Consider the following 69,729-nt stretch of genomic DNA (forward strand, 5'->3'; position numbering starts at 1 on the left):
CTAAAGAACACGTGGCAAGCAATGGTCAATGGATGTGAAAAACACGTGGCTCTGCCGTTACCAAAAACTTAACGCCGTCCAAAATTAGGGACTAAGCGTACCTATTTCCATACTACGAGGACTAAATGCTATCAAAGTTTCATGTAGGGACTAAACCCAAAAATCAATGAAACTTCAGGGACTAAAAGCATATTTAACCCTTAATATTATGATAATTTAACCGTTTGACCTATTACATGATCGCCATACAGTCCATCACAAAAGATGTAACCGTCCCACTGTACAATTCAAAAACTTTTTTTTGTTACGTGAGTGAAATATAATTCTTTTATACCAAACACAGTAAGACAAAACTTATCTTTCTCTTTAATTTAATTATATATGATCGATTTCTTATACATATTATAAGGATAATAACTAGAAATCAATAAATAAAGTATAATTATTAAATGTTAAAAAAAAGGTATATATATTAATTACATTAACTAAATGTTACATTAAGTGATTAAATTTTAAAATTGCACAACCTTAATTATTTTTATTTTTTTAAGGACATTCCTTATTAATTATTTCATTATTTACACTATTAAACAATAAAAAGAATATTCTAAAACTAAAAAAATCAATAAATATATCGTATAAAACTAAAAAAAAAAAAAAGGTTCTCTACAGTCTCTCTGTACAGATAGTATTCATGTCTAAATATATTCAGTTTTGATATCAATATAAAAGTTTCATTGGTTTAGTCCCTGTAGCTTTATATTTTTATCCTTATAAAACTATTTTCTTTTAAATACTTATCAAACATATTAATCATTTACTAAAAAGCAACTTTATGATTTTTAATTAATGGAAACTAAACTAGGTGAATCTCATCTGTTTTTCCTGATAGATAATATATTTTTAACATGTATATCTCAACATTAAAGTAAGACAAATACTAAATTGGTAAATGTTACACTTATTAAATAAAAATACGAAAAACCTATCATGGTTTGTATTTAGATTATTGGAAATTTTTTTGTCTTTTTCTTGTCCTTGTTTAAATTGGCATGATTTTAAAAAAATTAAATATATATTTTTAGTTTTTAAAATGAAATTGACATTAGTTTCTATTTTAAATTCTAATATAATATAATTTTTAAATTTAAAAAATAATAAATATAACTTTTCTAATTCAACTATAACATTATTTTATGTGTCAAATTATTTCTTGTCACATAAAAATATTCAATGTTTCAAAAAAGTATTTAATGTCATTAAATTAAAAAAATTATATTAATTTACTTTTAAAGTTTAAAAATAAAAATATATAAGTTAATAAAAAAACGAATATTAATTTCGATCTAATTATACATATTACAAATATTTAAACTTTAAAAAAAAACAATATTGTGTTGAAAGAAATAAATGAATAAAAAAGAGGAGTTTTTAAAAAAAAAAATGAAAAAGTTCAGTTTCAAATAAATTAAAAAAAAAAAACTTAATTTTAGTCAAAATTGTACTAATTGAAGAATTTTAAACAACCGATAAAAGAAATCATGAACTTAAATAAACTCTTAAATAATTTATTATAAATTCATTGTCACTCACCTACTCTCTATGAACTAAATCATTGAGGATTATCTCAAATTCACCTTATTTTGACCAAGTTAATCCTAATTAACTATATTACACACTCTTCCTATAAAATCACAAAAATCATGAGCTTATCGTATTCACTCTTTGCACGCTAAGTTACTTATTTCTTTACTTTTATTCGGTTTACTATTCAATGGATTGAACTACTTCTTAAAAAACACTTGCATCTAAGCATGTTTACCTGATATAAAATTTAAAACGATAAGTCTTGCATTCTTTTAAGTTATAAGAATAATATCAATTTTATTGTAGTTCTGATATAGAAGGGTTAAATATGTTTTTGGCCCCTTAACTTTCAATGAAAATTGGAATTAGTTCCTTTTCAAAACTTTGGTCTAATTTAGTCTTCCAACTTTAAAAATGTATGAATGTAGTCCTTTTAACTAAATTTTATTAGGTTTATTTGATGTTTCAAGTACGTTTTATAATAGCATTTGGATTGTTTACACTGTTTGACACATTCACATATTTGCTTCAATGTCAACAGAGAAACGCGTTTGAAACATCAAATAAAGTTAACAAAATTTGGTTAAAATGACTAAATTCATATATTTCTAAAGTTGGGAGACTAAAGTTTTGAAGATTGACTAATTCCAATTTTCACTGAAAGTTAAGGACAAAAAAATATTTAATCCGATATAGAATGGTTGTAATTTAAGTTTAAATTTATAAGGTTAACGTTACTTTTAACATATTGTATACTTTTCTTAAGAAAGTTATTATAGATGTATATAATATAATACCTTTGACAATAAAACTTCGATTGAAAGTATTAAATACAATTATGAATCTATTTAAGATTATTGATAGAAAATTAAGGTTTTTCTATTTCTGAAATAAACTAAGCTTTAAAAACACAATGTTATAATAACCAAAAAACACTTTTAAAGTAAACAAATATAGAGAAATCACTTTTTAGAGTAATTTGTACTGAATGGTACTAATTTCGGTTAGTAAATCAGCTACTGATTAAGTCATTAATTTCAAATTGAGTTGATAACTAAATTGATCATTGACTTTTGTGACCATATTATTCACTATATGCATCACTATTTAAGAAGATAGTAACTGATGATGATTAGTTAGTAAATCCATTATTATTTTTATTAGTAATCGATTTTAAATATTTAGTAACTAAAATTTAAAGCACTATTTCATAATTTTCTTGTAGTATCTTAATTTATTCTAAATTTTCTCTTTAAAAGTGAATTTGATTGTAAAAATAATATACTATCAACCTAAAAGTTTTAGAAAAATTATAAAGAATTTATAAATCTGGAGACATAAAAATTTAACACAGATAAAGAATAGAATATTTTAACTATATTTATAGTTCTTACCGGAGATATATTATTCATTTAATTTAAACACCATTTTCTAAACTCTAATAAACTATAGGCCTTATATTTATTTGATAAACTGGCATAAAGTAATTTAAATGTAATTAATTAAACAATATAATACTCCTGACTATAGAATTAAAAGGAAAGTTCAATCTCTCATATTATCACTTTCATAAGTTATATTTTGAAAAGGTGCTCATTAATTATCTTAAACTTTATAGTTTAATACAAAGAGATTAACGTAAGTTAAAGTTTATTAATTAATTTAAATCGTAAAATTTAGTGTTACATATTTTATTTCAAAATTCATTATAAAGCACTATTCTTTGATATATATATATATATATATATATATATATATATATATATATATATAAAGTACTTTTCACAGGAAATTGTGATGGCTTAAAAAGAGAGAGCATAACAGACCAATATTTTTTTATGGACTAAGCTTATATCGAACTATGATCATATTAGGTTCAAACTAAATGTGGTTAAATTTGTGCTCAAGATCTCAATTCTTTTTATGAAAACTATACACACATATTAAAAATAAATAAATTATGCTCATAATTTACATTTCGTTAAGTAGTTTAAGTTTGGATAGTCAAGAATTCAATTCGGGATGAATAAAAAGGAACTTCGAATTTAATACCGATTAACAAACAAGTTAAAGATTAGATAGTTGAGTGTGCCCATCTCTTAACATTTATCAAAGACTAATTATAAGTAAAGAAGAATTGAGAGGTGAAAAAAATTATCTATAAAAGATAAAATACATCCTAAAAACTTTAAATTATGTTTTCTTTTTTCAGAACCGAGTTAACAATTACAATTTATTTTAAAACCGTATCACCCATGTTTAAAAGAAAACCAACTTTAAATTTGAAAGTATTTTATTAATTTTAAAATTTAATTTAAAATAAAAAAATAAAATATAGTTATTAAAAATCCTGATTTTATTTTATTTTTAATTTTAAAAAATAACTACTTTTATTTTATTTTTTATTTTAAAAACAATAACTTTTTTAAAAAAAATATAATGGTTTAGGATTTATAGAACCGCGGTTTATAGTTAAAAAAATAACTATCTTTTATTTTATTTTTTATTTTAAAAAATAACTACCTTTTAAAAAATATATAATAAAAACTAATAACTTCTCTTGTAGATCAATAAGGATTTTTAATAACTATATTTTATTTTTTTATTTTAAATTAAATTTTAAAATTATTAAAATATCCTTGGATTTAAAGTTGTTTTTCTTAATAGGGACATTTTTGTAACCTAAAACTTGGTATAATTTGTTAAAATGTACCAACTAAAAAATCTCTTCTATATATATATATATATATATATATATATATATATATATATTTAAATTTAAGTTTAAAAGGAAAAAAATTGAAAATTTAACCACAGATTACCTTATAAACTAGTTTAAGTTGAAAACTAATGCTGGAGTAAGTTATTAAACCGATTTGCGCAATAAATTCCTTTTTCAAAATACTTAAAGTGGCCATATATTTAGAATTTAAAAGAGAGACCACAGGTAAAGTTTAAATAACTATAAATAAGTTGGTACACGCTCCATAATATATGATAAATGGAATGCAAGCATTGATTAAAATTAAATAATGCTTATGCTTATAGAAATAAATTTATGTAGACATTAATTTGATAAATTAATATTTTGTTTATTACTATGATTAAAAGTAATACAATGTTTAAACTGAAAAATTATTTTTATCGCATATATTGGTCTAACTCATACGAAAACCATTTCATATAGGAAAAGAAAAGATGACTTGTCCCAAAAGATATACTATTTTATTACCAAAAATTCTCCTGTTATCATCTAATGAAAAAAAAAAAAACAACATTCAAGTTAAAATACCTTTGAAATAGTTAGTTTTTTTTTTTTTCTTCTTGAAATAGCGTGTTTTCAAGTGGATCAATTTGATTACACTTCTTTAAATATATAGATTGACTTGTTTGGGATAACAGTTTCCACAGCTCACCAGGAACTGTGCACAACTACCACATATTTACCTCTCCAACATTCATGTGCACCGCATACAGACCACGTTAATCAAATATCAAATATGTAATACAAAAGAAGAATAAGAATTTATTATTCAAAAAAATAACGTGATTTCTCATTGTGAATTCTAAAATTCATAACACAGCAGCAAAACTTGAACATGAAAGAACATCCTTGTTAATCGTGTGAATAAAAAGTATAATCTGTATGACACCCATCTATGTATAAAGTATTTACATAGTAAGAAAAGAAGATCTTAAAATTACTGAGATGAGCAAGAACTGAATTGGTACGATTGGCTTGCAGCTGGAGGTGAAGTATGTGAATGCGTGCGTGACGTATATCTATCCACTTTCCATGTAATATTGATTGATCTTTGTAAATAACTAGTCGTTGAGGTTGTTGATTCCATGGCTTGGTGCAGAAGGTGGCACTGGCCCCTTGGGAAGCATGTTCAGGACAAGTGGCACGTGTTTCCCTCCGGCCAGCCTTGTCACGGGAAACGGCTGTTTTCCGGCGACCCTCATGTGGGCACAGGTTGACACGCGTCCGGGAGTCTCTGGTAGCACCACCCTGTCGCTGGGAAGCGCGAGGTTCACGGTGGGGTCACTCAAGGGTCTAGCAGATGATATGATGAGAAGCAGAAACACTAGCAACATCGAAGCAAGGTAACGGTGGTTTGCTTTTGGCTTTGTCATCGTTATAGTACAGTGAAGAAATTAAGCTGCGAATGGAATAGGTTTAAGAAGAGAGGTTGAGAATATGAGAAATAGGAAAGGTTTTGTTTTGGATGTTAATTAATGGTTGTTGATGTATGAGGTGAGGTATGAGATGTTTATATATATGTTTGAGAGAGAAGGAAAAGTGTTGGAAGTTCTTGGTATGTATATAGGAATGGAGAAATGTGGTAGTTGACAAGGTCAAAAATGAAAACGTACAAGAGTGGGAGTTGATGATGTTGTTGTTGTGTTGTGTGTGCTTGTATGAGTTTGAAAACCAGTCGGCGTGTTTCTCAGCAATTCTCTTCATGTTATCTTAATTTTCTAATTAATATTCTCTTCTCACTTCTTCTTTACCTATTTAATTGAGGTCGTCCAAAAATGTCAACTATTCTTTCAAAAAATAAATTCTAATTAATTAGCAGTTGTTGATAGCAACACTTAATTTTTTCGGGCAAAGAAGTCTAGTCTGATGGAAAATAAACCGAGTCAGCTTGAGGAAGTGAAAAGAAAGCAGAAAGATCTTCTTTTATGGTTTATTTAAAGAAATGGGAGAAATAAGTTTCTTTCTTTAGTTGGCAAAGGGAAGGGGAAAGAGAGAAATAAATATTAGTTTTTGTCTGGTAAATCTTATAAGATAATGTGATTTTTTTTGAAAAATAGTAACTACTGTAATTAATTCCAGACGTGTGTTAAGTATTGGGTTTAATTTGTTTGCATCATTGATGGAGAAATGATACCAAAAATATAAATTTTGAATATAGTTAAGATGGAAGTCAATATAAGTAAGTTGGTGGTTCTTCCTTCCAAGTTCCAAGTCCGAACGGAGAATTCCAACGCAAATTTGGGAAGTGAGTCCGCGTAAACGGAGTAAAGTTTCATACCTCCTTCACTTTTGAGATGTTTTGAAATTCCACATGGAACATGCGTAATTTTCTTTAGTTTTTGCCCGACAAAATATCATTTGTCTTACTAGGATTCGATACTTACAATTTGTCAACTTTGGAAAGCCTAGTAGGTGTGAAAGTCCCAACTAAGTAGCATTTTGGTGGCATGGAATAATATTTCTATGTTTTTGACCAGACAAAGATCTTCAACGAAACAAAATTACTATGAATATTTAATAAGAATTCACTATATCATCATATTGTATTAATATTAATAATGAATGGGATTTTAGATTTTCCTTAAGATAATAGTCAAACACTTGACCTCAAAACCAAACCACGCATCCCATGAAAAGTTCCGAAATTTCATCGGAAAACACTGAAAGAGGGACTTGGAATTCTTGGGCCACCAAATCAGGGGGGATGGACGCAGTTGATGGTTTTTTTCTTTGTCGCGTTACAGATAAAATTAACATTTAAAAGTTTACAGAAAGCTACTTGTATTTTATTCTTGGGTTTCATTATTAGTACCCAAAGAAAAATTATCACTTGGTCATTCATCAAAACCAGACTAATTAAAATGATAACCAATAATCTTCTACCAAATAATTAGCTAATATTGATTATCAATATATCGTTACTCATCGAGAACTCTATTTAATTAAATAATTATTTATATTGCGAAAATAACAGTGGTAGAAAAAAAAATTACACCTAGTTAAGGTTTTAGTGATAGTGTTCCACATGCACTTTGATAAATTCTAGGTTGACGGTAATTTAGAAAACGTGTTTGCAGTGGGGATGGAAGCATTACAGTAAGAGGAGACATAGACGAAACTTCTGCTTTGATTCGCGAGCTGTAAATATCAAACTAGGATTTTACTAAAATTGGACTATGCTTTTTTTTACCTCTGTTTTCAATAAAATTTAAAAAATTTGGACTTAAATTTATATATAACACATTTTTTTTCTTCATTTTAATTTTTTTTACTGATTTAATGTCTATTTTCTTTAAGATTTTTGTTTTCATTTTGAAGTGCAGTCCAGATTTTGAAGCCTAGGTTTGTTGGGTAATAAATATTAAATACAGAATTGCCTTGCATCGCATTCACAACCGCGTTGATGTGAAGGTTCCCGTTTTTCTTCCGCCCCAAGTTTTCAAAATGAATGCCAACCCACTCCCTTTATAATAGTATTTCTTTTTCTTTTTAATTATTTTACATTATATCTAAAGAATCATTGATACAAAATATAAATAAAATTAATTAAGTATATATAATCTTAATCCATAAACTAACATACATAAAATCACAAAATATGTTGTATGTAAAAATGATTGCACGTGAAATATGTAATAAAAATTTATGCAAATGAGGTGGGGTAGGTTCAAAAATGAGAAAGAAAAAGCGACAAAAATGAGTGAAGGAATTTATTCAAATGATCCGAAGAAGCCCCTGAAGGAGTGAAAAGAAAATTTTATTCAAAATAAAAATAAAAATACGAAAATGAGTGGCAAAATATTGTAAATAAGAAAAAGTAAGAATGAAAAATAACATGAAAAACTGTCAACTATTCAAATAAACACAAAAAAAAATAGACATTATCCTTTTTAGTTGAGTAAAACAAATTCATACGAGTAAATTATATTATGAGAAGAGAATTTAATTACTTTTTAAATAAATATTTATTCTCATTGCTAATTTTAAATTTTTATTTCTTTAACAAAATATAATATAATTGTTTTGGAACAGGGTTAAAAGTCCCTTTAAAACAATTTCTTTGTCATTAAGTTGTTTGTCAGTTGTTTTTTTTTTGTTTTCATATATTTTGTTAGGTATTTATTAAAATTTTTTGGATTCTTAAATCAGTTTAAATTCAATATGTTAAGCGGTTAAATTTGTAATAGAAGTCTTAATAACCATACTTTTAAGATGTTTTATATTTTTTTTTTTCCATAGACTTTTAAGTAGGATTAGTTTAATCACGGCCTAATTTTATTTAAATCTAATTACCGACATGTTTAAACTAATTAGATGATTAATTGATTGTAATTGTGATTGATCGGTCTCCTCCATGCTTGGACAATTGGTCCTAATGTTTAAGTCAACTCAAATTCGATCCTTTAAGTGGTTAAACTCGTAATAAAAGTCCTAACAAACATACCTTTGACATGTATTTATAGTTTTTTCCATAGACTTTTGATTAGGATTGGTTTAATCACAATCTAATTTTGTTTAAACTTGATTATCAATATGATTAAATTAACTAGATGAATTATAATCGCAATTGATAGGTCTCCTCAATGCTTGGACAATCATTCATGTTATTTAAATTTTTATGTGTCGTTCAATACATATAGTTCATAGGTCCCCTAAGCATTGAGCTTAAGTAAAGACCATAAGTGAAAAGGTTTACTATCGTTCAGTTTGCCTTTGAAAATATGATCATTGGTGATGGATAAGTATTTCGGCTCGTGAATAGTGTTAACACCTCGTGAACCGTGTTATCAACAACGACACCAAATGTGAAATGTTGCATGCCCTTTGTCGTCAAATGGTGCAAGATCTAATGGTCACGAGAACACCACATGTCCCTAAGGCTTCCTATAAATAAGGACCAAGTGGTCCATCATTTTCATTATTTTTTTCTCTCGCATTCATTTCTACACCGCCCAATTTCAAATTCTTTCCAATCTCAAGGTAATAATGTATGCTATTGACAACCCTTTGGAAGGATCCTCTGATCAGGAGGGCATGAAATATGTTAATGACGCCTTTGTGTCGTCATCATCACTCGGGTCGTCTAGAAACCAGGGGTTGTCCAAGCAAAGCTTAGCGACGCCTGCACAGGCAACAAATAAGGGTGAGATGGAGGACCAATGTGTAAAACCCTAAATATTTAAAGGGTATTATGAGTAGTAAAACAAAATTTGAATTTGATATCTGATCTTAATAATCAAAACTTTATTTTGATTCAGCAAAAGTACAGTTTCAAACTTACAAACTTTAAACAAAATAGTCTTCACGACTTAACATAAGGTCGAAATTAAACTTACAAATTTTACAAAACAAAAATATCAAGTCCAATCGGTTAAGATCACACAAATATAATGGTTAAACCACGAGTCCCTAGCAACAGCGTCAAAAACTTGTTAAGATGTCAACAAGTGTACCAAATCGTATCAAGTAATAATATTGGTAAGACCAAGTATCGTTTCCCAAGAGACTCACGACCTAAACAATCTTATGATTAGTTAACTAATTAAGACGTTGATGAACAATTTTTGGTTTTTTTATGCAAATACAAAAAAGTAAATATGAATGTAATTTGATTAATTGAACATAAACGCAAAGTGAGTGAATGATATTTGTAATATGAGATGAATATGTTGTTGGGGTTTAGATTTCACCTAGTTTTCTCTCATGCATTTAAGAATTCTTCTTCTTCATTAATGTTAATATCACGTTCTAAATTACTTAAAACCCAATGTCTCGGCGAAAAAAGTCTATCCTTAATTACTAGTTCACAATGTTTTGTCTCTCTAATAATAAATTCTGCATTACAATTAGAAGCTTAAGATAACCAAGCGTTTTATCAGTATTGTTGAGATTGTTGTTAGGGAGAGTTGTGGTTTAGCTGAACCCACAATCTTAGAGTTTTTGGTTTTTTATGAGGACAACACTTAATAACACATGTGTATTATGTGTTACATGTTCTTTGCTTACATGATATATGCTTACATGAGAACATGATTGTGTTGTTTCTGTGATGATTATTTCATTTCATTGTGGTATATATGTGATTTTATCTGTGAATGCATGACAAATGTCTTTGAAAAAGGAAAACCACAAGCACTTTTGTTGAACTCTAATTGTATGGCAAAACAACAGTTCTAAGTCGATTTCATTATGGGGTGAGTCGATTAAAACTCGTGTCTTTGCACAAACTTTTTCAAGGTGTGCTGTGAGAGTTTTCAAGGAGAAAGTTTTTCAAAACTATGTTTTACTATGATACATAGTCGATTAGATGCAAGTTGCATTCGATTAAGTCTGTTGTGTTTTGAAATTATGTTAATGCTTGACATAACTGTCTAACAGTCATATTTTTAATTTGGTTGACCAAGCATTAAATGAGGATCAACTGCATTAATTGTGTATTCAATTAATTGCTTTGACTGCTACTAACTGTTATAACTATTTTGATATATTCAACTGCATTAGTAGTAAGTCGACTAAAATGCGTCAGAGTTGTGATTTCCTATAAATTGACGCTAATTTGATTTCTGTAAGAAGTTTGTTGTGATTCTAACAATTTTTTTGATATTTTTCACATTAGTGTTGTCTTATAGAAAAGGGAAAAGCTCCAAGAATCAAAGAAGAAGATCGTGGTTTTCATCTGCTTGTGATTTCTTGAAGAGAAAGATTGTTGTGCTTTGAAAGTCTTACCCATCTGCATGTTTGGGTGTTTACTGCGCGATCAGGTTCAACAATCTACTGAAGATTGGTTGTGTTCCCTGTTGTGATTACAGGAAGAAGAACGTGTTGCGTTCTTGACTTTAAGGGGTTTCTCAAAGGGTGTAAACAACATAAGAGGGGATTCTTGCTGCTGGTCTTATTGTTATATGCCTATATTTTGATTAGAGGGTTAGAGATGTGTTTTATATTTTTGACGTGGAGGTCTCTATAAAAGCCTTGTTGTAAAAACCTTGATCATTATAGTGCATTTGCTTCCTGTGAGTGGAAGGACACTGGATGTAGGCAGTTTGGCCGAACCAGTATAAATAGCAGTTTTTGATTTCTCTAATCCTTACACTTATACTTTTACTCGACTCTGTTCTGCATTAAATCGACTTTATTTCCGTTACATTATAAAATCTTTTTTCTTGCGTTTCGAGAAAGTTTTTAAAGGCATCAACTTTGCGAAAAAGATTTGAAAAAGAATTTGTTTTTGAGTTACACCAATTCACACCCCCCCCCCCTCTTGGTGTGAGTAATTAAGACATTCAGTTTTTAACACCTATTTCTAGGCAATAGTTCCCTTGGGAGAAATTCTCCAGATCTAGATTCATCCATATGTGTCCATATCACATAAATCAATAATCATGCCATAAATGAGTTAAACACAGCAAGCATAGAGAATGGAGGAAAAACCCTAACAATTAATGAAAGAAGCATACATCAATAATAAGAATCAATTCAATACATGAGAGTTCACAAGGTTACATCATCCCCCAACAAAAAATAGAAATTAGTTCCCATTATCATGGTGAAACTAGATGTACAATGGAAATAGAATGAAAGATAAACCCTAAAAATCGAAGAGGAGTGTTCCCACATCCAATTCTGCCTCCAGAGAGTTGAACAATGTGAACTTACGCTCCTTCTGCCAAAAGATACAATCCCTAAAGTGTTTGGGTCCTTAAATAGATCTAATAAAAAGTCCAAGCCCACGTTGTCGGCGCTTAGCGCCCCAACTTAAGGCACCCAAGCATGACTGCGAGAGTAGTTGTGCTTAGTGCCCCTGGAAGGGCGCCTAGGCGTGAAACGGTACTCGAAAGGCTGGTGCTCAGCACCCTAGAAAGGGCGCTCAGGCATGAATGCGAGGCTTCAGCACTGAAGGCCTAAAAAAGGGGCAGTCAGGCGTCAATGCAAGCCTCTAGCGCTGAAGGCCCCTGAAGAGGGGTGCTCAGGCGTCCTGTGATCTTCCTTTCTGATGCTTTTTCAGCCCTTTCTGAGTTCCAACTCCTTGGTACTTCAATTCCTTCTCCAAATCATCCAAATTTCCTACAAAATCATGGGAATTAGTGATAAAATCATAAAGTATAACCTCAACTCTCTGTATTCACAAAATGAACTAAAATCAAAGGATTTAGCAAGTTTCTAAGTCAAAAATGGTTTATTTAGTATCAAAATTAAGTCACGGATAACGATGAAATCAACCGTTATCAGGCTTCATGCATAAGTTGTTAGCAAACGGTCTTGGTTGTAGAACCGTGATTAGATGGTGCATGGCTATGTCAAGGATGAGTTTTCGGATTTGGAAAGACACCTTCATGAGCCTTTCCATGAAGGCCTAAAGGGAATCCTCTTTCTCTTGTCTAACATTGACCAAAGTGATCAATGTTAGATGATGTGGTCGAATTCTTACGAATTGAGCTCTGAATTTTGATTAGATAGTCGCAAAACAATTATTGTATTGGCCAACAACATAGAAAACTAAGTCAGGGCTTCCCTCTTTAAAGAGGTCAAGAAGATTCTACACCATATGGTGTTATTCGTACTGTACAACGACATTTGGTTCATAAAGATCTAAGTATGCTTGTCCAAGTCTATGAATTCGTCATATTTGTCAAACACGAACATCCTATAGTTGTCAGGAAAAGGGGTCTCCATGATCCCTACAACAAATGATAGCATACTAATCGTGTCAACAGTCATGACAAAGTGGTTTTGGTCTTTAGTTGCACTGAACCTCCTTGCTTGTACCATAAATATGGCTCATCCTGATGTTGTTTAGTTAGTCCTTAAAGAGTTAAGATGGATGGTATGAGACTTTTATCATTCCTTTTTTGTCGAATAATCTTAATTTTGGCGTGCAACACCTTTATCTCTTTCTCATACTTCATTTGCATCTCGTCCATCTGCCTTTGCATCCTTCGCATCATTTCCCTTACGTCCATATGATCGTAAAAAGGTTCTTCCAATGCAACGTTGCTTACCATGTTTTTAGTGGTTACCACGTGGGTTTCATAGGTTTTCACTTGGTCCATAGTGTTGGGTTGAATGTCTATTTCAAAATTTTTTTTGTACCAAATTGTTTTCTTGGTGCTCGGATGATCTTTTATCCAACTAATCAAGGTACCTTTTAAAGGTGTTTCAATGTTTAAGTCATTTCAAGTTTGATTGATTAAACAGTTAAAATTATAATAAATGCATAATAAATATTCTAAAAGTCATATATTTAATTTGTATTTATACTTTTCTATATGAACTTTTAATTAAGATGGACTTAATCATAATTTAATTGTATTTAAACTTGATTGCTAACATATTTAATTTAATTAAATGATTAGTTAATTCTACTCATGGCCTATCAATCTCCTTCTTACTTGAATTATAGGCCATGTTATTTTATTTATATGTTCGGTTTGATGCATATAGTAAAATAATAAATAAATAAACCATTTAGTTTTGAAATTGTATTTTATTCAAATATTAATCTTTAAAACTGAAACAACTTATCTTAAATAAGTCTATAAAAACTTTAAAATTATATCCGAGTATAAAAAATTAATATGTTTTCTAATGTTTCTCCTTAAATTTATTGTTCTAGTTCAAAAGAACTCAAGTTAGATTTAAGTATAGTTAAAATATTAATAATTTATTAATTTATGGAGTGAAAAATCCTTGAAATGGATAATTTATTACTAAAAAAAATTAATAGTATTTTCACCAACTTCATAACAATTCCGTTGGAGAATAAAGCTAAAATAAGGATCAATTTTCGAAAATGTGGTATATAATAAAAAAAATCAACTTCAGACTATTAGGTTCAAATATAATCCAATACTAAGTAAAGCAACTTATGACTTATATATGTATTATTTCTACTTTGAAATATTTGACATATTTTATTTTTTTAGATAAGAATATTGATGGTTAAAATTAATAATAATTAAGATAAATTCTCAGTGACTATAATACCGTAACAGGACAGTGAATGTCTAATTATCTTAATAAATTTAGCTAAATAAAGTAAATTTTATCTATTTATATATGATAATTTAATGTGAGATTTTCGTATGAGAAATAATGCATATATTATTATTACTACTTAAATGGATTAAAAAATAAAATATAAGAAATATTACTTTTATAAACTTAAATAACTCTTAGAAAAGTTTAAAAAAATATTTGAAAAACTAATATAAGATGACATGTTCAAAAGACTAAATTATCAATGTATTCAATAATATAATATATGGAAAATAATCGGATAAAAAGAGTGAATCATAATATTAATAAGAAATGGATTAATGCAATTGACTTCAACCCATTCTTTGATTCGACACGTGTCAAACAAAAAGAGCCGTTCTATGTATGTACACTTTATTTTTTATTTTTTTCAAAAAGTAATTGTTTCTTTTAAAAACCGTGTCGGTGGAGCGGAGCGATTCACACAAACCTCCTAGGTTTTCTATTTTACAATTTTTTTATAATAACAATGGATTATCTTTTGTTGTTGATAGATTATTTCTTTTCAACTTAAGAAAAATTAGGCTTAAATTATCCAATATATTAGTTCTAATAATATTTTACATTAAAAACTATGTCATCACGAGAAAAAATATAATGAACATTTATCCTCAAATTGAAGGAGGAATTCTCATATTATTACAATATATCCACGAAATTATATATATAAATTGATTTATGATATAGTGATGATAATTGGTGTCCCCATTTAAGCATAGGTGGCAATAGAATTGGGAGCAATGATGGCAGTTGATATGAAGTTTGAAACTTCTGAAGAGATTAGGAAAGGTTGAATGGAATGAACATGTAATTCTGGTTCACAGGCTTCTTCGGGCCCTTAGTTTTTGTCTTCTGAAAGGACTTTATGACCATCTTCACCTTTCGGTTTGGTGTTAATTCGGACTAGAATGAAATATTGTTAAATAATGACATTAGCATGACCAAAGTAGAAAAAATAATGCTATATAAAAACATATACTTTTAATTCTTTTGTTTCTTAAAATATAAAAATATTGAATATGTACTTTTAGACATTTTGTCAAACTTTAGGTGAAAAGAGTGAAATATACCTTAAACTCTCCTTTGAGCATGTAAGTGGAGATGAAAGCAAAAAGCCCACAGCAAAACTCCAGAAAATTGAAATGAAAGAAAATATGAGGAAGGACCCCACAATAAGCCACCTTCTTTAAGCAATCTTATCTCTTTCGCTCAGTATTTCTATTGTCTGTACAAAAACATTTTTCTTTCTCTGATTCAATTGGAAGAGCTAAGTTTATGTGATTCTCATAGATATATACGTATACGTATGTACATATATATGCTTCAGCCAACTTCATTTACAAACAAACAAATTCTAAAACTACATAACTTCTACTTATTTCAAAAGGTTATTTAATATTTCGTAAGTATTAATACAAACAAACAAAATTCAACCACTGCTGTAATATGATACTAGCATTATGCAGTAAAAAAACAATCAGAAAAAAATTTATAACCTCAACTAAAATTTTCTTCCTCCATCCTTCCTCTATATCTAGTTGTCCCACTTCAAGCTGCTCCCTATAGCCCCTTTGTTCATCTAACTTGGTTGTTTAACTTCAACTATATATATTGTCTTAATTCAGCCAATTTTATAGCCTCATTATTATATACACGGAAAAGGGAGTGTATAATTTCATTAAGTAATGAGATATATAAGGGAATTCATTACTATTTTTTATATAATATTTAAATAAAAATTAATTTTTCTAATTTAATCATTACTTTTATTTTTTTCTATGTTAAATACTCATATGTCAAGAAATTTTACATTACATTGAATAAATATTTTGATCAAAGTTCATTTATTATATTAAACATAAATAAAAAGAATGACATATGGTTTAATGGATATTAACTTAACGTCTATAAATTAGATATCAAAGTACTCGAAGATTATACAAAATTTTTAAACCCTTCCACAACACAAAATTCTAAAAAAAATAATTATTATTGACAAAATTTAATCTACAAAATTTATTTCTGTGGATATATTCAAATTATCTATAAATTTTATTGGTAGATTATAATATTTAAAATATCAACATATTTATTTCTTTTGATAAAATTCATGTCAATAATACAAATTTCAATTATCAATAAAAAAAATTGTCGATAATTACATAATCTATTATTGACGGTTTTACCAACAAATTTATCGTCCAAATCTCTCATTCAATGTCTTATAAATTAAGAGAGTAGGTTAAAATTAGAAGAGAAAAATAAGAGAAGAAGGAGGAGGAGAGTTCGGAGGCACAATGATGACGAGATGCTGGCACAACGGTGATGCGTTCGTTGTGTAGTGGAGGCGCGTCAGTGGTTTGACAGAGATGCAACGGTATCATGGTGGGGGTGGTTGAGGAGAAAGATAAAAGGAAGAAGAGAAAAGAAAGAATGAGAGAATGAGGTGGAAAATCAGAAGGAAGAGAAGGAGATGGTGTAAGCAATTCTTTAATTTTTCAATTGAATGAAAATTAACTCAACAGGATCTTGAATTTTCATGATACTCACAATTCCCACATACACAGTAAAGNTGTAAGCAATTCTTTAATTTTTCAATTGAATGAAAATTAACTCAACAGGATCTTGAATTTTCATGATACTCACAATTCCCACATACACAGTAAAGGAGAACTAACNTGGATCCATTGTGCACTTCNTCCTGTCAAAAGTTCTCTCTCCTCTTACTCCTCTTTAATGCCTTCTTGATGATATAGAAGTTGCCAAGGAAAGTTTTCTCTGTCAAAGTCACAGTTTCTATGTCTTTCCTGAGAACGATACGTTCTCTCTTTTCTTTTCTTTTTTTTAAGAAACGTAACTTCTGTCAATCTTAGTCAAAACTTTTCCTCTTTTATGATATTTTAATTAACCTTAATAAAATACCAAAATACCCATTTGAAGTGAGAAGAGAGGGATTAATTTTAATAACTCTAAAATAATCCCAATAACTTTAATACCTTATATTCTAATAATCATCACATTAGAATCTTTACATTAAAGTTATACTTTACATTACATGAACCAATGTTAATTATTAATATAATTTAACAGATGGAGTCGACAATTATGACGATAGCAGTGGTAGTTTTAGTGATGGGGATGACAAAGCTATTGGAAGAAAAAAATGGAATGATAAAAGAATGAAGAAGATGAATTGAATCAAGTTATTTATTAACATATTTACCACGAATTTTACAGACAAATTTTTTCGATAATAATTACTAATGAATTTTATCTATGAAATTTTTGTTCTGAAGATTAAATTTATAAACAAGGGTTTTACTAATAGATCTTTAACTGTCAATAGTTTTAATTTATTAACAGATTTTAAACATTACAAATAGATTTTGGCCATTGATAATTTCAAATTTTCTTGTAGTGATTCAAAAGAGAATAAAAAGAAAAGAAATTGAGTAGTTAATTACACTTTTATTGTACACATCAAAATACAAAAACATGAGTCTTAATAAAATCCATTTGAAGAATCCATGTAAGATTTATCTCCTAGATATCTTAATCAATATATCTAAAGATTGATTTCAGAGGGAGTGAATAGATGAATTAGGAGAGATTAGAAGGTGACGTTTGTAAATGATTTTATGGATGTGATAAATAAAAAAAAATACTTTTATAAATTAAAATGTAAAATTATAATTTTGTCCTTATGGTTAAAACTATGATTATATATATATATATATATATATATATATATATATATATATATATATATATATATATATATATATATATATATATATATATATCATTTATACTCCACAAGTATTATTTACTATGACGACCAACCTAAAACATCCAATTACATCATTTTTCCTCACCACAAACTAGCCATGACGGGAAAGCACCATAACCACGAAATCAATCACACCACTACAACCACCTATCACAACACTAGCATCAACACACCAAACCAAACAAACAACACCACCACTTCAATATAAAAAAAGCATTGATCGCAAATAAATTTTAAGAGAAAATATAAAAAATTTCAATAAAAACATCCTATATGAACAATAATTACTCTTGCATCCCACATCATAGCAAAGATCTCTTTTATCCTTCATTTGCAAAGCATCGCTTTCAAACACCATAAATGGCTTGAAATGAACATGCAATCCACTCGCAATTCCATCTATATGTTGGCATTGCAAGTTAACAGTACAATGTTGTCAATTGGATCCATCAATAAAACATTCATAAGTTCTCAATTATGTATGAGGACTATCCAATGAAGTGATGTAAAAATGAAAGTCACTCATAAAAAGATATTCATCCATAAAAGTATTGTGTGACTAGTAGTTTTCAAGAACACTAATTCTTCATCGATAAATATCATGATTTAGTTCTTCTCTCTTCTTATTTTTTGCTTTCTTTTATTCTTCTTCTTATTTATCTCTCTCTGCTCCTCTTCCTTCTTCGGCTCAACTATTGTCATAATTGGTTTTTCTAACTCAATTGTAAACACCATAAGCTCCTCCTCCTCCTTTTTCTTCTTTCTTCACCTTTCTCCTCTACTATGACCAACACTTCCACCACTTGATCCTCTACTCCTCTTTTTCTCCTCATCTTTTCATCTTCATCCACCTTCTCCTCCTCCATCTTCTTTTTCTTTGCACATATCTAATTAATTTATAAACATATTTCTTTATATTTGATAAACAAAATTATCTATATTTTACTGATAGATTTAATGATAGAATAATCCGTCCACAATCAAAAATTTATATTACAAACAAATTTTACCAATAGACTTTAAAAAGTTAATTATTTTATCAACCAATTTTACAATAGAATAATTTGTTACCAACAAATAACTTATAGATATTTTTGTCAATAATTTAAATTTTATTTTATTAATGAGTTTTATTTACTGATTTATTTTCGTTAAAATTTGGGTTTGTAATTAAAGAATTTATTGTAATCAATTATATTTATCAAAGAACTTAAGCATTTCGAAACGAATATTTGGTGGTATGCAAAAAGTATTCGGGATGTGAAGGGATGAGACCTGCACACACATAATCACGTAGCCTCATTATTATATTGACCTAAATTTGAACATGGAGGATAATGCATGTCTTCACTATATATGGTCAAAAGAAATGCTTATTAATCATGTCTGGCTCAATATTCAACAACTATTTCTTGTTTATATAGAAATTAGGGATAAACATGAAGAGGAAAATTGCCTTTTGACATTAATTAAACATCTTTTTTTTTTCCTAGTATATAACGACAGTGAACAGAGATATATGAATATGGTCGTGTGATCATTGTGGCCCTTAACAAGCGTTACTTTATGAGAAACTAATTATACTATGTACCCTACTTTTTGAAAAAGATTAAACAAACATGCTATGATCATAGTGGGTTATAAATTATTGAAATGGGGCACTGCCTTGACAACTTTTGAAGCTATTCTCTGATCTTCTGCACTTTCCTTAGACCATAAAACATGGCTATGCAGGGATCTAAGACCACTTTTCTGCTCATTCTGCTACCTCTTCTTCTGTCTTTCATGTGTCAAGAGATTGTCGCAACGGGAAGATTAAGAAACACGGAGGGTTGTGCTTCCTCCAGCATTGCATGCCATGCCAAGGTCACTGCGTCCTTTGATCCTCCTCAAATGGACCAATACGATGAAGCTTATGTTTCTCCACCTCATGATGATTACGATTATGACTTCTACAGAAAACATGGTGATATTCCAAGCCCTGGTGCTGGTCACTAAGGTCAGTGTTCATCTATTCATAGACATGATATTGTTTAGTTATTTAATGCACATACTCACACACACTATGTTGTCCTTTTTTTTATCTTTTTTACAAAGTTCAGTTGACCATTTTGTGATACTGTTCTTGTGTTTGTTCTTGTAGATGTTCTTGTAGATGGAGTTATACGATCGTGGTGTAATGGTTTCACAGAGCAGCTTGCATATTTTGTCAAAATACGCCAGAGTTGTTTTATATGGATTGTGGGTATATTTTTGTTGCTGTTTACTGTTTATAATGACATACAAACTCAGAATAAGATAATTCGAATTTATGAAGATTTATTAATTTATGTCATGGTTGTGTATTTGATTTCTGTTAAAATAAATAATAAAGATTTTTTTTTTTGGTATCGTTTTTAATTTACCATTTGAACTTGAATCCAGTTCTTGATACCAGGCAAAGTTGAGAAACACTGTGTTTCTTTTATTCTTTTCTATGGTGGACGCATACATAATCTGTTTCTTCTATGTTTTGTACAGTAGTTCTTCCTTTATTCCAAAATGCTAATATAAGTAATCATGAAATGTTTTGTTCAGAGGAAGACTGGCTACACCTTGCAGAAATGTTTAACACTTGCTATATTTTCAATATTTTTTTTTAAAACATCTTAAAATACCTTGATTAACTAAATCAAACTGTTTGTTTTAAATTTGAAATATAATTTATGTATTTATCATGACTAATATATAGTTTATATACTCAATTGTTTTATTTAATATATTATATATATATATATATTTTTATCGTGTGTCATGCATAGAACAAAATATTATTCTGAGTTAAAGTTTTATGAAAATCAGAAGTTAATTTTATAAGATTATAACAACAAAATGTATGTTTTTTAAGTTTAAGAGTTGGCTATATTATTTTTGTAATACTATTCAGTTGGTTAAAATAATCTGATTTATGTTATTTTTTATTTAAAAACTTACAAACATAAAAAGCCTTTACCATATATTTAAAAAATGATGTTTTTACTTAAAAAAAAAAAGTGACACAAACGGATTATATAACCATTATTTTCTTTCTTTCATTATAGGTTTTTAATAAAAGACATGCATGCAATTGAAATAAGTGCTCGAGTAGAAAAATAGGTAATGACACCACTTTTTTATATTAAACATCTTCACAACATATTATCAAACTCAATCTCACTTACTAAGAATGATTTAAAATATCACTTTGTTCTTGCAATGAAAAGAGTTTAAATTGCATGTATTTGTATATACATATATTAAAATGTTAAAACTAAGTTATCTTATGTGTTTAAATGTTAATTTTTAAATCTGGAAAAAAAAAACCAAATAGAGCAAACTTAAACATTAAATTTTAAAACTTATTCGAAGAAAAAACAAATTATATGTCCTAGCAGATAAATTTGTGAATTGAATATTGCACAGGCTAGTATTATGTTCTTAAGGGCTGCAAAAACATAGGCCCGATTCCTTAAAATGCAAGCTGTAAAGACTGTTTCTTTCTGCAGCTACAGTTTTTCTCTTTACACCGCCGTAAAATACATAATCATCATTTATCCTTGTTAAAAAGTTATAAACCTAAGACACAATTCTGCATATTCCTCTTCTCTCCATCATTCTTCTCTCATGGCGTTTGAAGTGAAGGAAGACGTAGTTAAAGAGGCACGTCAATCCCTTTGAAGAAGACACCAAAGTTTCTGAAGATTTGTCAGTGTTGCCAAATTTGGTGGCGGAGAAGAGGCAGAAACGGAGGTGAAGACCACTCCCTCTCCCTTGTCAGATTTCGCAATGGAGGCGAAAAGGTGTGCTGTGTTACAGCTAGGTACAGGGACTGGAAAATGGGAGGTGCGGGAAGAAAGGATCACTTGTGAGTCCAAAGTACAAATTTAATCATAGAGCATTTGGAAACAAGCTTTTACTTCCTGCACTCCCAATTTATTAACTACATCTCTATAATTTTAAAAATAATAATGACTTTTGAATTACCTATTTTAAAAATGTTAAACCATTCTAGAGGTCCCTATTTTCACGTTTTTTTCTCAATTTAGCCCCCGTCTTTTATTTTTTACCAATTTAGTTCCAAAGATTGCAAAATTGAAAGAAATTAACCCTTGTTAAATGAAAATAACGGGGTTAACTTCTAGTTGATTTGTGAGACTGAGGTAACTATTATTTATGACGTGGCGTGCACAGAAGCTATCAGGTGGCTGTAATGATACACGTGCCTTTTATTACTGAAGTTAATCACAAAATTAAAGAAATTAGGGGATTTTTTCCAGATTTTAAAATTAGGGTTATATTAAAATAGAATTGGGATTACAATCTTCCAGAGAACTCTGAATCGCAATGTGTCGCAAGCATAGGTGAAGTAATACATGTGGAATTTGGTGAAGTAGAAGCGTGAATCGCGAAGTAAGGGTTGCTATCACGTGAAGGCCCTGATCAGTGATCGCAAGCTTTTTGTGTGAATTTTCGTTGGAAGTTAGTATGTTTACTATAGATAGGTTTTGTGTGCTTTAATATTCGGTGCTTTTTGTTGTTATCTGCCTATTGTTTTTAGATTGTGGGGTTCGTGTTGTCCAAAAAGAAAGCTGTATACATAATGCGGTTGTGGTCCCGCATGTCCCCCATAGTTAATGTAGCTTTTCTACTGTCATTATCAATGTTATAATATTGGTTGTTTATTGCCGTTTTACGTTTGTTTATAGGTGTAGGTGTAGAATATTCTACATTGTGTTGTTTGTGATGGAGGGTGACATAGAAGTTGTGATTCACCCTGGGGGGAAGTTGGTCAACGAAGGGTACGTAAAGTATGAAAGGCAGTGTGATACTATGTATTTTGACCCTGACGTATGGAGTTACTTTGTTGTGGTGAGCGTAGTAAAAGCCCTTGGATATGCAGAATTTCAGGATTTGTGGTATTCTGTAGGATGTGGTCCAAAATTAGATGATAAGCTAGAAGCGTTGGTTGATGACGTAGGAGTTATGCATATGGTCAATTTAGCTAGGTTAAATGGTCGTGTGCATTTATATGTTGTGCACAGTGTGTCTCAACCTGATGTCATTGAGATGATAGAACAAGCTGAGGAAGTGAATCCTGAGATGCATGATGGTGGTGAGTGTGCAGAGTTGGATGATGGTGGTGTAAGTGCACAGTTTGGTGATGGCATAGAACACTTGAATGAGGGGGTATGTGGTGATGTTGGTAAGGATAACAGAATAGAAGTTGATGTTGTTGAGGTTGATGTTGGCCAAGGAATACAATATGATGAGGGTGATGGTGAGGAGAGAATAGAAGTTGATGTTCACAGTGAAGGAATAGAACATGTTGAAGTTCATGTTGAGGAGGGAATAGAAGGTGATGTTGACAGTGATGGAAAACAAGACGATGAGGGTGATGGTGAGGAGAGAATAGAAGTTGATGTTCACAGTGAAGGAATAGAACATGTTCAAGTTCATGCTGAGGAGACAATACAAGCTGATGTTGAGGCTAACAGAACAGAAGTCAATGAATGGACTTCATCAGATGATGATATTGGTGGAGTCAATATTATGGATGGTGAAGTGCATAGTGTGGATGGTTTAGTAGACATAAACATTCAGTCTGACTTCAGAGAAAGAGATAGTTGTGGTAATATGGAAGTTGATTGCATTGTGCTTTCTAAGTCAGATTTGGAAGAAGATGGGTCAGATTTGGAAGAACATGACATTAATGACAGTAGTTTATTCAATGATGAATGGGAGTCTGAGGAGTTAAGTTCTCCTGATGCCAGTGATGATGAAAGTGATGTTGAAGAGGGATATGAAAATTTTGTTACATTCATTATGCCCAAAAAGATGGTTGACTTTAAGTGGGAGGTTGGAACCTATTTTGGGCAGAAAATAGACATCTTGGATGCCATAAAAACCTACGCACTAGAGAATGGAAGAAGGCTCAAATTTATTAAAAATGATAAAAAAAAGAATAAGGATTAAGTGTATGGGAGCAAAAGGACAATGTCCGTGGATGACTTATTTTGGGTACATGGAGGCAATAGATACATGGCAGTTAAGGACTGTGGTAGATGGGCATAGATGCAGCAGGGAGCATAAGTTAGGGTTATTCAATGCAAAATGGTTAAGTAAAAAATTGGAAAAAACAGTTAGAGAGAATCCTGCAGTTAAGGGAGTTGATATTAGAGAGAAAATAAGTAGGAAATGGAACATAGCAATAAGTAAAAATATGGCCTATAGGGCTAAAGCTCATGCTTCAGATGAAGTGGAAGGGTCCTTCGCTATGCAATATAGGAGAATTTACGACTACGCTCATGAGCTATTAGCAAGAAACCCAGGTTCCACTATCAAGGTCAAACTTCAGGAAAATGATCAAATGCGAGTTTTTGAAAGGCTCTACGCATGCCTCAAGGCATGCAAAGATAGCTTTCTTTTATGCAGGCCAATCATTGGCGTTGATGGAGCCTTTTTGAAAGGTAGATATGGTGGTGAGCTGTTAACTGCTGTTGCTCGAGATGAAAACGATCAAATGATGCCACTAGCATATGCTGTGGTAGAGGTCGAGAACAAGGAGACTTGGACATGGTTTATGGAGCTACTCATTGAAGACCTAGGTGGACCTGAGATGTGTTCTTCACTTACATTGATATCAGACCAACAAAAGGTATGAACTTATTAGTTTATTGGTACTTGATATAAATTGCATAATTGAAATTCTGCCAACGTTTATTCATGTCTTATTCACAGGGTTTGTTACACGTTGTAGAGGATTTTACTTCCTGGAATTGCACATAGATATTGTGTTAGGCATTTATATGCCAATTTCAGGAAGAAATTCCCTGGAAAGAATCTTAAGAAGCTGATGTGGAGGGCAACACTGGCAACACACCCACAGAAGTGGGAGAGTGAAATGAGAAGTATAAGAGAAGTTAACCTAGATGTATTTTGTCACTTGATAGCAATTGCTCCAAGGTATTCCATTGTCCCAGTTTTGATTTCTTAGAAGTGATGCTTTTTATAAGTAATTGTATGACTTGTTTTTACATTGAAGGTTTTGGTCTAGATCAAGGTTCACAACCACAGCTCAATGTGATACCTTGGTCAATAACATGTCAGAAGCGTTTAATAGCGTTTTGGTTCACACAAGGACAAAACCAATTATTACAATGTTGGAGGAAATCAAACTTTATATCATGAAGAGATGGGCCACTAATAGGTCAAGGGTAAATTCATTTAAGTCTGCCATTTGTCCAAAATTTTTGAGTAGACTGCGAAAGGAGGCCCTACTAACACAATACTGGATTCCCAGGTAAAGTGATATAACTCATTTACTACTTTCAGTTCCTCCTATGCATTACTAATGTTGGCTCATGTTGACAGTTGGTCTGCAGAAAAGATATTTGAAGTAAGACATATGTCTCACACTGGGGACAAGTACGTGGTGAACATAGATGAATCTTCATGCTCATGCAGAAAATGGAGCCTCAGTGGAATACCCTGTGCTCATGCCTTGACAGCAATGACATTTCTCAACCTCAATGAAGAGGACTACAAACCTGCTTGCTTTCACACTTCAACATATCAACAAATATACTCATCCATTATCTATCCAATTAACGGACACAACTTGTGGGAGGTAACCCAATATGAAGATGTCATGCCTCCATAAAAAAGAAAGTTGCCTGGTCGTCCAAAGAAGAAAAAGAGGTTAGAGCAGTGGGAGTTAAAGAAAGATAGCACCAGGATGACCAAAGGAGGATTGCTTAAGAGATGCAGCAAGTGTAGGGAAGTGGGTCACAACAAAACGGACACAACTTGTGGGAGGTAACCCAATATGAAGATGTCATGCCTCCATAAAAAAGAAAGCTGCCTGGTCGTCCAAAGAAGAAAAGGAGGTTAGAGCAGTGGGAGTTAAAGAAAGATAGCACCAGGATGACCAAAGGAGGATTGCTTAAGAGATGCAACAAGTGTAGGGAAGTGGGTCACAACAAAAAACGCTGTCCCAAGACAGTGGACCAAGTTGTTTTGCAGTCCCAAGGAGAAGCACCCACTTCACAAGATGTTTTGCAGTCCCAGGGAGAAGCACCCACTTCACTGGCTTAGGGTGTGGAACATTGTCCAATGTTTTTTGTTTTATTAAAGGAAATGTAATAGATAGATTTCCTAATTGTATGAACATCTGTTTTTACACCAGACTTTTGGAAACAATGCTTTAGCTGGATGTCTTCTGTTTGTATGGATGTCTATTTTAAATGAAACACGAGTCATTTTCTTCAATGTGTCAAGCTGTTGTAGTGTCAAATTCTGGTTCAACACTTAGTTCATTGTTGGACATCTTCAAATGCATTTTTTGTGCTTCACTCAAGTTTAATTTATTGAATTTGATTGTTATTGATTGTTTGAAATTCCTTTGTACCATTACAATTTAAAATTGGTTTTAGAGTTGCGTGAATTAGTGATAAAAGGGGAACTCCACCAATCAAAATTTGAATTACTGCTATTTAGCCTCAATTGGCAGCACTTATACACTTAAACCAATAATTTGGACTTGCTTGTGCTGCAAAAACTGAGTGTGTAAGCAATCTGGTACAAATTGAATTTTTAAACATCAATTTCAGCACTTCTATTTTCTGAAATAAGTTGCTTTTATCTGCATAAATGTTTGTTCATTTGGTACATCCACAATTGCGTGATAATTGGTAGCAAAAGCTTGGTCAAATTTCATTAAAAGAAATCTCAAATGCAAAAAGAATTGATAAGCAAGCATTCTTAAATTATGTACCGGTACCAGTATCAGTTTTGAGCAGCAGCAGGATTAATTTTCTGGATTCCTAACTAAGTATTGGTGGCCTGTGTGAGTTCTAGATTGGTGCAGGAACTAGTCGAGGTTGTTTCCTAACATTGGTAGCATCCTAGGAAGAAGATTGGAAAGGGAAAAGTTCAAATTTCAGAAAAACAGCTCACGACATTTTGGGTCTGCAACGTTGCTGGCTGTCACAGCAGAAGATCTTCATTTTGCACTAATAATGATCGTGGTTTATTTAAATAAATAAAGTTATCATTTTCATGCTTGTTGGACAATGATATCATTAAAAGAACATCAGCCCAGTTAAAAGAACAACCTATTATCATCAAAACAAGAACAATGTTCAATTCATATTTTCATTTCATTACACTAACATTGCCACTACAATCATGTTGATTACACATAGGATAAAAACAACCCCAACCAAAATTTTTATCCACTTTTCAAGAGTGATAACAGCTTTCTGCACAACAACTACATTGTTGTCCCTCTCGTTTTCAACAGTCTTCATCAACCTGTCATCATTTTCAAAAGTCTTCATGAGCCTCACATAATTTGTTTCCAACAGCTCACAACTAGCACTTTCCTGAGTTCCAAAATCACTCCACCATCTGAAGAAGTTGCATCCAGCATTTTCACCTCCACCCTTATACCTAGGGCAACTCCAAAATTGTTTGCCTCGATTCTTAGTGGTCTTCGCAGTCCTAAGCACAGACATCTCTCCATAATGACAAATCGGTGACGCCTCCTTCCTAGTCCAGCCTCCATCTCCCCGAGAGCTCAGAGAGCGGAATGGTTTCCGAAAATCATTGCAAGTGGACCATGAACACGAATGCTGCATAGACATGCTTGCGCCTTCATTTCCTACTTCCCTCTTTCCAACCTTTAATTGCTTTTCAATCCAGATGTTGAATAACAACGAACTCTAACTATCGAAGCTTTTAAATCTGAAACCAAATCCCAAATTTCTAAATTTTGTGATTAACTTCACTAATAACAGCCACGTGCATAATAAAAGACACTTCCAAGCTTCTGTACATGCCACATCATAAATAATAGCTACCTCAACCTCAAAGATCACCTAGAAGTTAAGCCCGTTAACTTGATTTAACGGCAAGGGTTAATTTCTTTCAATTTTGCAATCTTTAGGACTAAATTGGTAAAAAAATAAAAGACGGGAACTAAATTGGGAAAAAAGCGAAAATAGGGACCTCTAGAGTGGTTTAACCTTTAAAAATTTTCACAAACGAACCTTCTAAAATAAGTTGCTTTGACAAATATTTTGAAACAAAATATTTTAGAATATATGAAATACTTTTTGAAACAAATTTTCTAAAATAACTTTTTCAAAATATATAAATCTTTCCCATAACATATCTTTTATAACAAGGATGATATCCGCGTGTACTAATTCTTATTTATTATCTCACTTAAAAAAATATTCAATTCTTTACTACTGTTATTAGCTGGATACAGATTTAAAAAATATTTATCATTTTTTTAAAACTTATAGATATCTATAAATATTGGCAAATATTTAAAAAATATATATATTTTATAAATTTTGAAAATAAATTTAAGTAATATAAAATATAAATTAAATTTTAATTTTAATATTTGACTTATAATGAATACTCACAGATACAAATAATATGATATTTGACCTGTTTATAAACGTGTATTAAAATACTTGTTATCCGTTAATCGTGAGTAATAAATATATATAAATATCAACTATCTGATGTGGTTACCAACTATCCTTGTAACACCACCTCTTTTAAAATATCAAGGTGTAAATAATTAATTAATTTTAAAAAAAAAATCAATCTTTGTTACCATCACAAAATAGTGAAATTTAAAAACTTTATTTTATTATCGTGAAAATAATTAAAATCATGCAGAAATAACAAATATTTCAAGTATATATTATAATAATATTCAAAAAATTTCAAATTAAACTATTGTACTATATGAAATATACCGATAAATTAACATGTATATTAGATATATTAATGGCTCAAATTGCCTTACATTTTACAAATATACTGCGTTAAATATTAATCAATGTGTTTGGCTGCCACAAACCCTATAAATATACAATTAGGTCAAGTACTCATCAGAGTGGATTGGGTTCTTGAAGATGATTCAACAATCGAAGCATACAACAGAACAATGAGGGACGACTGACCCTCAGACTAGTTCAATCGAAACATTTTGGTGTCCACCGTGGGGCCGAGCGACATCCCCATGAAGCCACGAGGAACCAGACGTGCACTCGGTCTCGACATCGCTACTACATATTAATACCAACTTTCAGGAAGGTTCACACCTACGTTCAACCTTGTCAGGTTCCACTTTTCATTATAATTTATAAATTATAATATATTAAAGCATTTACTTTATTTTGTTTAACTCATATTTTTGTGAGTAAAAATATCCTGCATAGTCCTACGTTCAACTTTATCAGGTTCTAATGATTTTTTATTATAATTTATAAATTATAATATATTGAAGTATTTAACTTTATTTTGTTTACCATATTTTTGTGAGTAAAAATATCCTCCATAGGAAGGTTCAATACTACCTTTAAACTTATCAGGTTTTAATGGCTTTTTATTATAATTTATAAATTATAATATATTAAAGCATTTACTTTATTTTGTTTAACTCACATTTTTGTGAGTAAAAATATCTTCCACACAGGAAGGTTCAGACCTACGTTTAACTTTGTCAGGATCCAATGACTTTTTATTATAATTTATAAATTATAAAATATATTGAAGTGTTTACTTTATTTTGTTTAACTCATATTTTTGTGAGTAAAAATATCCTACATAGAAAGGTTCAATCATATGTTCAACCTTATCAGGTTCCACTTTTCATTATAATTTATAAAGACATACAACTCGGCCAAGCCCTAAACAAGTTTTGATAATGACTTCACATCCAATGCTTTGCTATAGCAAAAAAATTCATTAAAATTCATGGCAAGTACACTACTTCGAATTCGTCTATATATGCATCCAAAATACATGTTTTGGGAACATTATGGAAATAATACTTCATTTCTAAGATTGTTGGTTAAACATGAGGTTGATCATATCTCAACCCTTGATTCATTGAAAGGAACATATGTAGTGACATTGTTGTGATGTATTGTTAAGGCTTGTAAACATAACAGACTAGATGACATGAAAATAATGATACGAGTTGGTTGATGTATACTGATAGCAAGCGCGGCCTATTCCCCCCAGCAATTTGTTGTTTTTCTGACGTGGCGTGTTTGACTGGGGAACAGGCCACGGTTCTCAGAGCAATCGCGACCTATAAATTCGTTTTATTTTCGAAAATGCCATCGTGCAGTATTATGTTGTGGTTTCTGATGAACCGTGGCATAATATGTGCGGTAAAAAGTCAATTTTTTACTAGTTTAAATAAACATTTGCAAAATTTGTTGATGATTATAATATAAAAATCAAGCTATTGAACTAAAATTATTTATTTTTATATTTTAGTTTTTCTCTAAATGAATTTATTCTTTTTATTATATTTAAAAAGAGTAAAAAAAACATCATTAAAGATATATTTTTGCGTATTGTATGTGCCTTTTTTCTCTCTCACACACACACACACATATATATATATATATATATATATATATATATATATATATATATATATACTTTAAATCAAAATGTACTTTGAATGACTATTATTTTTATAATTTTGCTCATTAATCTTTTATTGCAACTCTTTATTTTTAAATTATTGTTATCAAATAGTCATGATCACAATTTCGACACACGTCATAACTAGAATATACAATTTATATTTTCATCGTATAATTAATGTATTATTATTAGTGTTTTTTATATTATTTTATTTCGTACATAGTATAAGATTCAGTCAACAATCTAACATGTTTAAACAAAAATAATATTAGTTTAGAATTTCAAGTCAAGATTCATTTTAACTGACAAATATTCTACAGGTCCATATAAAATCATTTATCAAATAACAACTATTTGTCAATCTAGCAATGGGTTTAAGAAAGTTATGTTAAATTTTGCATGAAATGCTAATCTTATTTAAGTGAGACAATTTCCAATAGCTTTAATAAATAACATTTTTTTAGTGACAAAACTAATTTTTAATTAGTAGAATTTGTTGGAGTGTCAACGTCATAACTTTCTCGTTTTCAATATCACTCGAGACACTTTTATGGATCTTCTTCATGTTAGATATTTTATTTCTTTGAGACCAAGGATTGCTAAATTTTGGATGTGAAGTAATATCTATTACAAAAATCATTATTATATAATGTCTTAATTTACTCTTTATGTTGTGTCACATCACCACTACTTTTTTTTTTTCCAACTTTTACCTCAATCAATGTAAGAGTTTTATAATAAACTCACTATAATTAATATTTTATTTGGTTTTTACCAGAAATACTTTTTCAAGAAAAATATCTTTATTTTTGTTTACAACACACAATCTTAACTTTTATAAATATCAACATATTCTAATAGAAAGATTTCACAAGACTGTCTTAAATTTATGATCTTATATATCACCTTACAATAGAGATGTAATAGAATTTCAAAGCTTAAATCTTTATTATTTTTTAGATTTTATTATATCTAAATTGAATTTCTATTACGTTTTTAATCTTCATTTGTGTACAATTTATTCCAAAAACATGCTTTAATTTCATATTTAAATTATAATAATTAATAATCTAAGTGTTAAAAATCGAGCTGATTCATTGATTCTTGTAAAAATTATTTTTTATAAAATTTAATTATGGATTAAATTACTAAGAAATTAGAGATCTGATATAGAAACTAGTTCTTAATTAGTTGAGGAATTAGGATTTGTGAAGATTGAATGTGTGCACTAGAAATATGATCTAAAATCCCAATTACATATCTAGAGGTATCTGTAACACTCATACAATTGTCTTAACCGAATTTTCATGTTTATAACCTTCTTGTAAGAAAATATATATTTTTTGAACCTTCTATTATTATTTTGTAGCTCATTATGTGCAGCATTAGTATAATTATTTTTCTACGCCAAATAATCATAGATTAGTCATAATTAATAATTTTTAAACTTGTTTTCCAGTATTGGAAAAGTCTTTTGGGACACCATGTTTTTACCAATCAAAGTATTGCATTAAAAGTGGTGTCTTTTCCAAAATGTACCACCATACTTGTAACGTCACACAGTAAACAAAGAGGAAAATTAAAAATGCAATAAATATAATTATTCTCATTATTGATAGTTTTTCTTATATGAAAAGACTAAATAATTAATGCAATCATGATTTTTTCATTTAAAATCTCAAAAATAAATCACACTAGAATATAAAATTTAGGTTATTTTTTTTAACAATGGTTCACCATAGAAGAAATATATATACCATTAGCCAACGTGAGTAAATTCTCCCAACCTTATAATTATCAAATTAGTCTAAGCAATGATATTTCAAATGACAAGTAAGAGGATAAAAAACATATAATTGCTGCTGCCACCAAATTACCTCTCACTCTAAAACCTCTAATTAGTTATCCAATCTTGAAAACCAAAGAGTAATTATGCTAAACTTGTTGACCAAAAACAACATTATACAATGCTGGCGAATCTTTGGTTGCAATTAATTTTAATGTGACAGTCAGGTAGGCTATTTTTTTCTTCTCTTCTCTTTTAATGGCTTTCTTTTCATTAAGAAAATAATGTCATCGATCTTAATTTTATCTTCCCTATTACTTAAATAAATGACATAAAACAAGTTTTGCACATTTTTATAAGAAGGAAATCCAATAAAAAGAATGCAAAAGACTCTGAAAATTTACGTATTCTATAAATTCGTCACAAGTTATTTTTTTTCTTTCATTTTCTTAACCAAACATTGCTTGGTCCCAAAATCACCGAATACTGCAGATTCAAACCGCGTTCCAGCACAATATCATCGCGTATAACAGTTGTTTGATCTTCAGTTCTCGAACTATGTGATATCTTGAGGAAATCAATATCTGTATGATGCACCGATAATGAATGAATCAATAAAGGACACAAGAAAAAATTACTGTATACTGCACTCTTAGCAAAGTTATTATTCTGCCTTGTGGTCCAATCATAGTATCTATTATCTATCATTAATCACTCTTAATTACCATTCCATAATTCTAATTTCAATCCTGCATGTAGAAAAGGTTGATCACTATCACTTCATTTTTTCCTCTCAGGAAGTCCTTGCCCAAAAGTAATAGATGGAAATAAATGGTCAATGAGATCTAAAAATAGTGAAACCTGTGAATTCAAGTTGTTCTGATCAATATTTACTTTCATGCTGCAAAAATCTTTTCTAACCAGCAACTTAATACATTTGTTAAGCATGGAAACTAACTTGAAAGTTGAAAGTGACCTATGCATGATGTAACTTGTTAACATACCATGTCTTTTCTTCAGGGACTAGTGTGTCCCTTTTGCACTTTTTGCCATAAAGCCAAATTAGATATTTATCCTTGGATTTAGCTCTTATAATAAAAGATATTATTTTTTGGAGAAACACTATTTTCATACATTATAGTTTTTTAATTATTTCAACTAACCCCTCTTCATGATAAAAGAAGGATATGAAATTCTAATAACATGTAAAGTGTGAAGAGTGAGAAAAAGACATTATTTTTACTCCTGTGCTATGCTATCCATTATGCATTTGAAATTTTTAACTGTTAAAAACAACAGCAAAACATTCACAAGCTGTAAAGGACAGTTTCATTATGGAAGTGTACATCCCTTATCAAGGGAATGTACATCCCTCCTTTGATTGTAGTCACGTTCTACCTTTACAATCCCAAAAATAATAGTAATTATTTGTTTTGTCTACCTTAATTTATTTAGCGACATTCGTCACTGTCGGTTGGTAGAGAAAATTAACAGCCTCTATCTCCACTATTGTTCGTTTAATCTAGAACATAACAGTGCCTCTACCACTGTCTCATCCTTCAGCCTTAAAAAATTACAAAAGAAAATTCTCAACAATTCGGCATGGGATGTATCTGTCCCTTTTGCTTGAAGTGAAGTGGCACCATTATGCACATACACAAAGGTAAATGATGTATGTATGAATGTAACGTTTGATTCTTTTCATGGATTCATTAAGATCTACCTCTCAAAATTTCTACGTGGCACATGCATTGTACCATGATATAAATATGTGATAGTTTCATAGCTCGTTTTCACACTTAGAGAACGTGTTGAGTGAAGTAGTGACTTTCACGAGGGAAGCTACGACTTTGGTGCTAGATGCTGCTTGATCTCATTCTGTTCCTATCTGGAGTGATCGAAAGAAAGCTAGGAGGGTCAGAAAAAGTTGAGTTGGGTGAATGCCAAAAAAGGATAAAGTGACTCAAAAAGAGCATAGCAGATAACCATCTTGGTTGGTTTGCTGTTACGATGGAAAAGATTGGCATTAATGTCTCATAAAGGAATTGTGAAAATCTTGGAGTTGGGTGGTGGAGAAAGTGAGGAGCACGTTCACTTGTTCAGGTACCATGACCTTTCAAAATGTGGCATTTATAGTCATGCACATGCCTTTGCTTTTTAAGTCTTCCATGCTCAATGTAGCATTATGGTCCATTCCCTCATTTTTTTCAAATATAATTAATTTCTTACACACTATCTTAGTCTCTTTCTTAACCTCATTTGGCTACTCATTTAGAACTCATCTTATCTCACTCATTTTAGTTTGGCATTATGATTAATATACAATTTGGAATTTTGCTAGATACAAAAACCTGAATATAAGATGAAATTTTGATTCTTCCTGTTACCATAGAGATGTGTGTTTGCATATAAGTTGAATCAGAAAACAAGGGAATTCAAAAGAAACGAGATAATTTATCAGTTAAAAAAAATTCATTTTTTTAATATATTGATAGCCAAATGTTTTGTAACTGAGTCATCCACTAGTGTGGCTGCTTTTACTAGAAACGGATTAAAGAGAATTTCAAAGGGTAGGTGGGTGAGGAAGTATGAATTTTGAAAATTTGGTTGGCAATGGGTAAAAAAGATGGGTAGTAGATAAATAAAATGATGCAAAAAACCTAACATAAAGACAAGAGAGATGTGGTGCATAAATTAAGTGTGGGAGAAGGGAAGGGAAATCAAAAACGATAACTGATCCTCCAAATTGGGTTCATTTGGGGTAGGGATTTGGACGAGTGAACTTGTAACTGTTGTTGAATCACGTGATCATGCTTTGTGTCAACATCACGGGGACGGTTGGCTCATTATATTCTTGTTTTTCTTTTTTCCTGCTGCTGCTATGTGACTATGCATCCCATTCATTGTAATAACTGACCCCAAAATTATCTTCTTTTTGTTCTGTCTTCATCTCCATCATTGTCTCAACTCCCTAGTTCTGTTAGAGATATAATTTTCAAAGGTGATTCCTTTCTCTCTAAGGCTTAATCATTCTGTTGGATTTACCAACTAATAGTGAGGTGTTTGTTTTATTATCTCTACATGGTCCAGCCAGACCAATGAAAATTAAATGACTGGAAGGTAAAAATTGAAAGTAAAAGCAAAAAGCCAGATGATAAAATGAGGTGGCACATGATACAACTGATTCTTTGAAAGATTTTGTGTGGGATGGATGAAATCAATGCACTTGCTTCTTTCTTTGCCTGGTGGTTCTAGCTCTACTGTATCTGACTAACACAACCTGTGGATTCTTTCCCTACAAATATTTTTTATAGTGATATTTTTTTTCAATATCTTACCTTTTTTCTTCTGCACCATTTCCTTTGAATATATTATACTAAATTGTGATTTAATGAAAAAATATCACCTTAGGAATACTGCTTTTTGGGTTTCTTGTGCCCTTCTTTAGTTTTGAAGAAATAAAAAATTGTGTCCACTGTTCGGGAAGATTTGACAGAGATATGGATGTCATGTGAGTTTATCCAAAAGTGAGTGAATGTCTTCCTTCTTCTAATCACCTCTGATTGTGGGCACACAAGATGGGTGGCTGTAATTTTTGGTCTGAGATTCCTTTATTCTCGTGTTTCAGAGTGCATGTTCCTTCGGTTTGTGTAACATAGGTGGTGCTGTCGAACAGGGCAGATCTGCAGCTACAAGTGTGCTTAAGCTGATACTTTCTGCGTGGAGACCATTCACAAGTGAAGCTAATGGATCTTGAATCCAGGAAGTGTTGGGATACCTCAAAGGTTAGTGCATTAACTTGGAAAAGCTATGCAAAATCGAAGCATGAAAAATGTCGTTTCGTACTGTTTGTGGTTTCTTCATTGTCTGATAAGGGATTGTTGGGACATGAAATTTTAGTTCAAAATGAATACTGAAAGAGTTAGACGCTAAATTGCATTTCAGAAGGACTCTTGGAAGACTGTTATGCTCTTGGCCTACCAAAGCCTTGGTGTGGTATATGGGGACTTGAGCATTTCTCCTTTGTATGTGTTCACGAGCACATTTGCCGAAGATATTGAACATTCAGAGACCAATGAAGAGATTTTTGGTACCCTCTCTTTTGTATTCTGGACTCTGACACTGGTGCCACTCTTCAAATACGTTTTTGTGGTTCTTAGAGCTGATGATAATGGAGAAGGTAAGCATTTGAATGAACATGAGAGAAGCCAATATGCTGTTTCAGCTCTTGTTGATGGTTTTCTTGCATGGTTCTGTAGGTGGTACGTTTGCTCTATATTCCTTGATTTGTAGGCATGCCAAAGTCAGTCTCCTACCAAATCGACAACATGCGGATGAAGCGCTTTCTACATATAAGATGGAGGAGCCTCCAGAAAAAGATACTTCTAGAGTTAAGATGGTACTTGAGAAATATAAGGGTTTGCATACGGCTCTCCTAATCGTGGTTCTTCTTGGCACTTGTATGGTAATAGGAGATGGACTTCTTACTCCAGCTATGTCTGGTAAAATTCCACCTTATTAACCATATTTATACTAATATTTTCTTATCAATTTGTTGACTGGGATTCCATTTGTGTAGTTTTCTCGGCAGTATCTGGTCTTGAGCTATCTATGACCAAGAAACACCACCAGTGTAAGTTTCACTGATGTCATTCTCTGTATCTCTATTAAAGTTTGTTTCCTACTCACAAGGAGGTAACCCAGTTGAAAAAAAATTGATGTAGTGTGTATCTTTTTAGAATAAAATATTCAAAGATTTCACTCATAGCTTATCACTGTTGAAATGGTTAGTTTGCAGGATTTCTTCCTTGTTTTAGTATTTGAACCTGTTGATATGCGTTTGCAGATGCTGTGATTCCCATCACTTGCTTCATACTGGTTTGTTTGTTCGCACTGCAACACTATGGTACACATAGGGTGGGATTCCTTTTTGCTCCAATTGTGTTAGCATGGCTGTTGTGCATCAGCACACTTGGTCTATATAATATATTCAAATGGAATCCACATGTATATAAAGCTCTTTCGCCATATTATATGTTCAAGTTTTTGAAGAAGACAAGGATAAGTGGATGGATGTCTTTGGGGGGAATATTGCTGTGCATAACAGGTAAATATAGAAAATTCATCTATATAGTTAAATATAATATCTTGGACGGTACTCCTGCATAACATATTCATTAAATTCCAAACTGTGTCTATCTACAAAAATACATACATTGTTTAGTTGTCTTTTCTGCAACCTCCAGGTCAAAATTATGATTAAATTAAAAAATAGAGTATGTATAGAGAAACTTCTGCATAAATACTTCTAGGAGAAAAAGTTAAGATAGAAAGTGAAATAATTTTATCATTAAGTTGAAATTAACTTGTATACAAGTAGAATATAAGAATGAACCTTCTACAAATTAGCTTATGTTTAAGCTACTTTTATTTTGTGGAGAAACTCGTTTTACTTTTTCTTATTTTTTTTTCTAGAAATACTCATGGAGAAGTTTGTCAGAACAGATTCAAATTAATTTCTGAGTGAAATTTACTCTTGAATCAACTCTTCTCTCTTATTATTCAGGATGCTCCTCCAATAGTGTTCCCATAAAATTATTCAACGGCAAGGTGTTATTTACATAAACAAATTAAGTTCAACTTCACTATAATCAAGCAAGAGATGTTGACCCCAATATATTTGGTTTTTTAGCGGAGCATTGTAAAATATCTATGGTTGCTTCAACATGATGTTGCTAAGAACATTAAATACTTCTTATATTGACCTTGTATGCAGGCTCAGAAGCTACGTTTGCTGATCTTGGCCATTTCTCATATATGGCCATTCAGGTTGGTTAATTATATTTTCACATTTTTTATTTCCCTACTTTTTTCCTGGAATATTGACAGCTCTTATGGACCTGGAAGGTCATTTTTAAGCAGGAAAGGTCTTCTAACAGTTTGTCATGTGCAGACTGCATTCACCTTTCTGGTATATCCTGCGCTTATATTAGGATATATGGGACAAGCTGCGTATTTGTCACATCATCATGATTCTGATCTCCAAATCAGTTTCTTTGTCTCAGTTCCAGGTATTCATTGTCCAAGCTCACTTCACAATTTCTTACTAGTCTGAAAGCTGTAAAATTGGAAGGAAGCCTCATAAATAGCTAAATAGAAAAAAACTTCTGGCAGTGTTGTTGTATATAATACCTTTGTTAGTTTCCTGGAAGTATGTGTATGAATGTTCTTGCCTGTTATGGGAGCATATTAGTTAGTTTCCTGGAAGTATGTGTATGAATGTTCTTGCCTGTTATGGGAGCATATTAGAAAAAATTATACAATGTTTGGCTGCAGAAAGTGTGAGGTGGCCAGTGCTTATCCTAGCCATTCTAGCTTCAGTTGTGGGAAGCCAAGCAATCATCAGCGGAACATTTTCTATCATAAACCAGAGCCAATCTCTAGGTTGCTTCCCAAGAGTCAAGGTTGTCCATACATCTGACAAGATACATGGTCAGGTCTACATTCCTGAGATTAATTGGTTACTCATGATCCTCTGTATTGCTGTGGCCATCGGATTTAGGGACATAAAACACATGGGAAATGCTTCAGGTAACCAATACATTTATGCATCACTGACTTAATCATGTTTTTTTCCCTTTTGAAATTTTCTTTGCACTATCATAGTTTTTATGCTAGATGCTTGATTACTTAATTTCAGAGATATTAGATACCTTGTGTCGATTAGAATGACATTTAAATCAATCTTTATTCATTGCAGGATTAGCAGTGATGACTGTGATGCTGGTAACGACATGCCTTACTTCGCTGGTAATCGTAGTTTGCTGGCACAAACCCCCCATAGTAGCACTCTGTTTCCTGTTGTTCTTTGGCTCTATTGAACTGCTGTATTTCTCAGCTTCCCTCACAAAGTTTTGTGAGGGTGCCTGGTTACCAATCCTTCTGGCACTCTTCCTCATGATTATAATGTTCCTTTGGCACTATGCAACCATCAGAAAATATGAATATGACCTTCACAACAAGGTATCACTAGATTGGCTTCTAGCCTTAGGTCCTAGCTTAGGAATTGCTAGAGTTCCAGGAATAGGACTAGTGTTCACTGACCTCACAGCTGGTATCCCAGCAAACTTCTCCCGCTTTGTGACCAACCTCCCTGCATATCATCGCATCCTTGTTTTTGTGTGTGTGAAATCAGTGCCTGTCCCTCATGTTCCTGCTGCTGAGAGGTATCTTGTGGGGCGTGTAGGACCTTCTGCTCATCGGTCCTACAGATGTATAGTCAGATATGGATATCGTGATGTTCATCAAGATGTTGATTCCTTTGAGTCAGAACTAGTAGCAAGGCTTGCAGATTTCATCCAATACGATTGGTACAGGAGTAGGAGGAGCAGCATGAGCGTTGAGGATGATGTCTCAAACTCTAATGAATCATCCAGTCACAGACTAACTGTGATTGGAACAACTGGTTTCTCCATCCAGCCAGGATATGAGAGTGGTGGTGAGAGTGTGCAGCAAGCCAGTGTCTCTGTTGGGTTCCCTACAGTTCAAAGTGTGAGTGATGTTATTGAGATGGAACCAACAGTGAGTGAGAGGAGAGTGAGGTTTGCTATTGACTATGAGCCTGAGAGCGATGCAAGGTCTGAGGTAGGACTGCAGATGCAGGAAGAACTGGAAGATCTTTATGCTGCTCAAGAAGCTGGGATTGCCTTCATTCTTGGACATTCTCATGTAAGAGCAAAGCAAGGCTCATCTGTCCTGAAGAAATTGGCACTAAACTACGGCTACAATTTCTTGAGAAGGAATTGTAGAGGCCCTGATGTAGCACTTAAGGTTCCCCCAGTTTCTCTTTTGGAGGTTGGCATGGTTTACATTGTGTAGAAATATCTAACTTGTAATTAGTCTTTTTCTTTTGTCTTTCTTATAGAGACACAGGCTTCAATGCCATAGCAGTGTGCAGTTTCTCAAGGATTTTGTGAATGAGACTGTGGGGATGACTTTACCCTTCAAATTTAACGTAATTTATATAGAATGTTTTCATTTTTTTTTTCTCTATTTCCGAGAGCAGTTTACATACAAGACTAGAATGCATAGCAGAAAATTTGCATTGATATATGCTTCCATTCCCTGTTCTTTATATTTACATGGATATAACTTTAGAATATTAAGGGTCAGAAGGCACTGTAATTCCTGTAAACTTGCCGTGAGAGAAAGAATAGCCGGAAAGACAGACATCAAATAAAAAGATAGATTATATTATTTTCTAAATTCTTAGTTTTTCCCTTTTAATTTAAAATTAAAGTAAATACACAAATTCTAAATTATTGAAATTTAAAAAGATAAAAAAAAATTATGTTTTTAGGCACAATTTCAAGCAAATAAGTATATAAGTAAAATAAATCAAAATCGAATTAACCCATATGAGTATGTAATCAATTAAGAATTATTGATGATACAGTTTCATGTTTAAAAGTAAAATAACAAAAGTGAAACGAAGTAGTAGTTCTAAACACAAAAGTAAAACTATAAACTCCAATACACTCCAACTTAAAAAAATTATAAATTGAATTTTGTGAAAGTAGATTAAATTTCATAAAATAAGAGCCAGCAAGCATTAGTACTACTACGTTGTCTTTAGCCAGATATTTTAGTTAATAATTATGAACACGAATTACACAATTATGTGGCACAACACAAAGAGAGAGAAAGATAAAAGAGATCCTGTGGTATTTGAGTTCCCTAAGGTGCCACATAGTCTTCTATTAACCACCAGGTTTTATGAGTGGCAAGAGTGCTGTGGACAAATTGACATCCTTGTGTGGCTACAATTTCGTGGCACCAAAACTTAGAAAAACAAACACTTTTTTGCATATAAATAATAACTGCAGGAGCATGGTTGAGAATCAGGGTGGTGCTGAGTACCAAAAGAAGCTAAAATGGGCCTAGGGACTCTGCCATTGACCCCTTCTTATACCAGTTTTTCTCCAAACTCAGGACTTATCCATGACACTCTTGATTGCAGCAGAGTGAATAGAAGCATAAAGTTCAGAGTTTCAGCCAAACAAGAGAAGCAAGATGCCAATAAGAAAAAACAGTCCTTGTTTAGCAGTGTGACTGAGGCTCTTGATTTTTCCCAAGTGAGATCTGCTGAAGATGCTCAGCTTATAGAAGAGGCTAGAGAAGCCACAAGAGCTGGAGAAAGGATGAACAGAGAACAGGTATATTGTAACCTTTCAACTCTTTAATCCTTTCATGATCTCCCTCTAACTATTATCTTCTTTTGTTTAATTCAGTATGGAGCTCTTAGAAGGAAAATTGGTGGTACATACAAGGATTTTTTCAAGTCCTATGTTGAAGGTACGATATAGTTATCTTGTTTTAAATGGCCAACATTCTTCAATCCTCTTTTTCTTCTTTGGCTAATGACATTCTATACTAAATGTTTTTTCGTATTCTTCTTACCATAATTCATGTCCCAATAAGTGTTTGTCTGACTCAAATGCATTGGTTACTCAATTCTACCACCAAGTTGCATCTTTTCCATCTTCTGATGGGTTAATATGGTTGGTTGAATCTGTGTCCTAATTAGCAATGTTACTGAAAAATTCATTTTCCATTGATCAGTGGATGGAGCATATGTTGAAGAGGGATGGGTTGACAAAACATGCAAGGTATGCAAAAAGGACACCAGGGGAGAAGAAAGGCAAGTGGACAACTTTGGAAGATATGCTCATGTTGCATGTTTAGAGAAGTCCAAATCAGGGAACTTTTTTACCAGATTGTTCTCTTCTTAAAGAACACATTTTCTCATATACTATTATAAAGTTTCTGTTATTCATCCAATGATCACATTTTTTTAATTTTTAACTAAGTTTACAATTTCAAAGCTCTAAACTTGCTGAAACAAAAAATGTATTTATCTGATTGTGACTAAGAGCTACAATTGAATCATTCTTCAAGAAACTAACAAGCTACTACATCCGATTTAATTAATATATAGTCTGAAAGCACGCAAGACTTGGATGATATTTAATAAAGGTTTTTTTACCTACTACATCAGATTTAAAACTACAAATATATAGCTCAGTTTGTATAGTTTAAGGAATTGTTAACATGTATACAATGCATTTAATTAAAATACTCGTATTAATACAAATGTTGGCTGTTATATGTTGAAGTACTTTTTAAAATAAGTTGTTAGTAGAGTTACTTCGGGTTTTTTTACCAAACGGGATCAATTACATATATAGGTTCATTTTATAAAAAAACTGACATGTAGGATCAAATGCTTGCATTTAAATTGTCCACCGAGATTATGAGTTCTTCACAACAAAATCGTGTTATATAAACACGATTTGATCTTATAGATAATTTTTTAAAAGCAAATCCACATGTGTATTTTTGAAATGAAATTGATTGTGTTCGGTAAGAAAACCATTAAATATGATTACCTTAAGAAAAATACATGAAAAAGAAAAACTATTATGACACTTGAAATGTGTAAAGCATTACAAGTTTTGGTGTAAGAAAAATCAAACCATCACTACTTTTATGTATGAAGTAATACTACATAATAAAAAATTAGACGGGATGAATTGGTTTCACAAAAAATTAGACTTTTTAACGAAAGAAGAGGAAAAAGACAATTATTATGCTGATTTTATTTAATTTGAATCTACATTCAGTTTTCTTCCAATAAGATTTATACTATCATCAAAGAGTTGAAAGAATTACAAGTACACCTTAATAATTATAAACCTAGGATGTCAAGAACCAATACTCTAAATGCAATTTTCACACAATTACATCAAGATTATCACCTACAATGAATAATGTTTAAAGAATGAAAGAAATGCAGAAAGTAAAAGGAATGAATACACTTGGACGGTAAATGTTACAAATCAATCATGTTAGAAATGTTATGCCTTGTTTCTCAACACCAAGAGGGGTGAATTGGTTTCAAATAAAAAATGCTTTCTTTTTCAGTCTTTTTGGAAATCTTTAGAATGATCTTTAAAGCATAACACAATAATGAGAACAACGCAGTAAAAGAGTTTAAAGGATAGAAAACAAACACAACTTTTTATACTGGTTCGGTCTCAATGCCTACATCCAGTGTCCTTTCAATCAACCTTAGATTGAAAGACCTTTCACTATAAAGATTTGAGTTTTTACAGCAAGGCTTTTAAAGAGACCAACTCTCAAATGTAATCTCCTCTCTAACTCACCAATCTAATATAGGAAAAATACACCCTGCAGAAAGAACAATCCTTTTTTCTGCAGTACCCCTTTGAGACCCTTCTCAAAGTCACAAGAACCACACATTCTTCTTTCTGGCAACACGCACAGGGAAACCACAATCTCTTGATTGCAAAACAAAGTTCTGATCAAGAAAGAAAACACCTTCATGTGCAGCAGTTGATCAGCCAATAAACATCCAAAGATCTCCTTCGAGAATCCTTCAAAATCTTCAAATCTTTTATATCTTGATTCCTTGGAAAAACTAGCACACCTGCAATTCTTTTCTTGACTCACAATTATTATATTTAAAAGTTCAAATAATCAAAAGTTGTTAATACAGATTGTGACGCATCATTATATAAATTTTCTCATGTCAGACGTCTTTTAATCGATTACGAAAATAATGTAATCGATTACACTTTTAACAGAGTTACACCAGAATTATATTAAAACAGATTTAACTGATTAAACGTTTAATGTAACCGATTGCATATAAAATGGAAATCAAAACATTTGAAAATGTGATTGTTATGACAGTTAAGACTTATCATTAAAACAGTTTTCAATGCGTACCAGATTTAACCGATTAAGTAAAAAGTGTAATCAGTTAAGTATTACACTTAGACAATTTTGAAAACATTTTCTTCTCAAAACTCATCACAGCATACAGCAAACAAGTGATAGCAAAGGCACGAGTTTTAATCGATTATACATATAATGTAATATGTTAAAACTTGTAGTTTGCCACACTTTTAGCATTAGCTGCTGATCAACTTAATTGATTACATAAGCACTCTAATTGATTACTTTGTGCATATATGCATTGTGCAAGTAGTTTTGACTTATGAAAACATGAGTATGCATGTTGCGGATGTAAACACAAGTATGAACATAGCAAGTATGCAAATTACTTAGTTCAAGCAATATAAGTTTGAAACATAAAGACAAATTTCTGATGTTGTCATGGAGACATATGTTTGAAACATGGAAACATATGTGTTATCATCATTAAAAACAATATTTGTGTTGTCATCATCAAAAATAAAAACACATAAGGAATTGAGTTTAACATTGACATTGCTCCTCTGTCAACAAATCCTATGTCAAGCAAGAGTCTCTAGAATTAAATTCATCTTGATAACCTTTTGATGAATTTTGCAAAAACCCAATTGTTGTTGTTTTTAAGAACTCTAGAATTCTTCTTTCTTACACAATCAGTTCTTAGAAATAAAAATTCATATTTTTGAAATGAGAATAAAGCTTGGTTTTAAAAGAAAAACATTTTAGTGATATTATTAATTGATTATGAAAATAACTTAATCAATTAATATAATTCAGATTTGAACTATGTGATTTGATTCTATCTTAATCGATTGTATAAATATGTTAATCGACTAAGAGAGTTTAGATAACAAGTATGTATTTTAAAATAGATTCCTTTTATGCAAAAAAATATTCGTGATTGATTATATTTTAATTAATTTGATTCTAAAAGGATTTAATAAATTGATTTACAAACTATTTTATACTCAATTTTCCTAATCTAAATTTTGTTAAACATCTCAACATCATCAAAAACTTAGATCAACAATCTCCCTCTCTAAACCTTATTTAGTAAATAATTTGGTTTAAGACTGTTTTAAAAAAAAAAATGTATAATTAAAAAAATTCCACTGTAAGTTATTTTGAAAACCCCCAAAAAGACAAACACGTTGACTTACTCAAGTATAGTTATTTGTTTTATTTTTTTAATATTTTAAAATTATGTATTGATTTATTTGAAAGTTTAAGTCCGTTAGCTTAGTTGCTCACTCTTAGTGATTGAGAAATTTAATAGTTTATACAAAATCTCATATTCGAACTTTATTACCGTTGTTGTTCATATAAGAGAAAATGTCCATTAGCTTGCCAAATGGTATGTTTTCTGATTTTATGATTTACTGGCTTCATGCATGCTCTTCACTCAAGATTCAACGGGAATAATTATAGAAGACACTTTAACTCTAAAATTGGTAATCAAAGAGGTAAGAACAGATATTGATGTTTTAATGCAAATCTGTCCAGTGGTCATATATTCTAAAACTTCTCGACTAAAATCTATGATCAGGTAGTAAAAGTTAACTCACGTACTTGGAATTACTTTCCATTAACTTCTTAAAATTTATTTTTTAACTTGCGAATGAATTAAAATTAACTTATGGAGAAAAAAAGAACTTAATCACAATTTTTTTTATATATCTTCTCCAAACTTATCTTAATTGACTTGATATCATTTTCATAAATCAAAAGTTAAAATACAATATTTTAAATAAAAATCATCTGCCATCTTCATTCAACAGTCCAGATTTACGAATGCTTACTTTGGGTGTTACTCCCTCCACCACTACACACTGGTCCGTGTATCTCCACATTCCTCTTTTACCCTTCAATAATATTTAAATGGATGTGAATATGTGTTGGATTCTTAAATGAATATTAACATCTGTAGACGGATATCAACATCCGTTGAAGGATAAATAGATGTCGATATCCGTCCACGGATGTTGACATCTGTTTAAGAATCAAGATTTCACGAGGTTGACATCCGTCCAACCACATATTGTATTATACATGAAAGGAGAGAGAGGAAAGCAGAGGTAAAATTAAGAGTTATTATTTCATTTCTCTTCTACAATTGCGCGTGCCGCCATGTACACACACAACAACGCCTCCCTCCCACGCTCCACTGAATCCCTCGCCCATTTTCTCTCTCCACAAGACGCATCCATGTCGTCGCCAATGCAATACGTCGTCGCTCATCAGCTGCAGCACCACTAAGTTGCCCTAGGCAAGTTTGATTCAGAGGCGAGTTCCAATAACACGAACAACAGCTGCAGCGGGTGCACCAGCTACATGAGGTTGCCGAGTTCACTGACGAGTTATGAGAGTTGACAAGTGCAAAGAAGCGTAAGCAACCACTCGCTACAGAAGAACAATGTTGGGCCCCACTACCTTTTTTTCTCCTCTCTTCGCTCAATTGCTTTTAACTCATTTTTATATATTTGAATGTTAGTATTGTTAAAAATAAACAAAACATTTCAGGTTTTCAGTTTTACAGTACCGGATCATGTGTATATAAGGCTGTAAGACTCATACATTCAGTTTAACAAAAATTTCAAGTATTATTCAATACCTGTGAGTGTCTCTGAGTGCCTTGTTGTGTTCTCTGTGTTTTACTCCGGTGAGTGGTGAGTGTGGTGGCCTAAGGTTGTGAGTGGAGGAACCCTAGCAGAGCTTCAACGCTCTGACCTCTCTCTATAAACATCAACATTTTTGTCTTTCTCTCACTAAGTCACGTGGCTCATTTTCTTTTAACCATCAGATATATTTCTTTGGTGTTTTACCACTTTGCCCTCATATTTTTCTAATATGGTATCAAGAGCTTAGGCTGTTTCCTGGTGTGTTTGTGAAGTGGGTACGTGATTTGTATCTGGAGGTGTGTATCCAGAAGAGAAGAAAGAAGAGTTCTTTGGTTGGGTGAAAATCAAAGAATTAGCAAGATTGTTGCAAGAAAGGATGGCTGGAATTGGGGGAATTCAGGGACCATTGCCCATGTTTAGTGGTAAGCAATTTGATGATTGGCGCATCAAAATACAGGCTGTGTTTGCTTTTCAGGATGTCTTGGAGGTTATTGAAGAAGGACTGCTTGTGTTGAGTGAAAAGGCGTCTCAAGAAGAGAAGAAAGAACACAAGATGCTGGTGAAACTGGATAGTAAGGCCAGATTCTTGATGTATCAATGTGTCAGTTCAAAGATTTTTCAGAAAATCTCAAAGGCGGGTACTGCAAAGGAGATTTGGGGCATTCTTGTGAAAACCTATGGTGATGGAGACAAAAATACGAAGGTGAAACTGCAGGCACTGAGAAGGCATTTTGAAACTCTGATCATGGAGGAGAGTGAAACTGTGGCTGAGTATTTTGATAAGGTACAAGAATTGATGAACAAAATGAGAGCTTGTAATGATAAGATGTCTGATGAGTATATTGTAGATAAAATTCTGAGTACTTTAACCCCCAGATTTGACTATGTGGTGGCTGCTATTGAAGAAACTTGTAGAAAGGAAGTTATTGAAGTTGAGGAACTGCTACACTCATTAGAAGCACATGAGTATCGCCTCAATGAGCACAAACAGTGTCAAGAGCAAGCCCTGCAGGCCAGATCACAGTGGAAGGGCAAAAAAGGGTTCAAGAAAGGAGGTAAAGGAGGCAATAAAGGGAAAGACTCTCAGGACCAGCAAGGAGAAGAGTCCAGTGAGTCTGGAAAAGGAAAAAATCCAAAGAATACTGATGGAGAATGGAAGTTTCATAAGAAAAATGTGAAATGCTACAACTGCCAGAAATTGGGTCATTATGCCAAGGAGTGTTGGAAAGGTGAAGGGGCTAAGAATAAACCTAAGAAGAGGGCTAATATGGCCCAAGAAGAGGAATCAGATTCAGAGGTAGTGATTTTGATGGCCTTTGATGATGAGAAACAACCAGAAAGCACTGTTTGGTACCTTGATTCAGGGTGTTCCACTCACATGACCGCGAGAAAAGATTGGTTTGTGAAAATGCATGGAGTTGAGCATGGGAAGATCAAATTTGTTGACAACAGTAGTTTGGAGGCAGAGGGTTCTGGCAGAGTAGTGATGAGGAGCGAAGATGGCAGAGAAGTGGTCATTGAAGAGGTACTCTATGTACCTGGGTTGAAGACTAATTTACTTAGTCTTGGACAATTGTTACAGAAGGGCCACATGATGAAGATGGAGAACAATTGTCTTAGCATCTTCAATCAAAATGGAAAAGTGGTAGTATAGGCCCAATTATCACAGAACAAGACATTCAAGGTGGTGATGGAGGCGATTAATCATCAATGTTTTACTGCAACAGAAAGCAAGGAGGAATGGTTGTGGCACCTCAGATTTGGACATCTGAATTTTCAGGATTTATCTTTGTTAAGCCAAAAGAAAATGGTGATTGGATTACCTAAGGTGGATATCCCAGTGACTGTTTGCAAAGAATGTGTCCAATGCAAGAAAACAAGGGGAATTTTTCAAAGGTTGTTACCCTAGAAATCTGTAGAGAAGGTTGAGGTAGTGTATTCAGATGTGTGTGGCCTTATGCAAGTAGAAACACCTGGTGGCAGCAGGTATTTTCTACTATTCATAGATGACTGGACCAGAAAATGTTGGGTCTACCTACTAAAGAGAAAAGGAGAAGTGCTGCAACAGTTTCAGAAATTTAAGAATCTTGTTGAAAGATAGACTGAGAAGAAACTAAAAATTTTGAGAACAGATGGAGGAGGAGAGTATATCTCCACTGATTTCAGATATTATTGTGAAAAAGAAGGAATTATTCATGAGGTTACTCCTCCCTACACGCCTCAACACAATGGGGCAACAGAGAGGAAGAACAAAACAATTTTGAATATGGTGAGGTGCATGCTGAAGAGTAAAGGAATGCCTAGTTGTCTACAGGGTGAGGCTGTGATGATAGCTACTTATATCCTAAATTTGTCTCCAACAAAGAGACTAAATGGTGTTACACTAGAAGAAGCCTGGACAAGAGTAAAGCCAGATGTTAAGCATCTAAAATTTTTTTGTTCCCTATGCTATAAACATGTTGCAGAGCAGCTGAGGAAGAAATTGGATGACAGAGGAGTTCCATTGATTTTGATAGGGTATCATGTAACTGGTGGATACAAGTTATATGATCCTATAACAGGTGTAGCTTCCATCAACAGAGATGTGGTAATTGATGAAGTTGGAACATGGCAATGGGAATCAAAGGAGAAAGAAGGACCAACCGTTGAGTTGGAAAGTGAACCTGCAGTAGAATCAGAGGCATGTAGGAGGGAGGAGAGTGTTAGGAGGTCATCTAGAATCACTCAGATCCATCACATCTAAGAGATTATGATCTAGCCTATGATGCAACTATTTCATCAAAGGGAATTTTTGTCCACTATGCATTGATAGCAGAAGCTGAACTAGTAGAATTTGAACAAGTTATGAAAGATGAAAGGTTGTATAAGGCTATGCAGGAAGAACTGGGTTCAATTGAGAAGAACCAGACCCGGGAATTAACAGAGTTGCCTCTCAACAAGAAACCAATAGTGCTAAAGTGGATTTATAAGTACAAAATAAATCCTCAAGGTGTGGTGGTTAGGTACAAGGCCAGATTGGTGGCCAAAGAGTTCCTACAGCAAGCAGGGATTGACTATGGAGAAGTGTTTGCACCTGTGGCCAGAATGGAGACAGTGAGATTTGTGGTCTCTTTAGCAACTCAACTCAACTGGACTTTACATAAATTAGATGTGAAGTCTGCTTTTCTGATTGGGAACTTGGAGGATGAAGTGTATGTTGTCCAACCTCAGGGATTTGAAGTCAAGAAACAACTTGACAAGGTATACAGGTTGAAGAAGGCCCTATATGGGCTCAAGCAGGCTCCAAGGGCCTGGAACCAAAGAATAGACGGGTTCATGAGTAGTATCGGGTTTGAGAAGTGTGTGTCTGAACATGGAGTGTATGTTCAGTGTTATCAGCAAAATGGGAGAGAAGAGATGTTGATAGTATGTTTATATGTGGATGATCTGCTAGTTACAGGAAGTAGTGTTGAGAGAATTGCTAATTTCAAAGTCCAAATGTTACAGGAGTTTGAAATGAGTGATCTGGGTCAACTTAGTTACTTTCTTGGGATTGAATTCACCAAAATTGGTGAGGGTATGTTGATGCATCAGTCCATATATGCTTTGGACATGTTAACTAAGTTTAACATGCTTCATTGCAACCCTGCTAATACTCCAGCTGAGGTGGCTTTTAAGCTTGAGAAAGATCTTGAGGAAGAGGTTGTTGATCCTACTGAGTACAGAAGAATGGTTGGAAGCCTAAGGTACTTGTGTAATACTAGGTCGTACATCAATTACAGTGTGGGCTGGATTAGCAGATTCATGCAGAATCCCAGAGTCTCTCATATGAATGCTGATAAAAGAATTCTGAGGTACCTAAAAGGTACTTACAAGTATGGAATATTGTTGACAAAAGGTGGACCGGGAGGAAAGGTACGTGTTACTGCTTACTCAGACTCAGATTGGTGTGGAGACAAGGGTGATAGGAAGAGTATTGTTGGGTACGTGTTTTTCCTAGAAGGAGCACCAATTTCGTGGAGCTTTACAAAGGAACCAGTTGTGGCTCTTTCATCTTGTGAGGCAGAATACATTGCTGCCTGTGAAGCCACTTGTCAAGCAGCTTGGTTGTGTTCGTTGATGAGGGAATTGAAGATAGAAGTAGAAGGGAAGGTCAGACTGCTTGTTGACAACAAGTCAGCCATAAACCTGACTAAGCATCCTACATCTCATGGTAGGAGCAAACATATCGAAACACGGTTCCACTACATCAGGGAACAAGTCGGCAAAGGGAAGATTGAAGTGGTATACTATAGATCCGAAGATCATATTATAGATATACTCACTAAGACGCTGAAAGGTGAACGCTTTCTAACTCTTAGAAAGCAGGTCAGAGTGAGAAAGATGGAGATTGGGGCAGATTGGCATAAAGAGGTCGCGAAAACCTAGGGTTTTCGTCTCAGAGTGGAGATCGGCTTATAGAGAAAGGGGTTTTAACGATTTTAACCGGTGTAAAACATTTTCAAAGTCAAAGGAAGTGTTTTTACCAATTTTTACCGATTATATAATATTAAAGTACTCATAATTTCATTTAGTACACCACTTAAACAACAATGATCAACTTCATGATAGAAAACTTGAAGTTATTTTTGTTGTTTGGTTCACTACCCATGGAGTTTTTTCTGTACTGTCAGAATCTTTTGATGTGTTCCCTCTTTGGTTATTTTTTTTTAATATACTCTATTTGTAGTGATGCACACAGAAGATATCGGTTGGTTTAAAACATAAAGTATAAATTAAACTTTGCTTTTGTTGGAGATTATGGAATTGGAGAAAAGTGGAAGTGAAATCTTAATACATCTGTAAATGATTTTGTTGTAATGCAAATTGATTTTTGGGTGATCTTTTGTATAAACAGAGATTTCATGGAATGCAATATTATTATCATTCAGATAGTCCATTGTCGAGTGAAAGTAGCTTCATCATAGAAGAAATGAGCAGAACCAGTCCTTATAGCCTAGAGGAGAAGAAAGTGAGGATTAAGAGATATAGGAGCAAGAGAAACCAGAGGAACTTTGTGATGGGTGTCGCACCCATGCAAAGTTTAATGAGCATATGAGAAATGCAGTATAGCTAGGGAATGACTCCTAGGTCGTCTCTCAAGGACCAAATGTGGTTCGAGTCTTAGGTCTAACACGCAATGGGGGAAGGGTTTTGTTGAAAGATGACGAAATTAAAAATGGAGATTAAACGCAATTGAATATAATAAAAAAAAAGATTAAAATGCATGAAAACATTAAACCGAACACTAAAGAAAAATAACCGAACAACATCATCAAAATTACCCAAATAAAATGAAATTACTAAATCAAAATAAGAATGACACCTTGCAAAATTCATTATAATGCAATAACTAAATTTCATCATAGAAATGTCACTAAAACCAACACGTGAATTATAAAGAAATGACACCAAAATTAAATGCAACATAAGGGAAAATGTGAAATTCCAACACCTAAACTACTAAATAAAATAAATATTGCATATGGAATAAAAAAGAAACAAGGCTTAAATAAATGTCCATCTTTGGAGTGAAACAATGAATATAAAATGTTGGAGTAAAAACGTGTTCCTTTGAAATCAATGCATCTTTTCTAAAGGAAAGAAAAGTAATCATAGCTTATTTGCTTAATGTAAGGTGCACATGTAAAATAAAATCACCCTTTCCATTTTTTTAAAAAAAGAAAATGAATATAATAAAAAACAATGGCTGCAGGGACCGTGTGCACCCTTATAAAGTGAAGCACCGCTTCTTTCTATTCTCCAAAGCCAATAAATGAAATTGCTGCACCATAATTTCAAACATTAAAATATTCAAAAAAAAATAAACTAAAGAAAGAGTGGTGGCTGGTAGCTACATTCCTTGCAGGCCGTGACACCTCCTAGTTGCAATTTTTAATTGATGCTTGCAGCTCCTCTTCCATCTATCTCAATCAAAAAGTGCATAAGACTAAATAAAAAAAAGGCAAGTAATAAATCTGCAATTGATGGCCATGAACGAAAATAAAAAATCCGCACCATGTGCATTCAAAAAAGAAGGAAATGATTTTTTAAACAAAACAATGCAAATGACCATGAACTTCTCTAGAATCACCGCTTCAGCTAGCAAAGTGAATGCCACTCTCCAAAACGTTTGTCACTTCTTCCATCCAGCACCGTCCACACTTCAAGCTAATCATCTCTTCACGGCAGCAACAATTATCAAAGTCCATCACCAATTCTCCATCAATCACCGAATCTTTATTTAATAAAAACTAAAAAGAAAATGTTCAAGCATTGCACAAAACGTAAAAGAAAAATGAACCCATTTTCATTCCATCAAATCATTTCGGACAATAAAGACTAAGAAAAATATTCTAGCACTTGCACAAAAATTAAATCAAAAGGAGAAGGGAAATGTTCTTCTTCATTCAACCATAATCCAAAATTGTAAATAAATGCTCCATAGCAAAAACGTTCCAGCAGCAAGCTCCCTAGAGAGAAAATGACGGCTGATACTCTTTTTCAATCCCTAGGCCAAGTGTCTAAAAAAAAAGGGTGGGGTCCACCCTAAAATAAAAAGAAATCCTAGGTTAAGTGTCCTACAAATTTGGGCCCAACAACATTTTTCCAAAATTGGCCCAAGATGCAAAGAGTTTGTCTAAAAGTTTTAAACAACAAAATTACAATACAATTAATTTTAAAATGTCTAATTGGAGAGTCTTGAATTTATTTTNTCNCCTCCAAATGTCCCAAATTNTGTTTCCAAAATTTTNCCTAAAAATAATAATGCAAATAATTAGCTCAGAAAATTCAAATTAATTAAAATTAGAATTTCCGGTCAAATTAAGCATAATTAGGAAAAACGGGAAAATACCGGACAATTAAGCACAATTCTCTGATTAATTCTAGCACAATAAACTAAGTGAAATCAATAAAATATCGACTCATCACTTTGGCAAGAAAATTAAGGCATAGTTTATTTTATTTTTTACAGATGCAGTTTTATAATAAAATTTATATGTTGAGACAATTAAACTTTTATATTGCAACATTGATCTCACTACAATACTTGAAATAGTGAATATGTACCATCAAACTATGTGAATACTATTTTTCATATTAGAAAAAGAACTGAAAGTGAGATTTGGACGAATTTGAAATAAATTGCAACATCATGGACAGATGAGAGAAAAGTTGCTACTGAAAAACCATGTTGCCCTATAGAACGTTGCATCATATCATGCTAAAATCATATGAGGGTTTGACAAATCCTGATCGAATTAGTGATTCTTTCAACACAAGGATTCGCTCATGATCTTTGCACGATAGAGACATGTAGGCTGCACAGAAGATATTAATTAAAATGGTGACTTCATGTGTATGTTAATGTTAGTGTGTCAACACCCAATTTCGTCCGGGTGACTAAATAATAGGACTTGTTTTATTTTTGTCGTATTTTATTTTATTTTGTTCTATTATCTTTAATTTTTAGTTCACTTTGATTTAGTTTTTTTATTATTATCTAATTTTATTTTTTTTTATATTCTTTTGGAAAAAACAAAAAGAGGAAAAAGGAAAGAAAAGAAAAGAAAAAAGAGGAAAAAAAGAAGAAAACGAAAAAGAGGGAAAAAAAAGAAGAAAATGAAAAAAAAAAGAAATAAGAAAAGAAAAGAAAAGCAAAACGAAAAAAAAGAAAAGAAAAAAAAGGGGTGCACGTGAATAAAATGAAAAGAAAAAGAATGGTGATTAAATGGGAGAGGTGCTCCACGTGATTTTCTTGAAAAAATGGTACAGCAGGCCCATAAGCAATTAATATTAATGCATGACAGATCACTTTAGAATATTTTCGAAAATTTGTTTTATTTGGTAATAATTCGAATCAACATTATGACAATCATTACAAGCAATAATTAAAAATAATATATTGGTTGTTGTATTCAGTTTCTTCCTAAAGAGAAAAATATGATTTTCTTTTCTGACAATTATTATAATTTGATTTATTTTTCTTCAATCAAGACCGTTTATTTCCCTATTTTTCTAATTGACAATTAATTAAGGCAAGATCACAATAATATTACAAATGTGTGATCATTCGCATCGTCCTTGTGCTAGAAAACCTTTTCTTTTTCTCACATAAAAATACCAAAACACAAAACATACTTTTTTAAATAACAAACAATCTTTCAGCTAGAACTACGTAACCCTAATTTCTCACTTTGAGAATACGTAGGAGCAAGGTCAATCCTTGTCAGGTACAAAAAAAAAATAAAAAATATATTTTGATTCTTTCGAGTTTTATTTTTAGGGATGAATAAACATTTTGAAAACCACATCACATTCGCGTATTTAATTAAAGTTACTGCCTTAGGGCAGGCGTTGTAGGGTGTTAATACCTTCCCTACACGTAACCGACTCCTAAACCCAAAATCTGGTTTTCGTGGACCTTGCCTTATCATTTTATGGTTTTTCCGTAGTTTTCGAGAATAAACTATTGTGGCGATTCCAAAAACATTTGGCAAAACTTGTTTTTCTTTTTGGATGGTCGTCCGTCGCGATCCCGGTTGCGACAGATGGCGACTCCACTGGGGACATGCAAGAGTCAAGCCATTTAATTAGATACGCGAATTTGATGTGGTTTAGATTTATGTTTTCCGTCCCCTTTCTTTTTCATATTTGTATTATTCTCATATGTGTTTTATTTTTATTGGGTATTGAACCATAGGATAGATAACATGCTTGTATCTGCTTGGGAAAACTTTCTGGTTGTTTTGCAGGTGAGGGTTTGGGTGCATTCCATTCTCCCTTCACACACACACACATTTTATGCATATCATGAGTAGGGGCCCTATACCCGGGTCTGAGTATAACTTAGAAATAGAGGGGTTGTGTAGCATTGTCATTTGAGACATACTTCCTGTTTGGCTATCGTGAGAACCCCTGCTAGAGTTTGTTCTCTTCACTTGTGTCTCCACATCTAGTTGATTACTCGACTGTTGTGGAGATGCTATGAAGGGGGCCATAGCTTTAGTGACCATCGACCTTTAGGTTCAGGTAACCATCCTGGTGAGATTGCATATACTTGACCTTGAATCTGAAGCCTTGAACCACTATTAGGGCACAAAGGAAGATGTGTGCAGTTTTCTAACCCTCATTTTCGCTTAATAAAATCACGCACCTTGTGCATGTCTTGAGTCGCTTGTTTTTCTTGCGAATCGGTCAAACTCTTATTTTTTCAAAAATAGAAAAAAAAGGAATAAAAAATGATAAATCAAAAATAAAAGTTGCAGTGTCATGCTTTTTTGAGGTCAAGTGTCTAATCGAAAATAACAATTTGACGCTTCCTTCCTAGACGTTTGTGCTCATGTTGCTTGAGAACCTTCACCCTTCACTTTTCCTAAACAAAGGATCCTCCCCAACAAACGGTGTTACTGTCCTTAGTAACAAAGTAAACCTTTACACTAGGGCAGATTAGCTAAGCCAAAATTTTTCTCGCTTGCGCTAGTAGGATGACCCCTAAATCCATTGAGACAAAAAAAAAAGAAACATTCCACTAGATTGAAAACCTGAAAGGGCAGTCTAGAAAGGAAAAAAACAAAAAAAAATGAAAAAAAAAACGACTTATGTTGAGGTCATCTAGTCGCAGGGTTAATCTTTTGAAAGTAAAGCAATTGGAGTTCAAAATGATGTGTGGCCTTCTTGTCTTTACCTAAAAACAAAAAACATATATCCATTGTCACCCCATTTGAGCCAAAAATAATTTCTTTTTCAAAATTGTCCCCAAGCAAGGGTTATCATCAGGTAGGAGTCAACTCATGGTGCAAATGAAGAGCACCAATGATCAAATGAAGAGAATTCATCAAGAAGAATTAACAAGAAAAAAATAAAAAAAAAATCACAAAGTGATGTTGAAAAAAAATGAAAATCAAAGTTCATAAAAAACAAAGTGCTCGAAAAGTCAAATAGTTGATGCAATGCCTAGATGACAACCCTTGTTTCCAAAATATATGGCCGACAAACATTCGTTTGGGCCTTTATACCCTTTCTTCTAATACCTTTTAGCCGCTAGCCACGTTACAAGCCTAATAAAGCCCACACAGATTGAATAATGATTGCTCAAATTTTCATAAAGCTTAATTTTGCGATAAGGCGAATTGACTTTCAATGTGTCGTAAAAAAAAAAGATGAAAATGAACAAATGAAAACAAAGAAAAAAATGAAGAAGAAGTAATGTCTCAGGAAGATGGGATCATCCTACAATCTAACTAGAAGCATGAAAAAAAAAATAATTGGGTCCACCCTCTTAGCGAATCCTTTTCATGCCCATCACCTCTTCCAAATAGAACCCTATGACAAAGAAAAAAAAACTGGGGCAGCTTTACAGATCTCCCTTGAATTTTGACCTTAATTTTCATGGATCCAAACCCCAGATCATTTTCCCAAACACCAAACCAGGGCAAAAATATTTTGGTATATTGTGTGTCTCGACACTCACATATCACATCTCCTTGGAGGATTGTAGTGCCCACGTGCCTGTCCTAGCTTTCCAAACCATTCTAAACATATCTCCTCTTTCACTTGCCAATGAATTCAAGTGTGCGTGCACCAATGTCACAAAGGAAAAAGTCAAAGTGTGATCATATCAGACATTAGACCCTTGGATGTATGACATTCCTCACTTTTTGAAGCATTGAAAATAATGACCAGTTTGATGATTGCAATTAAGACAATTGACGCAAGCCAAAGAAAAAAAGAAAACGCAAAACAAGGCAAATGTTTTTCATATGTGCATTAGTCCATCAAAAAGAAAATCTTTCGGATCGAAACTTTCTTCATTCATATGAATGGTTGTTGAATCTTTTTTCAAAAATACAAAAAGGGCAATATGCATTCAAGTTTTTTTCTTGCAAGACATGTTTGTTTCTTGTCGATCAGGCTTTTTCCCTCATATTGGGGTCTTAACACCCTGATCTTGCATCAAGATTTTGCCACTTTGTACTGAGGGTTTCAACACCTTGATGTCTTTTAAAAAAAATCAAATTTCTGTCAAAAATTACAAAAAACATTCAAAAAGTTAGAAATTTCAAAATTTCAAAAGCCCAGTTTTATCTGACACCTTTAGTTTTTTGCGATATTGGCCCTCTGCAAGGCAATGGTCAAATCCAGGCTTTAGTTTGTTATCGGTCGAATTTTAGTTTTCTTTTGCGATTTTGGCCTTCTGCTAGGCAATGGTCAAATCCAGGTTGTTATTCTGCGATGTCGACCCTCTGCTAGGCAATGGTCGAATCAAGGTTTTCGTTTTGTGTTATCGGCCCTCTGCTTGGCAATGGTCGAATTTTAGTTTTGTTCTGCGATTTTGGCCCTCTGCTAGGCAATGGTCAAATCCAGGTTATTCTACGATATCAGCCCTCGGCTAGGCAATGGTTGAATCCAGGTTTTAGTTTTGTTTCGGCCCTTTGCTTGGCAATGGTCGAATTTTAGTTTTTGTTCTGTGAGTTTGGCCCTCTGCTAGGCAATGGTCAAATCCAGGTTTTAGTTTTACTATCGGCTCTCATCTTGGCAATGGTCGAATTTTAGTTTTGTTTTGTGAGTTTGGCCCTCTACTAAGCAATGGTCAAATCCAGGTTTTAGTTTTGCTATCGGCCCTCTGCTTGGCAATGGTCGAATTTTAGTTTTTTGTTATGTGAGTTTGGCCCTCTGCTAGACAATGGTCAAATCCAGGTTTTAGTTTTTTTTCGGCCCTCTGCTTGGCAATGGTCGAATTTAGTTTTTTGTTCTATGAGTTTGGCCCTCTGCTAAGCAATTGTCAAATCCAGGTTTTAGTTTTGCTATCGGCCCTCTGCTTGGCAATGGTTGAATTTGAGTTTTTGTTCTGTGAGTTTGGCCCTCTGCTAGGCAATGGTCAAATCCAGGTTTTAGTTTTGCTATCGGCCTTTTGCTTGACAATAGTCGAATTTTAGTTCTGTGAGTTTGGCTCTCTGCTAGGCAATGGTCAAATTCAGGTTTTAGTTTTGTTTTGGCCCTCTGCTTGGCAATGGTCGAATTTTAGTTTTTTGCTCTGTGAGTTTGGCCCTCTGCTAGGCAATGGTTAAATCCAGGTTTTTCTTTTGCTACTGACCCTTTGTTAGGCAATGGTCGGACGCTCTTTGTTACTTCATGGCATTTTCCATTAACTTTGTGTTATCATATCTACTTGGATTGATTTTTTATTTTTCCTTTTTCTCTTTTGGAACCGAGACGAAATTAGTGTTTCTATCTTTACTTAGTTTTTACTCAGATAATACGAAAATATCAAATTTTCATATTACCTAGTGATTCTAAGTAAAGAGGGGCAGTTGTCAACACCCAATTTCGTCCGAGTGACTGAATAATAGGACTTGTTTTATTTTTGTCGTATTTTATTTTATTTTGTTTCTATTATCTTTAATATTTAATTCACTTTGATTTAGTTTTTTTATTATTATCTAATTTTATTTTTTTTATATTCTTTTGAAAAAAACAAAAAGAGGAAAAAGGAAAGAAAAGAAAAGAAAAAAGAGGAAAAAAAGAAATAAGAAAAGAAAAGAAAAGCAAAACGAAAAAAAGAAAAGAAAAAAAAGGGGGTGCACGTGAATAAAATGAAAAGAAAAATAATGGTGATTAAATGGGAGAGGTGTTCCACATGATTTTATTGGAAAAATGGTGCAGCAGGCGCATAAGCAATTAATATTAATGCATGACAGCTCACTTTAAAATATTTTCGAAATTTTGTTTTATTTGGTAATAATTTGAATCAACATTATGACAATCATTACAAGCAATAATTAAAAATAATATATTGATTGTTGTACTCAGTTTCTTCCGAAAGAGAAAAATATGATTTTCTTTTCTGACAATTATTATAATTTGATTTATTTTTCTTCAATCAAGACCGTTTATTTCCCTATTTTGCTAATTGACAATTAATTCGCCATTAAGGCAAGATAACAATAATATTACAAATGTGTATATATAAATATGCACCTTGTAAAATGTTGAAAAAGAGGAGAAAAAAAAATCAATTTCGAAAAGAGAACATAAGGGAACAAAGTAAAAAGAAGGAGAGCCTTCTAGGGAAAGAAACGGTTTTTTGTTCAAGAAGAGCGAGAGACGAAAAAAGGCCAATCACACGGGAAAGAGGAATGATCTGAGATACGAGGCGAATAATAGTGAACGGAGCTCCAAGAGTTTTCACTTGCTGCTGTGAAATCTGCCCCACGATAACCCCTTCTCATCAGAGCCTTATTCTTTCCTTGTCGATTTTCTTTTCTTTATTCTTTAATTTTATTTGTTACATATTGATCACTGCATGCATTTTACTATTCCTTCATTTACTTATTGTTTTATTATCACTGTATATATGCGTCTAATTGCTCAATGCGTACGTTTTAATATTCCTTTATTATACCAATTATTTTCTTATTATGTGTTAACTTGATTGTTTATATTAAACTTTTATTTACTTTTTTTATATATTATAAAAATCACAAAATATATATAATTACAAAAGTTAAAAAATAATCATAATAATAATAATAAGTTGAATATAATTTTAATTTATTTTATTTTCTGTTTTATACGTTACTTTTCTTTATGTAAATATTATTATTACATTATTATTTTATTAAGTATAATCTATATTAAACCCTTATAAATATAAATATTGTTCTTATAAATTTATTTTTCCTATGATAAAATTACAAAAATAAAAAATAATAAAAATAAAAATATATAAAGTATTAAAATAAAAATAATAAGTTTTAAATAAAGGTATGAGTGCTCGTGCGATCGTCCGCATCAGCCTAACACTCAATATATTAAGGTTTATAAAAAATATATTTTAAAGGTTAAAGTACATGTGTGATCGCACGCATCGTCCTTGTGCTAAAACCTTTTCTTCTTCTCTTCTAAAAAATAAACAAAAAATGTTTTAAAGGTTTAAGCACATATCTGATCACACGCATCGTCCTTGTGTCTAAAACTTTTTTCTTCCTTTATAAAAAAAATAAATGTCCAGAAAATGTTCTAAAGGTTTAAGCGCGTGTGTGATCGCTCGCATCGTCCTCGTGCTCAGACCTTTTATTCCATTATAAAAAAAAATAAATGTCCAAAAAAAATGTTTTAAAGGTTTAAGCGCGTGTGTGATCGCTCGTATCGTCCTTGTGTTGAGAAATCTTCTTTTCTAAAAAAAATAATAATAAAAAAATGTTTTAAAGGTTTAAGCACATGTGTGATCGTTCGCATGCTAAAAAACCTTTTCTTTTTCTCACATAAAAATACCAAAACACAAAACATACTTTTTTAAACAACAAACAATCTTTCAGTTGGAACTACATAACCCTGATTCTCACTTTGAGAATATGTAGGAGCAAGGTCAATCCTTGTCGGGCACAAAAAAAATAAAAAATATATTTTGATTCTTTAGAGTTTTATTTTTAGGGATGAATAAACATTTTGAAAACCACATCACATTCGCATATTTAATTAAAGGTATTGCCTTAGGGCAGGCGTTGTAGGGTGTTAATACCTTCCCTACACGTAACAGACTCTCGAACCCAAAATCTGGTTTTCGTGGACCTTGCCTTATCATTTTATGGTTTTTCCGTAGTTTTCGAGAATAAACTATGGTGGCGATTCCAAAAACATTTGGCAAAACTTGTTTTTCTTTTTGGATGGTCGTCCGTCACGATCCCGGTTGCGACAAGTGTGTTGCAACTGGACCTGAAATGTCTGATTTGTAAAGCATGAAAGATCTTCTCACATATCTATCTCATTCTATAGGGTAACTAGCTAGTAGCCCCATTACTATGTAAATAGCATAATAAATATTTATCAAATACTATGTCATCTCCTATGGAAGTTTTTGTGTGCGTTCATGTAGGATGAAGAAGTGAGAAGTAAAGAGGTGACGGTGGAGGAAGGAGGGGTTGGTTGAGGCATGCACGGTCGTGGCGGTAGATGTTCATATGGCAGCCAAGAGCTTGGGCTCACGGAACTTCCTTCTGCAATATTTGCGGATGTAGAAGTGTGAAGGTATAGGATTTTAACAAAAAGATAAAGTTAAATTAACGTAGGATATTTTTGGAATAAAAAAAATATAAAAAAACACTTGAGGTGGTCTCTCTTGACTTTTCATGTTAAACCTCTTCAATGTAGGACTAAAACAAATTAACATCAAGTAAAAAAAAAGTCCTTCTTCCTACACCTATAATTTTTCTTCTTACAACTCCATATTTTCCATTTTTTTTAAAATACCTTAAATGACCCTGGATTTTTTTATCAGGGTAAAAATAAAATTTCTCACTCCAATATTTATCTTACTCACACTTTCTAGATTTCTAAGCAAGTGTCACAATTGTTCACTCCCTCACCCCTCGACCACTGTAACACATTTCACTTTTCCCGTACACCTACACTCCCGCCACGAATAGAAAGAAACATGATACACATAACTTCATCAAATTTATATATTTGCTCAAAATATATATATATATATATATATATATATATATAATATATTATATATATTATAATTTTTATTTTACTTTTTCTTAAATTTTGTTTTTACTTATTTTGAATGGGTCATTGTTTTGTTATTTTATTTTTTTTATTTTGCGTGTTATTTATGGATTTAGATTTAGGATATAGGATTATTTTTTCTAACTTTTATTTTTATTTTTATTTTATAAAAAATTATTGATTTTGTTTGTTCTTGGTTAGGGTTTATTTTATATGTTCTTATTTTGTTTATTTATTCTTTAAATTTACTTATTTTTTATATGTATTGGTTTTAACTTTTGTTTGAATTTGTTTGTTATAAAAATAACAGGAACATAACAAGAACACGATGTGCTTATGAATATCGAGATGAGAGTTCTGCACAAGGTGAAAGCTAGAAAGAGAGTTATGATATCTACTCGTAAATGGGATCGTGATGATGAAACTGGAGAAGTTGTAACATTTGTTGGTCTTGATGTTCAGGGGATGTTATTGAGCAGTAAGAGGAGGTTATTGAGAAGATGTTGTTCATGAAGAAGATGAAGTGGTTGGATATCTTGGAGGTCCACACGACACTTCTTTGTTGATGATCACTTGTACTGATCATGTTGCATATGCATTGTAGGAAGGTTGTGTTAATATTTTTTTTATAGTTGATGACTTCTTTAAATTTTATATGCAAAATTTATGTGTAAGATCGAGAGGAGATAAAGTTCGTCTCCCATGAAAAAATAAATAAATAAATTTAGAGCATCTCATCTCCTTATCCAAAATTATGTGTTGAATTCTGGTTTAATGTCTTTCTACGATATTTTGTATGATTACGCCGACAAGGGGTTGATATTAGCATTTTTTTATATATGGCATGGAGAAACACACTTTCCATGTCCTTGTCGGTGAGATGAATGTCACACTAGATAAAGTGTATGCGCTACTACGTTTACCTATAGTAGGATAGTTATGTTCAAATGAACCCTTAAACTTTGAAGCGGCTTTTGAAAGTCTCATGGACCTATTGGGCGTGGACCGCGTAAGGGTTACATTTAAGCTCAGACAGTGTTGTTGTTCCAAAGTAAGACTAAGTTGTTTAAGAGACCTAAATAATTATTGTTGTGAGAAAACAGTGAGAGTACGCCACATGGGCCTACTTATTGCATCTTTTTGAATGCACAATTTTTATGGATAAGAGTGTCACGTACATCTGTGTATTGTACTTGATGCTCTTTAGAGACCTACAATCATGTGACAAATATGTATGGGGGTTGTTGCACTTGTCCATTTGTACAAGCAGCTTGGACATTCTAGCTTTGTAAAGAGAAATGAATTAGTCAGATATCTGACTATTTTATAGATACACATATATGCACTTTGATTTCCTTTATTGTTTCATCATTGAAATAAATTTGCACCTTGTTGTAGATTTCGATATATAAACACATTCTTAGGACAGGAAGAAAGCAGTTATTGGCTAGTTATGATAAGGCTAGACCTTGGGCTGCACATTTTTATTATGGGGAGGCAGATTCCCAGCCTACATGAGGCAAGGGCATAATTAGATGCCTTGACATATGATGGGGTGATCTAGGCCTCATATAGATCACATCAGATTAGTCGTCAGCATATGGCAGTCAATATGTTCTATGGCTTTAACAGAGTGGGTGGGATTGTACACAGTCATCTGCTTGAACGTGTGTTAAGGCAATTTGGGTATGAACAGCTTATCCCGTAATTGCCAAATGTTGTTCCTAAGGTTGGCTTATCAACCATTCATAGTTGTTGGTTGCACTTCATCGAGCATGTGTTGGTGAATGTCACGACGGACTCCTTTCCATCTGCATGTGTTGAGGGATACCTCAAGTGGTTCATAAGGGTATCTTATCTTTACGTTATTCATGCTAATGAGGACGACCAACCAAGTCTCATACCTAAACTCCATCGACATCTTCCAGATGAGATTCCAATTCATAAGAGATCATAGTCAGAATATGGTTTATTAGTATGTAAACGTACAATGTTTATGTATTTATGTCGTGAAACAATGTTAATTAATTTGTTCTTATCGTCATTATAGGGCTTTATCAGACATGTTATGTTAATCTTACACAGGATGATTTCATGATATGAGTGAGGGCATTGTAACCTAGAACCAGACTAATGAGGCATTATAGATAGCTAGTGAGGCGCCTAAAGAACATGCCCCCAATAGTAGAGGAGGTCACAATGTATATGATAGACATTCATCTACATCTGGCTAGGAGCATTTTTATTATGTATTTTTTTGTTTTGAACTTGAAAGTAATGTTTGTAATTAAAAAACTTCTTATTTAATATTTTCACTTATATAATTTATTTACATAAAATAAATATCAGTCCTAATGCAAGTCTACATAACTAGTATTGATGTTCATAAACTCTACAAATGTTTGCATCCTACTGACATAAAAAGATAATCATGCCTTAGTCTCGAAGTAACAATGGGTAAACAATATGATATTCACCATCGATAAAGGACATACTTCTTGTAGTGAACATGTAAAGATAAAATTAGTATATAGAACTCATTTTATAATGGTAGATATAATAATCACTTTACCTTCACAAAATGGGAACCATGAGCATGTCTTATACTGATTAGTCGATGTCATCTTATATCAAAAGGTGGTGTAATGTAGTAGGAAGATCATAATATTTTGAATTGATGACAAATAGACTAAGATGAAATTATATCAATTAATAATAACATAACCCATGTCTAGTATAGTCATCCACTTGTCCATATTGACTTGTAGTTAATGAAACAAATTGTTATGAAAAAAGATAAGACATAATAAGTGTAAAGTATAACAACACATACCCCTAATTGTGAGTCGACTGGCAAATACCTCCTGATTTGTTGTAGACAATCATAATTTTTCACTAATCTTCCATATTCATCAGATCACTAACTAAGTTCTTTAAGAAAATCATGTCGAATAAGGGGCCATGACTCTTCATCCATCCCTAACAAAGCACCAATCCATCTATACTTAGAATGACCATCAGCAACAACATCAAAAAGTTCGACAATGTAAGAGTGACAAATTAGATGCAATTAATCTAACATGGGTATTTGCCTTTTTTGCATAAATCCAAATCTTGCAACAGATTTAGCCTTAGATTACATGTTTTTTTCTACTGAAGAACTATCATGTCTAGACTGCAAGGCATCTAGATGCTCAAAATATGAGGGTTCACACTTTGTAGACCTTTGAAATCGATGAACTTTAGTCTTTTGTGAACCCTTCTTTTTAACTTTATGCATTGGAGGTACTATTGATTTCATAGCAAGACAAACAATTTCAAGTAACTTATGTTTCATTGTCACTTTTCTTGGAATGTCAACTTCTTTGAAACGATTAAGTATCAGATCAAATTTCTTTTGAATGCATAACTCTGTCAATGATTCATTTAATTAAATACTTGAAAAGCTCAATCTAGTCCACATGATACGAAATTTAGACAAATGAATCACCCAAGGATCATATCGTGTTAATTCACAAGCATATGGTAGATCATATGTTCATCTTAAAACACAACCACAACTTTCACTATCAAATCTTATTTGTTGAACTCAATCAAACTCTTCAACAATGAATCTCAAAGCATATTTTGATACATATTCAACCAATCTTTTACACCTATTTTGCTTAAAAGCCTTACTCATAAGATTTAGACTTTTTCAAATTGACGCCTTTATTTCATTATGTTGTAGGATGATGACGTTATGAATTGCATCCCAACACGAGTAGAGGTCAACCCTGATACAAGTGACATGAACAATATCATAAAACATAAAATAAAAACAATTAAATAAAATAAGATTCAAAGTATTTTTTATACGTAATGATCAAGATTCATTGACATATTCAAAGAATAAAGATCATGAATTACAATCATGATGAAGGGGATCAACACAATCACTAAAAAATTGTTTCATGTTTAGAATCCATGACATTTTCTCATACTTCCATGACAACATTTCATGCCTTAACAAAATTTACTAATATTTTGCACTTGACTTGCACAATTTTCTAAATGTGAAAACGACATAGGAGATGATAACATTCAGGAAATACAATGTTAATGGCATTAATGAAAGCAAAGTCTCTATCACTAACAATGACTTGTGGACCACCCTCAGATGTCATAAACTTAGTTTTTCCAGAGTCCAAGTGTTTTGTCGTTCACTTGATAAGAATACAAAGGTAGTTGAGAAAGTCAACCTTGTTGATGTGATCCCAATTATCTCAAACAATGGTAACCAATATTTGTTGGTTTTGTAATGCATTCAATAATTTTTCTAAATTAAGATGTGTCCTAAAGAGGCATTTACCACCTTAGTTTTGCCTACACATCTACTCCAATAGATGTATTTATCAATTGTTGTAAGTCTATTATATTATATACTTGTTTGATTATTGTCACATTACATTCATTATTTTCTTTGAGTAAGAAAATTTTTTGCAGACTTTTGACTCTTAACTATCAACAATTAATGAGTGTTCAATGAATTTTAATCTCCCAAAAAAAGGGTGACCAACTAAATTTTGTGACAAATAATGGTTATGATATCCATACATTGAATTCAATACTCAACCTCTACATTATAATTTAGTTTGTCTCTCAATCTAAAAGGACAATCACATTTTTTGGTGCCAGATATACTAAGATGAAGATCGTATTTATATTTCATGTACTTTTCACCCCTTTCACATTCTAGAAGTACATAGTTTTTCTCCCCAATTGACCATTAGCTTTATCAGACCTTATAATGAACACAACAAAACCAATATGAAAACTATTTCTTCAAGTCCACTAAATTAATTCATCACATCTGAGAAAAATCTTATCAGTTGTAAAGTTATTTATGTAACTTCCCTCACAAATTTCATTTATAAATAAAAAAGAAAAATCAAACTTGAAGCTGAAATTTATTTGTGATTGCATGATAATCTTCCATTTTAGATGTAATCACCTATAACATGACATCATAGAATATTCACATTCATTAATAATAATAACAGAAAATCAAAAAATTCATAAAACAAAACAAACAAAATAAATTAAAAAAACAAATAAATTAAAAAAAATGAAAAAATATTAAAAATAGTGTCAAATTTCAAAATTTGGAAGAAAGTTTAACCAAATTTCAAAATTAAGAAGAAAGCTTAACCATATCTTTCAAAATTCGAGGAAAAGTTTAACCGAATTTTAAAATTCGGTAAATTTTCTTAGTTAGATTCAAAATTTGATGAGTTTCATAATCTGAATTCAAAATTTATTAAGTTTCATAAATCAGATTTTGAAATCCAATGAATTTCTTAAACTTGATTTCAAAATCTAATTTACAAACCAAATTTTAAAATCCAGCAAAATATAATAAAATTTAATATCACATTTCAAACTATGATAAACAAAAACTAATAGAATATGGATGAACGAAAATTAAAAAAAAAAAGTTGCAAACAAAATGAAGAAAAATGAAAGTTATAGGAGAAGTTGAGCCACATTCAAAAAAGAAGAAAGCTAAAGAAGAAGAAAATGTCAGTTGCTTCCATAAATATACCACTGTAAACAATAAATACATTAGATACAATATATATATATATATATATATATATATATATATATATATATATATATGTGTGTGTGTTTTTTTTTTGTTCTCGGCGTGTATGAAATTGGAAGCGGGGGGTGTGGGAAGAAATGCCCCAAACAAAAATGAACAGAATCGAAATGAAAACAAACGTTCCTTTTTTTTTTTTTATGTTGATCGCAATATTAATAAAACAAAATTAACAGAAAGGAAAAGGAATAGCATGACAAATGTTGATGTTTAGGTCTGTTTAGTGAGATGAAATAATGGTAAATAAGAAATAAAATAATAGACTTAAGTAAAACATAAAGACGCGTGGCTTAAGAAAATAAAGAAATAAAAAAGAGAAAAATATTAATAAAAAGGTAAAAAATAGTATGCAAAACTACATGATTTCACTCTATCTCTTTCATCCCCGGTATTTCCACTTTCTCCTCTAAACAATCAAATCATTAGAAATTTGACTGCTGTCTCTGTGTGTGACAAGTGTTCATACTGCCAAGAAAATAAAAATAATACATGTTTCTTTACATACCACTTGTTTTTCCTGTTTCAAGCACAATAATTTTCACGTACATTTCAAGAATCGCAGCTCATTTCAATTTCAAAACATCAATGTCTATAATTAGAAATCAGCATTGCTACAGCCCTATATAAAATATAAGTTAATTAATCGAGTTACTTGCTCATAAACTCTTCACTACGAGATCCCTGCATATAACTCTCACTGCGTGTAATAATTCGCATACACCTAAGAGCAGACATCACAGACAACCACGACTTCCGGATCCAGTTGATCATAATATAGCAAAAGCAAAATGGGTACGTATAGGTGATAAAATAATTTTGGAAAATTCTCTACAAGAACTGAACTCCGAAGTCTCTTGAATGATTCCACATTTTTTCATGTAATAGTTGTGATATTCTCTATAAATACATTATCGACGCATGTAAGCTAAACACGTCCTTTTTTCACTTGGAGTGTTCACGTTTACAGCATCAAGTATAAAAATTTTACTTCCAATTTAAATGTAAATAGTTGAAAAAACTAAAAATGCCCACCTCATCAACCATATAAACCTTGAGTTCCATCTAACAAAAATTTCTCCAACCAAAATTTCTCATGTACGTCTCTTACACAACTTTTTCATGCCAGTCAATTCCTTCCTTAATAATGCTCAGAAGCAAATGGCAATCGTAAATAGCAGTTATATTTGAGTCATGCCTGTTGTTCAGTGATCTTATACCTCTAGATGAGAGTAAGCTGAAGTTTCGGACGATTAGGTTGAGGCTCCACAACCTCCATGTGAATTTGGACTGTCTGCAAAACGCTGTATGAAAGGCTACCATCCATCCTTTTTATTTTCTGCTGTTGCTCATCTACATACCATTCTCCATTTCCCTTTCCGGCTTTTGTCAAGTATATAGGTCCTTCTATGCCATATCTGTGAACGGGAAAGGATCAGGCAAACTATAAATGACAAACTAGTTGAAAGTAAAGATAACATATAGCTTCTTCAGTGGTTAACATTATTGACAGGACTATCTCCTGCTCAGATTAAATAAAAAACATTCTTCCCTCTTTTTTGTGGTTCACCTTTACAACTGATATATCACAAAGTGTTAGGATATAGGATGATATAAATAGAGTTCTTTTACCGTGTAGGGGGGAGGAATTTTCTTACTATTTTGTAAACAGGTCTTGGACTTTGTTGA

The 69,729-nt window shown here is 32.2% G+C and overlaps 4 protein-coding genes across 10 annotated transcripts in view; 3 read left to right on the forward strand and 1 right to left on the reverse strand.

Annotated features, from left to right (window-relative positions):
* Nucleotides 1-24,216: 24,216 nt before the first annotated feature.
* On the forward strand, nt 24,217-25,854 carry LOC106760274. Its single transcript, XM_014643735.1, has 4 exons — nt 24,217-24,849; nt 24,952-25,157; nt 25,237-25,494; nt 25,566-25,854. Exons 1-4 carry the CDS (start codon nt 24,217-24,219, stop codon nt 25,852-25,854), a joined length of 1,386 nt encoding a protein of 461 aa, XP_014499221.1.
* An 8,397-nt stretch (nt 25,855-34,251) lies between these two features.
* LOC106762218 (potassium transporter 2) lies at nt 34,252-40,500 on the forward strand. 4 transcript variants are annotated; one of them, XM_022780579.1, is made up of 11 exons: nt 34,252-34,551; nt 35,860-35,975; nt 36,077-36,233; nt 36,394-36,628; nt 36,708-36,950; nt 37,028-37,081; nt 37,295-37,555; nt 38,225-38,277; nt 38,402-38,519; nt 38,785-39,039; nt 39,209-40,500. In XM_022780579.1, exons 3-11 carry the CDS (start codon nt 36,195-36,197, stop codon nt 40,324-40,326), a joined length of 2,376 nt encoding a protein of 791 aa, XP_022636300.1. In that variant the 5' UTR covers nt 34,252-34,551; nt 35,860-35,975; nt 36,077-36,194; the 3' UTR covers nt 40,327-40,500. The 4 variants fall into 4 exon arrangements, with proteins under 4 accessions (XP_022636300.1, XP_022636301.1, XP_022636302.1 ...); XM_022780580.1 differs by having other exon boundaries at nt 35,897-35,975; XM_022780581.1 differs by lacking the exon at nt 35,860-35,975.
* A 423-nt stretch (nt 40,501-40,923) lies between these two features.
* Nucleotides 40,924-42,438, forward strand: LOC106761429. Its single transcript, XM_014644982.2, has 3 exons — nt 40,924-41,663; nt 41,739-41,802; nt 42,070-42,438. Exons 1-3 carry the CDS (start codon nt 41,382-41,384, stop codon nt 42,237-42,239), a joined length of 516 nt encoding a protein of 171 aa, XP_014500468.1. The 5' UTR covers nt 40,924-41,381; the 3' UTR covers nt 42,240-42,438.
* A 26,455-nt stretch (nt 42,439-68,893) lies between these two features.
* LOC106762099 (exosome complex exonuclease RRP44 homolog A) overlaps nt 68,894-69,729 on the reverse strand; it is a 21,952-nt gene continuing 21,116 nt past the window's right edge. For all 4 annotated transcript variants that reach the window (XM_022780582.1, XM_014645808.2, XM_014645809.2 and 1 more), the window contains one exon: nt 68,894-69,458. In XM_022780582.1, coding sequence (XP_022636303.1) covers nt 69,263-69,458 — 196 coding nt within the window. In that variant the 3' untranslated portion in view covers nt 68,894-69,262. The remainder of the gene's footprint in view (nt 69,459-69,729) is intronic.

This window comes from Vigna radiata, chromosome 5 (assembly GCF_000741045.1).
Source record: "Vigna radiata var. radiata cultivar VC1973A chromosome 5, Vradiata_ver6, whole genome shotgun sequence".
NCBI lineage: Eukaryota > Viridiplantae > Streptophyta > Magnoliopsida > Fabales > Fabaceae > Vigna > Vigna radiata.

What these genes read in the sequence shown, in the direction of transcription:
- LOC106761429 (XM_014644982.2), top strand. Translation starts at nt 41,382, where the DNA reads ATGGGCCTAGGGACTCTGCCATTGACCCCTTCTTATACCAGTTTTTCT. An exon ending in AAAGGATGAACAGAGAACAG is followed by an intron (nt 41,664 to 41,738) that starts GTATATTGTAAC and finishes TGTTTAATTCAG; the next exon opens with TATGGAGCTCTTAGAAGGAA. An exon ending in TTTCAAGTCCTATGTTGAAG is followed by an intron (nt 41,803 to 42,069) that starts GTACGATATAGT and finishes TCCATTGATCAG; the next exon opens with TGGATGGAGCATATGTTGAA.
- LOC106760274 (XM_014643735.1), top strand. Translation starts at nt 24,217, where the DNA reads ATGGAGGCAATAGATACATGGCAGTTAAGGACTGTGGTAGATGGGCAT. An exon ending in TGATATCAGACCAACAAAAG is followed by an intron (nt 24,850 to 24,951) that starts GTATGAACTTAT and finishes TACACGTTGTAG; the next exon opens with AGGATTTTACTTCCTGGAAT. An exon ending in TTGATAGCAATTGCTCCAAG is followed by an intron (nt 25,158 to 25,236) that starts GTATTCCATTGT and finishes TTTACATTGAAG; the next exon opens with GTTTTGGTCTAGATCAAGGT.
- LOC106762218 (XM_022780579.1), top strand. Translation starts at nt 36,195, where the DNA reads ATGGATCTTGAATCCAGGAAGTGTTGGGATACCTCAAAG. An exon ending in AGCTGATGATAATGGAGAAG is followed by an intron (nt 36,629 to 36,707) that starts GTAAGCATTTGA and finishes ATGGTTCTGTAG; the next exon opens with GTGGTACGTTTGCTCTATAT. An exon ending in AATATTGCTGTGCATAACAG is followed by an intron (nt 37,556 to 38,224) that starts GTAAATATAGAA and finishes CCTTGTATGCAG; the next exon opens with GCTCAGAAGCTACGTTTGCT.